The 53,210-nt window shown below is 42.5% G+C and overlaps 1 protein-coding gene across 1 annotated transcript; it reads left to right on the top strand.

The window, feature by feature from the left end:
• Positions 1–1,860: 1,860 nt before the first annotated feature.
• Positions 1,861–51,152, top strand: mboat2a (membrane bound O-acyltransferase domain containing 2a). The gene is made up of 13 exons (XM_036150648.1): positions 1,861–2,177; positions 22,380–22,525; positions 24,286–24,363; positions 35,828–35,923; positions 38,042–38,097; positions 39,662–39,713; positions 42,319–42,505; positions 42,677–42,869; positions 43,325–43,428; positions 43,521–43,585; positions 44,118–44,250; positions 46,739–46,890; positions 48,544–51,152. Exons 1-13 carry the CDS (start codon positions 2,094–2,096, stop codon positions 48,722–48,724), a joined length of 1,527 nt encoding a protein of 508 aa, XP_036006541.1. The 5' UTR covers positions 1,861–2,093; the 3' UTR covers positions 48,725–51,152.
• Positions 51,153–53,210: the final 2,058 nt, after the last annotated feature.

Consider the following 53,210-nt stretch of genomic DNA (forward strand, 5'->3'; position numbering starts at 1 on the left):
TTTAAAATCATACAGCAACATGCATTCTTAGAGTGGTTCCTTATTAATACAGTAGTTTATTATGCGTAATGTATTTGATACATTATACAATAAATTTTTGATAAAATATACAAAACTCATGTTTATCATATGAGATACAATTATGATAAACATGAAACTTGGACCGATTTTTTAGCGTTCATATGAGCTGATGAATTTTTAAATGATAATTTATTTGCTAGTGTCAGGACTCAGCAGGCAGCGGCGTGCAGCTTTCTGCCGGCCCTGCCTTTTCTCTCTCTCTCCCTCTCTCCGCAGGTGATTGCAGTTGGCTGGTGGGCGTGGCGCGCACCTGTGCCCGTTCAGCACCGTGGCTAGGAGCACTTAAGCAGTGAGCTGACAGCTGGAGGACACCAGAGTGTTAACCTTGTGTGGTACACCTCAGTTGGCCACTGTCTCACGACAGCTCACCATCTTCTTGCTAATCCTTCTCCTTCTGTGTCTCTCAGGTCGCCTCACGTTCTGGATCCCACTCCAGGCGCTCTCCCTTGTGCTCAGACCAACATCGCTCTCTACTTGGATCTCCTCCCAAGGCTCCCTTGGTATTACCAAGCTGGGCTAAGGACCTCGTCATACTACCCTGGTTCCTCAAGCTGCTCACCGACCACAACTGCCACCATTGGTGCTGCTCTGACCTCTCCACAGTTACGTCTGCCCGCTCACCAGCTGCTCAGTCACCTGTTAATATCATAGAGAAGAAACCCGCTGAATCCACTCTCCCCCACTAGGTTTCTCGAACTCTGTGGTGAGCTCTCCACGGAACACTTACAGCTCTATTTCACGGCACAACCTAATCCTCTGTCTCTTTGATCCGCAAAGTAATCAGTCCTGGTCTTACGTCTCTGTCAGACGCTTGCCCGTCGTGGTTCCTCTACGTCTCTAAAATTTTGACTTTTATAATGGAAATTATGACTTTGAATCTCATCATTATGACTATATCTCATATTTATGACTTTGAATCTCATAATTGTGACTTTTGAAATTGAAATTATGACTGTATCTGATAATTATGGACTTTGAATCTCATATTTTTGACTGTATCCCATAATTATGACTTTTATAGTAAAAATTATGACTTTGCATCTAACAATTTTGACTTTGTGTCACATAATTATGACTTTTATATGTGAAATTTGGACTTTGAATCTCATATTCATGAATGTCTCTTATAATTCTGACTTTGAATCTCATAATTGTGAATTTTATAGTTGTAATTATGACTTTGTATCTAAAAATTATGATTTGTCTCATATTATGACTTTTAAAGTTGAAATTATGACTTTGAATCTCATATTTTTGACTGTATCTCATAATTATGACTTTGAATCTCATAATTATGACTTTTAAAATTGAAATTATGACTGTATCTAATAATTATGACTTAGATTAGATTAGATTAGATTCAACTTTATTGTCATTACACAGGTACAGGTACAAGTCAACGAAATGCAGTTTAGGTCTAACCAGACGTGCAATAGCAGCAAGTGCACGATGAACAATGGTTCCATAAGTAAAGGACATGGATATGTACTGAATAAATATAGAGATGAATACTATTATAAACAGAATTTTACTGATAGATTTCTCCTATGAATATAACTATATGATGATTATTATTACTATTTTAACCTCATAATTATGACTTTTAAAGTCAAAATTATGACTTTGTGTCTCAAAATTATAAACTATGGAAATAGACTTCCATAGAAAGTTAATTCATTACATATTTAATAATCAGAATCAATTCTCTCCTCCACCGTCTCACCGAGGCGGTAATGCAACAGAGTGGACTGAATCAGTTGTAAAACACCAACGAAGAAGAAGCGGCGGCAGCAGCAGCAGAAGAAGAAGCGGGGAGTGTCACTCTCGCGTTGAGTTGATCTTCGGAGGACGCCTGCTGTGGATGACAACCGTCCAGCCCGTCGTAGGAACAGCAGCGGCGGCGGCGGCGGCGCTCGGCTGATCGGGGTTTCACCACAGCGGCAGAAGGGACCGAACTGGACCGAACCGAACCGAACCGAACCGGGGGAGGGATTTACTGTCTCCGTCCGAGCATGGCGACCCACACCACCGCATCCTGCACTGGATCCACTCTGTTGCAGCCAATCAGCGAGATCATAAACCTCCCGCTGGACCAGGTATGCGCTCAGACGCAGCACATCCGTCCCTCACACCCGGTGACGCGGCTCCGCGGCTCCGCGGCCGCCGATGCGCATCATCCTCATCACCATCCGGCCGGAAGGTGACGGCAGGAGCCCGGTGGTGATGAGGATCCACTGCCCGCGGCTGAACGCCTCTGTGGGGCTGGACCTCACTGGGTCACCACAGAACCGGCTGGTTACATTTTACCCAAACCGGCCGTGGCTGGTGCGTCCAGGCGGCTCACCTCTGGTTCCAGTTCATCACCGAGGAAGAAAACAACAGTGTGTTTCTGATTAACCCCGGTTCTGGTTCTGATTCTGATCTTTGAGCCTCACGCTTTGTGACGTCGACATGCCCCGACAAGACAAGCCGGTTCACTTCATATCTAAAAAATCAACCCAGTCCAGTAACACATTCAGACATTAAATGTAGTTAAATTCAGACTTCACCCTTTTATTCTAGATTATATATATATTTTTTAGCTCATCAAACACGATTAAAATCATACAAGGACAACCCGAGCAATCACTATTTCATTTATGAAGCAGAAAATCTATCCAACAGGATCTGTGCTACTGGTTCAGCTGCAGTCGGCCGCGTTGTTCGTAAAGACGAGTTCAGGTCGGCGAGCCGCGGTGCACGGCGGTGGCGCTGTCATGGTCGGGGACTGATGGTAGACGATGCTTGATTGGAATATCCAATCAAGCATGTGGCAACGGTGGAGAGAAACAACTCCATTTTACCAGAAAGATAAGAAAGGAGAAAGAGGAGCGTACAGATCAGCTGTGATCCAGTAGGACCCGCTGCGCTCCCTCGTTAGCTTCAGTCAGGGTAGAAACGTTGTTAACCACAGAATTTGTCTCTTTTGCAGCTTTGTTGTCGTTATAATCAGACCAGGCGTCAGTTTTTTTTTTTTTCCTGCAGCAGCCACACCTGCAGAGGTCTGACACGTTCAAACCCAGATCCTGTCTGGTTGAACGGGCCCGGCTCAGCTGTGGGAACAGGCTGCGTAGCTGCTTTGGGCGTGACTCTGGATTTGAGAAAGAATGCGCTGGGGCATTTCTGTTGTTTCTCTTTGCAGCACATGCAGACTCGACATGCGTCGTATCTGCAAACGCAGGTATTTAGATAACGCCGGAGCCTGAGACGCGGGCTGCGCTGGCAGGACTTTGTCCAGTCACGTCGGACCGGATCACAGGCCGGAGGTGTTTCAGACGTGTAACCGGAGCCGTCAGGCCTTCCTCTGGGTGGGAGCGAGTGTGTTTGGGGGTAAATCTGTCCAGCGACGCTCTACAAACCTGATGACTCGTCTTTGGTTAAAGTCTTTTACCTTTCACTCATTAAGAGACCAGACCAACAGAAAGCAGGTCTCGGTTCATTTAAAGGGGACATTCAGGTTCTCTGATGCCCTTTAAATAAAAGGCATCAGAGAACCTGATGCCCTTTTATTTAATGGTGGCTCTGGAGGAGCTGCAGAGCTGCAGAGATCCTTGCATAATCGTTCAACAACCCAGAGCTCTGATCATCATGTGGACCTGGAGAGAGGATGGACCTCCTGCAGACCTACCAGGACATGGACGTCCACCTGGACTGACAGGCTGGACCAGGAGAGCATTGATCAGAGAAGCAGGAGGACCATGGTGGCTCTGGAGGAGCTGCAGAGATCCTTGCATAGTCGTTCAACATCCCCTCAAAAAACCCTCATGGTCCTAGAATACTGGGGAGAAAGGCCGATGCTGAAAGAAGAGCTTTGCAAAGATACGATTAACGTTTTCCAGTGTTGTAGAACTCGAGTCCGAGTCATTAGCTAAATTTAGAGACTCGTGACTTGACTTGGACTTGAGCACTGATGACTCGAACTTGGACTCGAACTCCTACATTCAGATCATTCTGACTCGGAAATTGAGAAAAAGACTCGACTTTTTTTATATCATTAGGCTATAATTTTAATATGTCATTAGAATATTATTTGGTGTATGATTTTAATATCTAAATTATTAGTGCAATGTGGTGGAGTGTGGATTTTTTTTTTAGTTTAAAAACATGTAGCCTATGCTTACTTTAGTGCGGAACTTGGACTCGACTTGATCAATAAGGACTCGACTCAGATTTTTTTTAATGACTTGGACTTGACTCGGACTTGAACACAGGAGACTCGAACCTGGACTGGGACTCGAGGCATAGTGACTTGACAACAACACTGACGTTTTCCACAAGCCGGAAAAAATGTTGTTCTGGTCAGACGAGACCAAAACTAAACGGTTTAGGTGCAGAAGAACCCGTCTGGAGAAAAACGCGTCTTCAGGAACACTTCTCCACAGCGAGCCAAGGTGGCGGCAGCATCATGCTGTGGGACCAGAACCATCCTGGAGGAGAACCTGTCAGAGGCTGCAGGAGAACCCGAGACTGAGGAGGAGGTTCTCTGTCCAGCAGGAGAAACAGCCTGAACCTGCAGCGTGAGGTATTATGGGATGGTTTGGACTATTTCTGGTATTTCTGGGTAAAAATCTCCAGACGGTCACAGCTGGTAGAGAACGAACCCCAGAAGACTCGTGGTCTGAATACACGCCAAACCTGTCAGATTTTATTTCTAAGAGGATTTTAGAAAACGATTAATTATCTTCCTTCATGCTGGTCCGTCACATAAAGGGCTCATAAAATCTGGGCTGGTTGAAATGGTACCGACACATTTTATTGGGGCTGAATTCTGTCGTCTCCACACGAGTCGACATTTCTCTGCACTCCCGGCGGTTCTTAAGGTTCTGGAGGTCCTGCTGGACAGAACCGATGTTTGGTGATGACTTTACACTCTGCCATGCTGCACACACCTGGTTCCTATAAAAAGCATTCACCTGGACCCTAAAAGCCCGTCTGAACGGGTCGGTCAGCAGTGAGGATATTTCTCTGTGTTCTGGTGTGTTTCTGCTGAGTCAGCGTTCCAGTCTCAGGGAGCAGGGATCTCTTACCCTGCAGCTTTAAGGCGATCCTCACGTGGTTTTTCCTGTCTGGAAGTTTTCTGGCTGAGCGTCTCTGTGAGGGACGGAGAGGAGACGGTCCAGACAGCCCATCATGACCCGTGGAGCGCTGTTCTGGTACCGGCGGCGCCCTCCTAGAAGTGTGATTTGTGATCCTTCTGCCAACTGTTATCTGGAAAGTGCCAGAGGCTCCGGTCTGATCTGCTCCGTGAACTGAACCATTTGGGCGAACGTCCTCCTGATTCCTGTCAGAGTCCACTCAGACATCAGGGAACCAGCCTGTTAGTTTAGAACCGGCGTGAGACTTTTGGGTTGGATGTTTGTAGGGCTGAATGATTTGGAAACATAATGTAATTCATTTTTTATCTTGATATTCCACTTTAATGCAATTTTTAAATTTATCATGTCTTTTTAAACATATACAAACAAATCAATCTGGTTCATCGCTGTGCAGATCAGGCGCTAAAAGAGCCGCTGCATCTCAACTCGCAGCAGAAATGATTGCGTTCTGCCTACGATATATTTCAACCAAAACTGTGATTTTTAATTAGACTTTTCTCTGCATTAACCACAAGCAACAAAAATGGCCTCTAGATAAAGATGTTTGAAAACAAGGACTATTTAAAACAAGTTATAGAACAATAAATCAGAATATTAATCAAGAGAACAGCTTTTAATTGATTGACAAACTAGTCTGTGTATTAAACTGATTGACCAGAACTTAACGCTGTGGTGAGATTCCTGAAAGTTTCTGGTAAAACAGTATGATTATATAAACTCTAAAACAAGTAATAAAATTAGATTATCTCATTGCTGCAGCTCTTCTTATGAATTCAGTTTATTTCTGTAGCAATAAAACAATAAAATATAATGTATAATGTTCGCCTCAGTTAGGGCTGAAAGCCAGAGGGTAGAAACAGCTCCTGGTCTGAAGACCCTTCCTCGTTTTTACCGCCTCATTTAAAACGTTTTTATCTGCCAGCTGCTTTCTTTTTGCTACGTTCCCCCCATGTTGAGCCTAGATGATCAGTTTTAGGTGAATCTGCTGGCCGGTTCCTCCCATGTGCCTCTGCTTGCTTTCCAACGGTTCTGCTGGTGCCAAGGACTAGATAACGATGAAAGACGCAGGGAGCAGACGAGAAAAAGAGGAACAAGGAACGTAACGATATCAGAGTCCCATCCAACCCTGGAGTCGTGGCACCCGTCACATAATTACTGCAGAATAAAGAGCAGCTTTTAGAAACTCTGTCATCAGGCGGAGTTTATTAATCCTGGTTGAAACTAAAAAATCCAGTTTGCAGCATAAATTATAATCAGAGGTTGGAAGTGTCTGTCGTGACCGTGAAGAGGCGCCAGGAACATTATTTAACCACTGGTGCAGAGTAATAACTTTTATTATTATTATTATTATTAATAATACAGGTATGCTCGTTGAGATCCAAGATCACATTTTCATGTGAGACCCGTTGTAATAAAAAAATAACAAGAACAGTAAAAATACAAGTAACCAAAACATTTCACTCAATCATTAATCATTAATTTAATTTAAAGTTGTAGGCTAAATACCTCCATTATTTATTTTTTTATTAATTTGTGCTTTTTTCGTATTCAGGATCTGCATGGCAGGTAACACATTAAAACAAACTAAGGCCTTCCAGGGTTTTCTAGAGCATCAGGATCCAGAGGCTGATTTCTGATCTGTGGCTTTAATGCTTTGACCTCCAGGTGCTGAATTTGAATTTGATTTCTAATGAAGAAAGTTTTTCTTAAGAAGATAAAAGTTCAGCATCCAAGACCTCTTGTTTCTGTCCATTAATTATTTATGACATGGTGTAACCGTTCTTAAAAACGGACATAAAATGGTTATGGAGTTCATGTTTTTAAATCAGCAATAGGGCTGGTTAGCAGTCAATTCAATTACATTTTATTTATATAGCGCCAATTCATGAAATCTGTCACTTCAAGGTTCTTTCTAAAGTCAGACTCCATCAGATCCTCCAGGTTGGTGAGAAAGTTTCCTCTCTAAGGAAACCCAGCAGGTTGCATCAAGTCTCTCCAAGCAGCATTCACTCCTCCTGAAAGAGCGTAGAGCCACAGTGGACAGTCGTCTGCATTGTTGATGGCTTTGCAGCAATCCCTCATACTGAGCATGCATGAAGCGACAGTGGAGAGGAAAACTCCCCTTTAACAGGGAGGAGAACCTCCAGCAGAACCAGAACCAGGCTCAGTGTGAACGCTCATCTGCCTCCACCCACTGGGGCTTAGAGAAGACAGAGCAGAGACACAGAAAGCACAGAAGCTCACATTGACCCAGGAGTACTTTCTATGTTAGATGGTAATAGAGGATGATCTGCCTCCCCTGGTGATGTCACAGCTAACAGAACGCCAGACCAGGTGTACCTTCTATGAAGAGAAAAGAGAGAGAGAGAAGAAAAAAAAGTCTCAGCCACAGGAAACATGGACAGCCTCACAAACTAACCACAATGTTTGGTCATAAAAGTGAAATTATTGGCATTTTATCCGGAAACTTAAACTTTTGCCAATTTAGATTCCATGTTCAGTGGACTGACACGCCGATGAGCAAGGCTGTGACTCCTTCAGCCTTCCTGTTATCTACAGAAAGTCTCGCTCTCTCCTGCCTCCTAGCAGCCGGAGTGAACCCCACGCAGGTTGTAGAACATCTAGTTTCCTCTGAATTCACCACTAAAAACCTCATCGGTACTAAAAATCGGCTCATTTTGAGTCGTGTCGCCGCCGGCTGAACGGCCCTCTGCTGATCCGTCGCCCTGGGCTGGTTGTTCGTCTGCCTCCTCTTTTAGGGATTCCAGCTCTTATTTCTGTAGAGTTGAAGGTTTAAATCCAGCTTGACTTTTATCTCACTGCCATCGGGACCCGAGGCAACCAGGAGCACTGAAAGGATGCCGATAGGGCTGAATGATTTTGGAAAATAATCTAATTGCGATTTTTTTTTTTTCTTAATATTGCGATTTTTTTATTTTTATTTTTTTTCCAGTTTAATTTATCATGTCTTTTTAAACATATACAAACAACAAATCATTTTGTTTCCTCGCTGTGCAGATTAGTTGCTAAAAGACCCGCAGCATCTAAACTCAGAGCAGAAATGATTGCGTTCTGCCTACGATATATTTCAACGAAAATTGCAATTTTGACTTTTCTCTGCGTTAACCACAAGCAACAAAAATGGCCTCTAAATAAAGACGTTTGTAAACAAGGACTATTTAAAACAAGAACTTTTAATGTTTCTATTAATCAGAATATTATTCAAGAGAACAGCTTTTAGTTGATTTGGACATCAATCCTTGTTGAACATAACGTGCAACCAACAAACAAGTCTATGTATTAAACTGATTGACCAGAACTTAATGCTATGTATGATTATATAAACTCTAAAACAAGTAATAAAACTAGATTATGTCACTGCTGCAACTGTCTTCCCTTCCATGTGGAGGCAAACCCACTTTAAGCATTTTACCGACACCTAATGGACGTGTCTGATTCCCTAATTGTTACATAGCCAAAAATTGCAGACCTCTGCGATTTGGAAATTGTGTTTTTTTAAATCGCGATTATATTGAAAATGCGATTAATTGTTCAGCCCTAGATGCCGATGCCACCTGCTGAAATGTACAATTATCTTTAGAGTCTATTTTTTTATTTGACGGATTAATTAACAGTGTTAAAAGTTGTTTTGTACCTTCAGACTCCCACGCTGGCTGTTTCTCTCTCTAAGGGCCTCTGAGGGCCTCAGCCTGGGGCCTCTGGTGCTCCCCTCTCCCTCTTGTCTTTAATTTACTGCCCTCTGGGGAGTTTTATGTGCCAATTGATTTCTGTTCTTCAGCTCTGTGTAACGGAGTGCTGCTGGCTGCCACCTTCACCCACACGGCAAGCATGTGGGATTTCTCCCGGGGAGGATGAGGAGAAGTCGCTTAGGAAGATGAAGCCGTCAAACTCTTCCTGCCCGGTGGACGGACTTCATGACCACGCGTCTAATCGTCTAAATGTGAAATTGGATTCAGATTCCAGGAACAACTTAGCAGGTCAAGCCGTATCGGTCCGATCAGGCTCATCACACCGGATCAGCGCGCGTTAATTTAACAGCTTCATAACAGCCGTTTAACCTCTTGTGAGCCTCTGTTTTAGTCGTGCCAGCATTTGTAAGAGGTCTTAATCTCTTCTTCGTCGTGAGGCAGGATCCTGGCAAACAGCCTTCATCCCTGCAGCTCGGTGCCATCCTTCACTCTGTGGCCCTGGCAGGAAGCAGGCTTTCTGGTTCAGGTGCACGCACGAAGCAATCACTAAATGAATTTCATTGAGACCAGTTTGGGTTCTAAGTAGCGTTGCACCGATGCCGTTTTTTGACCCCGATATCTGGCTGTGCAGTATTTACCGATACCGATACCATCTGTGTGAAACTGATGTGTGTGTGTGTATATGAAGAACTGCATACTACTTAGGGTAGTAGAACTTTTTATTGCCTACCTGCAATGGGTGACAATAGTGGAATAAACTTTTGGCCCTCAAAGGCCAAAATAGTGCAACTTTCATGAAATTATAACATGTATCATAGTAGTGCAACAGTAAGACAGTAAAATTACATTAATAATTTAATAATCTCTTTTAAACCCTGAGTTGGGCTCTCAAATGCCCAAATAGTGCAACTTTCATGAACTTATATAACATGTATAATACTAGTCTGGAGAGAGAAGGCTGCGTTCAAGTGACATACAAACATCAAAACGGTATCTGTGCCTATTTGTTGGTACTTTGCTCCCAACTTGAACGCTTATTGTCGGGTTTTGTTAGCACACCAGCCCGGTTTAAAAGCTGGACTTCCTGTTTTACATTTATAGGCCCCTTTAATGTGTGCTTCAGCTAAGTTGCTTGTCAGGCCGTTATGGCGCCCAAACTGTCGTTTCTCCACAGCGAAGTTGGGTTTTAGCTGCGCTTGTCCAGGGCTCTGCTGCAGGATGCATCTGGTGCCAGCCCCATGCAGAAGGTGCACACGTTCTCACGCAGCTGAAAAACCTTCAGGTGTTTTATCTGCATTTTTAATTTTAACGTCACGGGCCAACATCAAGTGGTGCACAAACGTGAACTTTCTGGTGGTTTTCAACTTTCTGCGAGATGAACGTAGACACTAGTGGACTCTGGAGGTAGTTGGTCTAACAGGGTTTTATTTATGTCGGATCAAAGTGGAGCGAATACACGTTTTTAAAATGCTTTTGTGTGTAAAGAATTTGGTCGATTGCATGCAATCCCAATGGATGCATACAAGTAATGTGACAAAAATGTGCAAAAGTTCAGGGACTATGACCGTTTCTGTAAGGTGCCGTCTAAAAGAGAAGTTATAAATATGTAATTTCATTCAGATTAAATCATTAATGTGATTCACCTGCAGTGGAGCAGATTGGAGCATTAATCAAGTCTCCGTCACCTTTACCTTCAGCGCTTCTCCGCTCCAGGAGGAAGGCGGTGTTGCCTGAAGCGTTTGTCATCTGAAACCCTCTGAGGCGGATTTATTCCCAATGAGTTCCCCGCCGGTCCGTTCCTGCATCCCTCCTGCGTTCTGCCCCTTTGTCCCGGCCTGTAGAGCTGGACTCTAGAAATATGAATCTGGAAAAGCTTCCACTGTTTGTTAAATTTGTGCTCTGACTCTAATGCTGCTGGACAAGGCTTCCTCTGCTGCAGGAGTGTCCAGGCCGGTCCTGAGGAACTACCGTCCTGCAGCTTTTAGACGCCTCCCTGGCTCCAACACACCAGAATCTAAAGTCTGCTTTCCCTCATCAGCATTCAGGCCTGCAGCTCTGCAGAGCCCTGCTAACGAGCCATTCATCGCACTTGGTGGGTCGGAGAATGGAGGCACCCAAAAGCTGCAGGGTGGTTGTTCTGCAGGACTAAACTTAGGGCTCCGCTGCTTCTCTGATGGTAAAGCTAGTTAGGAAATAAACCTGGACAGGATCTATCCGTGCATCGAACGCTGCACCATCTTAATCAGAGTTGTACCGACTTCTGTGCTTGGTTAAGGGTCCCTCCACCGGTCTTTGCGCGGCTGTTTCAACACGTTATCTCCACTTTACCCCCAACATTTCAGCCCCGTTCTGGAAGTTTTCCAGCCGAGCTGCTGTCAAACTGCGCGGGACGGCTGACTGGGGATCAGCTCCATGCTGGAGATTAAGATAAGATAAGATAAGATAGTCTTTATTGATCTCACAATGGAGAAATTCACCCGTCACATCGGCTCATACAAGAAGGTGCAGAGTAGGGAAGGTGCGTTCAGTTATATACAGTGAATCTTCATATATACAATGGATCAAAAAGAATACCAAAAAAAATACAAAAAAAAGAAATAGGAATGGGCATATGATGTCTTATTTACATTCATAGTGGTCTATATATATATATATATATATATATATATATATATATATATATATATATATATATATATATATATATATATATATATATATATATATATATATATATATATAATGCGCCTACATACGTACCTACGCGTATATATGTGCATATACATTGTATACATTTGTACATATATTCATACATGTGTACTGACATATGTTCAGGTGTTGATAGCAGCAGAAGTCACTACATCAGGATTATTGCACAGGTTGTGGCCCAGTGTATTAATTAGATTATTGCACATTAGTTATTGCACATTACTTATTACAGTTATGGTCACAGTTACAGTTATTAATGGCTGCTGCTGCTGATCATCACGGGTAACCCCTCAGGCCTCTCCGTATGAACGTCTGCTTTGATGCAGCAGCTGCAGGAAGATCCTCTTTCATCACATCCGTTTCACTAAAACCGCTTTCAAAGACGCATTTTAGGAAATTTTAAAACATTTTTTACTGAGGTTGCCACAACGTCGTCGTCGCATAATTCACCAAACAGAACCCCGACGGTGCTCGGACGCCCAGTTTGCCTTATGGGGACCGTCTGATTGTTGGGCTATTAATAGCCGGGCTGAGTGGGGCCCATGGATCGGCTTACGGAGGAGACGGCGGCGCCGCGTGCTTCAAAGCGCCGGGATGAGTGAGTCTGGGCGTTGTTCTTCTTTTCTCATCACGCTGGGTTGGTGTTTCAGAGACGGCGACGTGGAACCAGAGCCGGAGCGGAGGACGGGTCCAAGCCTCTGTGTGAAGGCGGGTGTTGGTGAGCTGGTGCTAAACGAGGCCCGGCGGCTTCGTTTGTTCCCACGGGGCACAAACATGGCGACTGGGCCACATTCAGGGGCTCCGGCTTCATTAGCCACGACGTCTGCCCTGCTGCTGAGAGGCGGCGCTGCACGTATTTATTTACAAATGCAGAAAGTCGCTTAAATAAGGGCCGCCTCGTTACCAACCCTGATATTATTCTGCTAATATTCGTTAATTTCAGCTACTCGGTTCTGCTCATTCTGATGATTCTGGTAAAAGCTAAAAAATATGATCTAGATCAGGAGTGTCAAACTCATTTCTATATGGGGCCACTTTGGCATCATGAAGTCATTAAAAGGGCCGGTTGTACGTGTATAGACGATACTTTTCATTTCATAATTTCATTCCAGTTCACATAAAAGTATAAAAAATGCACAGTAACATAAAAGTAGCACCTTAGGCCCAGTTTATACAGTTTATCTGCAAAAAAGTTGATATTGGTGTGAGTTACACTTACAGGAGGCACAGTTTCAGCCACTTTATACACTTTAAAAGGATATATATATATATATATATATATATATATATATATATATATATATATATATACCTTTACTTTATGACATGAAGTGCCTTTTTTTTTTGGCTCTTGAGGGCCGGATAATTTACCTTGACGGGCCGGATTCGGCCCGCGGGCCTTGAGTTTGACATCTGTGATCTAGATGATCTACACAATTAAAGAAACACATCCAACCAATAAAAAAAATGGATATTTAATTCATAAATGTGGACCTACTGGACAGTAGGAACACGCTTTGTTCATTTAGCTGCACTCAGAAGCGGATCTGGGCTCATCTGCCGTGGTTTACTGCATCAGTGCAGAGTTGCACGGATCAGCCTGTGGTTCTGCTTCAGGTCGTCTGCATCTTCTTAATGTTCGGGTCAGGCCAGTTTTAAAGCAGGTACTGGTACCGTTGGCAGCGTGGGTCGGTACCAAATGCTGCTGCAAAAGGAAATCTGCGTCTCCATAAAGCTGGTCAGCTGAAGGAAGCAGGAAGTGCTCCAAAGTGTTTTTGGTAGACGGCTCCTCTGACTCTGGACCTGATAAAACCCGGTGGACCAGAACCAGCAGTTGATGCTACACCCCAGATCATCCCTGGTCCCGTTTCCCCTCGGCCCCGGTACGACGGTTCTGATGTCGTGGTTTAACACCAGGTGTGTAGAAGCCTGTAGTTTTTCCTTCCACTCAACTTCCCGGCAGCATGCTGACATATGGAGGTCTGCCGCCTCACCTGGCCTGACGGTGGAAGTCATCAGGGAATATCTGCCGAGTCAGCAGCCCTGCCTCTCATCATGTGGGCCAGAACATCACGCCGCTGCATATAAACGCACATTCAGCGCTATGAATCCTCGCTGCAGCTGCACGAATCCAAAAAGCTGCGGCGGTGGAGGGAGGCTTTGACTTAGCAACGCGGCGGGGAGAGATGAGGATTTTATGCTAATGGCGGTCTAAATTTATCTCCTGCTTTGTGTTGACACACAAAAAAAACCGAGGCAGAGACGGGAGCCCACGGCTGCCGGCGACTGACGCTGCTTCTTCTTCCCCGCGCTATTTAAGGCAAGATGCTGCACAACGTGCGTCCTGCTCAAAGGCAGCAGGGAAGGATGCTGTTTACAGGAGGTTAGCCGTGCTGCAGAGCTGTTTGGGTTTATTGTAACGGTGAGAGTCCTTTTATCAGGAAGAACATCTCATGGGACCCCAACGGGCTGCAGCGTCTCGTTAATTACAAGACGAGAGCACAAACGTGTTTATGGAATGACATTCAGGCTGAGGGCATGATTGTCTGTGTTTTTGCCGGGTTTATTCACAGTTTAATGGCCTCGTGTGACTTTTTCCCTCCCTTCCAGTTTTTATTATATTTTGTTAATGTAAAATATCACATATTTAAAAAAAGCTGCATAACATCTAACATGCTAATACAGTTCCCTCCACACAAAGAGATGCAAAAAGCCTCAAAATAATTTCTGCATTTATTGGAGCAGCAGGAAAATCCCCAAAAAGAAAATCACAAAAATTCATCCTTAAATATTTAATTGGTAAGGGGAGATGAGCGTCACCTCTGCCACGCTCTCATTCCTAACAGTTTTTAACTAAATAAATGCAACAGAAGCGTTTTTGTTTTACTGGAGCGGAAGAGTAGCTGGAGAGACGGTGGGTGGGGCTGGACCAGAGGTGGGCGGGGTTAGTGGACCGCGCTGCCAATCAAAAGAAGAGAAGCTGGCAGCCATTTTGGCTCAGTGGTGTAAAAAATTCACATTTTAAAAATAAACACTGAAGCAAAATGATGCACGTTAATATCGCTAAGGCTTTATTGCATTATTAATCATGTTTTCCTTTTTATCGTCAGTTAGTGACGTAATGTGTTAAATATGTCACATAAATTTACATTTATGTTTAGGGCTGGACGATAGTTCAATAAAGATATAAATATCGATTGATAGATGTATATCAATGATAGAAAAAAGGGTCAATTAAAAGTTCAATAGAACAAGAGTTTTCCTTATGCATTCTATCATGTAGGTTAATATTACATCATCACATCCTCCCAACCAATCACAACCCAGAGACAGGAAGCTCCGCCCCCTTCAGAGAGTTCAAAAAACACACATTTTTGTTCTTTTTTAAAAACTTGCAGTTTTGGTAAAAAGTTAGTTGAATAAAGGTTGAGTTTGAATTCAGTGTTTGTGTGTCTTTTACCTAAAAATAGGTCGCTAAGCAACAGCATAAAATGTTCAGGGCTGCACTTAAAATATGTTTTGAATTTGTTGACAATTATCGATATCGATCATTATGATTTTTATTTTATGGATGTGCTTTTTTTCTACATCGTCCAGCCCTAAATTCATTAGACCACATGACACGGCTCTAGAAATGAAGATCTTCATTTGAAGAGTGTTCTCCGGGTTGTTTTAACGCTTCTTTTGGAGCTGTGGCTTCTTCGTGTCTGAGCGGCTTTTCAGGTGCTTAGCAACCCCCTCTAACCAGCTTCCAGGTCCTCAGCGTTTGCTGCGGGGTCGGTTTTTGCACGTTTTAAACCAAAACCCGTCCATCACTGGCACCCAGAACCCGTCTGTCTTCTTAGACAGCGCCGGTTTAAACTGTGCGTAGAGAAACTTAAGAAAACTTAACACAGAATAATAATTTCTTGCTGTTGTGGGGAAACAGGATTCAGCCACTAAATAAAAGGTGTTGATTGTGAGACTGCTGCTGCAGTGAAAGACGGATGTATTTAAAGCTCTCTGACACGCCTCTGAGTGTAATCACAACTCTGCTGATGAAGAAACGCCGGCTGAACGTCACGGCGAGCCTCTTGTGACGGCGCCGGCAGCACGGCATGTTTCAGCTGCTTTCATAGGAAGAGAGATTTTCCCTGAGGGGGGAAAAAATGACTCATCATCCATCTGTTTGTTTCTCCGTCCTCTCTTACCTCACATCCTCGGCGTCTGGCTGCAGCTCCACTCGCACATGAAATCTCCAGCTGATGAGTTAGATTAAGGAACGGGCAGATGGGGGGGGGGGGGGGGGGGGGGGGGGGGCGGATGTCGCATGTGAAGGGCCTTTTTGGCGTGATGGCATGAAGAGAAAAGCAAATGTTGGTGATGAAGGGCGAACGGCAGAGTCAGTAAAGCTGTGGGATGAGCTGTGGGGCAGCGCTCCATCCCGGAGGTCCTTTATTTCTCCTCCTCCTCCACACACACAGACCTCCACACAGTATTTCACACAATAATGAGCTTCAGGAAGTCGGCTTATCTCTGCCTTCCACTGCCTTCATCATAACTTCCTCTCCCTCTGCATCTCTCTCTGCCTGTGTGCGTGTCTGATGTGTCTTCCTACAGCAACGCCGGGCTCTTCGCCACTGCTGCCAGGAGGAAACAGGCCGGCAGCTTATTACCTCAGAGCCATAATCGCTCGCTCCCGCCCCCTCGTCCATAAAAACATCTGTGTGTCTCAGATCTGCTGTGCTTTCCATGTCATTTAAAACCTTTTCATGTTTTGTCTCGTTGCGGATGAAATCTCTGCTGGGGTTTTTGTAATTTTATGTGACAAAAAAATAAAATCGCTGCTGTTGAAAGCTGAGAAATTACAATCAGAGACAAACATTTTTGTGAGTTTTTACTTCCTGCATCGGATTCAGTTGGATTTGGGTCCTTACTTGGACTAGGCCATCCTAATGCGTAACTCTGCTGGGATCTAAGATAAGATAAGATAGACTTTATTGATCTCACGTTGGAGAAATTCACTTGTCACATCAGCTCAATAGTCAATCAATAGTCAGAAGAAGGTGCCAAAAGTAGGAAAAGGTACATCAGTTATATACAGTGTAAACCATCCCATATAATCTCAGGCTGCATGTTCAGGCTGGTTCTCCTGCTGGGAGGAGAACCTCCTCCTCAGTCTCAGCTCTCCTGCAGCCTGCAGGCTTTCCTCCAGGATTAATCTGGATTTAGCTCCATCCATCTTCTCTGTAAACGCTGAAGTAAACCCTCCCTACAGCAGAATACTGCCACCTCCATCTTTCAGTCTGGGGACGGTGTGCAGTGTTCAGTTTTCACAAAATTAAATGTTGTAGGTCTAAAAGTTAAATTTCCTGTTTGCTGAATGTAGAGGGTTTGAGTTAAGCTGCAAATGATTACTTCCTACAGCCTCCTTTTTATTTTCTATAAACACAGTGTAGACTCACTCTGCTGTCACCAGATTCTCCCACCTGAGCTGTGGGTCTCTGCAGCTCCTCCAGAGCCACCATGGTCCTCCTGCTTCTCTGATCAATGCTCTCCTGGTCCAGCCTGCCAGTCCAGGTGGACGTCCATGTCCTGGTAGGTCTGCAGGTGGTCCATCCTCTCTCCAGGTCCACATGATGATCAGAGCTCTGGATGTTGCTGTAGAACCTGATCCTGCTGTAAACTGGACCAGAACTTCCTCCCTGACCCGTCTGCTGGGTTCCCTGGTCTTCATGGCGCTGGTTGTTCTTTAATACTCGTTAATTAACCTCTGAGGCCAGAAACAGAGCGGCTGCATGTTTAGTTTTAGTCTAATGAAGTCAAATCTGAAGGCAGTTAGTTGACATAAATATCAAGAGTTAAAGCGGCTGAACGTCAAAATTCAAAACCGAAAACATCCTTTTTGTTTCGCTCCACGGTCACTTAAAAAGTCAATAAACTCTAGATACTTTACAAACATATGAAGTTGACCTTAACAAGCTAAATATCTCCTGGTTTTACAGGAAAATGACCTTAACTAGCTAAATATCAGCTGTATTGTTGATGTAAACTTTTGACATTCAGTCAGAGACTTTGCCAGAGGCACAGATCTGCGTGTGAAGACGTTTTCTACAGCTGCTGCTGGTCTGAACAATGCTGCAGCTCTCCTTCCACTCCTTTCTCCCTCCTACGTGAAATTCCTTCCCTAACAAAGCGCCGCTGATCTCCGGGGATGGGCCGGTGACGAGCGCTGTCCGTGTTTAACGTTCCTTCGATGCTCCTACGGTGGAACGTGCAGCTTTTCATGGTCGGTCTTTGCTGTTCAGATGTTGTAGAAACCCTGATCCAATCAGAAAGCGGTGTAATAGTATGGACTGCCAGAACACCAGAACTGGTCCAAACGAGAGAGACGAGCCAACAGTATTTGGGAAGATGGCCCTGGATTGGTCCCTGCAAGGACCAAAGCAGTAGCTGTGTCTCTTGTGGGCTTAGACTGGGCTTGTCTTCGCTCGTAAAAAGTGCAAACAGCAGGAAGCAACAATCAGGATTCACCGCAGCGTGGTCCACACTTCTGGTGTCTTCTCAGGTGGAAATCACGCATGCAGACCTGGGCTCCCCAGAACCCTGCAGAACTCTGCAGAACTCTGCAGAACTCTGCAGAACCGCGGCGTCTCTAGACTTCAGGCTTCACTTTCCTTTTGGGTTTTTGCTCAGTCTTTATCTGTACCTGTCAAACAACCATGAGGAAACGAGAACAAACACTCTGTTCAAGGTTTGTGTGCTCTGCGCCGGCCTCAGCCTTTACGCAGACAAACAAAGGAGGCACGTTTCCCTGCAGGTGATTTACAGACAGGTGGCCGTCATATCCGTCCCCCGAGCTTTATCAGCTCACAGACCAACAGGTTCCTTAACATGAGTTAGGTAGGACTGCATGCCCATCAGCAATAAAGGTCCTGGGTTTGAATCCTGGCTTGTGTTCGCCAGTTCGTAGGTTAATTGGTCTCTAAATTGCCCTGAGTTGTGTGTTTTTGTGAAGGCAGGGTTTATTTCACTTTACACTTTGCCGTGTGTACAGTATGGCCGTGGTCCAAGTGCGATGGATATCCAGAGCAAAAGGGAATCGCAGATGCTTCACAGGATGTTAAACATCTTCCCTGAGTCATCATCAGTGTTGACATTCAGAGACGTAAACACAAACACGGCGCGGTGCCAGCAGCGCTATCAGATCGCATCGGTGGACTGAGCTCCGGCTGCCGTCACGGCACATCAGGAATAAAATCCTATCGCATTGATCAGAGGCGCAGCACTGAGCTCCTCGGTTTTTTGCTCTCTTGTCCCGCTTGAGTTTCAGATCAGCACGGCAATTTTATTATGAGAGATAACCTGGGGAAATACAAGGAGTTTTCAAAAGATTTTATTTATTTAGGGGGGAAAAAGCTACACAAACCAACCTGTGTGGAAAACGTTTTTCCTCGCTTAAAGCTTACTGGCCGTACCTCCACTGGTGAGCCTTTTACATTAGTTCAATTAAATGTTATTTATATAGCACCAATTCACATCATGTCATCTCAAGTCTCTTTCCAAAGTCAGCTTCCATCAGATCCTCCAGGTTGGTGAGAAAGTTTCCTCTCTAAGGAAACCCAGCAGGTTGCATCAAGTCTCTCCAAGCAGCATTCACTCCTCCTGAAAGAGCGTAGAGCCACAGTGGACAGTCGTCTGCATTGTTGATGGCTTTGCAGCAATCCCTCATACTGAGCATGCATGAAGCGACAGTGGAGAGGAAAACTCCCCTTTAACAGGAAGGAGAACCTCCAGCAGAACCAGAACCAGGCTCAGTGTGAACGCTCATCTGCCTCCACCCACTGGGGCTTAGAGAAGACAGAGCAGAGACACAGAAAGCACAGAAGCTCACATTGACCCAGGAGTACTTTCTATGTTAGAGAAGACAGAGCAGAGACACAGAAAGCTCAGAAGCTCACATTGACCCAGGAGTACTTTCTATGTTAGATGGTAATAGAGGATGATCTGCCTCCCCTGATGATGTCACAGCTAACAGAACGCCAGACCAGGTGTACCTTCTATGAAGAGAAAAATGACAGAGAACAAATAGTTAAAAGCTGTAATAACAACAATGCAGATTGGAGAGCAGTAGGAGAACTCAGCAGAGTGAGAGAAATAGGACCCTGATGTCCTCCAGCAGCCTAAGCCTATAGCAGCATAACTATAGAGATAGCTCAGGGTAACATGAGCCACTCTGACTAGAAGCTTTGTCACAAAGGAAAGTTTTAAGATTAGTCTTAAAAGTAGACGGGGTGTCTGCCTCACGGACCAAAACTGGGAGTTGGTTCCACAGGAGAGGAGCCTGATAGCTAAAGGATCTGCCTCCCATTCTACTTTTAGAGACTCTAGGAACCATCAATAGCATTACTGTTATTGGTGTTTTAATTTAGACACATTGGAGGTTTTTCCAACAGGAATGACCTGTTTTTAAAGTCACGCCAAAGCATCTTAATTAGACTAAAGTCCAGACTTTGACTAGGCCACTCCAAGCGCTTCTTTTGGTGTATTTCAAGGCATTCAGAGGATAACTCACTGGTGCGTTTTCCAGCTGCAGAACCCAAGTGGGCTTGAGGTAAAGCATAGAAAGTGATGGTCGGGATTTTCTTGTAGGCAGCAGAATCGTGGTTCCATCAATTTTAGCAAATCCGGGTCCTAAAGCGGCAACGCAGCACCAGGCATCACACTGTCACCACCAAGTTAGTTTGAGGTCCCATGCCTTCCAGAAACCTCAATATTTGTCTCATCAGTCCACTAAATATCTGACCAGAGGTTCTGGGTGATTTTATTTGTAGTAATAGCCTTTAAGTCCTTTTGGGTCAGTGGTTCTGTCATTAGGAAGTCTCCTGTGGCGGCCATATTCCCCCAGTCTCTCTTTCTTATTGTTGAAACATTAACTTTCACCTCGACTGAGGGAAATGAGGCCTAGAAGGCTTTAGATGGTTCTTCTGGGACCTCCTGGATGATCCGTCAATGCAGCCTTGGAGTAATTCAGGTGGACCGTCCTCTCCCAGGAGGGTTCTCCACTGTTCTCCACTGTTCCTAGCTCTGTTAGTGGATGATGGCTCCTGCTGTGGTTCTCTGGAGTCCCAGAGCCTCAGAGAGGACCTTGTTTCTCGTCCGTTCCTGAATTCCTTTGGATGGTGGGATCATGTTTTGCTTTTTGAGATGTTTTAGCCTACTTCGTGTTGTCAGACAGGTTCTATGCAAAAGCACCTCCTGGTTTTACAGGTTTGACAGTAACCGGGCCTGGAGGTGGAACATTTACTCGTGATTTACAGAGTAGAGCTAACATTTATCTCATTTATGCCAGGCTGGTCTGGATAGCTTTGTTTCCCCCAGTGAATGAACCCATTAATGGAAAACTGCAGAAGAAATCCATAACTGGGTAACCACTGTTTCTCTTCACTGTTATTATGGAATTCTATTACATTTTTGGTGCTATTGGCCTTTATTGGACAGCTAACCGACAGGAAATGGGGTATAGAGCGGGGGGAAGACATGCGGCCATTAACCACAGAGCAGGACTCTAACCTGGGACGGCCACGTCGAGGCCTGAGGCCTTCATGCATGGGTAGCGTCCTCTACTCCTGTCTTTGTGTGGTTTGTTGTGTCGGTACGGAGCAGGAACAGAAGCTGTGGAGCAGCAGTTTCACTCTCCAGAGAGAAGTGAGTCTTACGTCAACGGCGGCTAAAAGAGCTGCAGCTGCTCCTGAATCCGCACTTCTGCACATGTGGTCAAGACGAAGTTCTTCTAGAGAAAATGTCAAATTCAAGCTTAAACATGCGGCTCTTGTCTTTCAATTTAATTGTTAATAAATTTTTTGTTGATCTAGGGATGCACCGATATGAAAATTCTGGGCCAATAGTAGGGTTGGGCGATATGGCTTTAAAATAAAATCTCAGATTTTACTTTGCCAAATCCGATTAATCGATTTCTTTTTTCCTCCTTTTCTTTTAATAAAAAGAAATGAAAGAAATTAATTTAAAAACGTGCTTTTAAGAGCAGGCTTCACATCACTTGTGTAACTTCAAACTAAGTTTAAAAAAATAAGTAAATGAGTAAATTAAAATGCCTCGCATTACGGTAAAAAAAAAAAGGTTCCTTTTACAATATTTTGGCAATATATTTTACTAAACATATATTCAGCATTGCGTGCTGATCTCTTCACGGAAGCCCAATTATTAATTTGGAAAAATAAAATCCCGATTTTCCAAAAATGTATTCTTAAAAAATGTAAACTCTAATCAATCGATTAAATCGATTTATCGCCCAGCCCTAGCCAATAGAGATGTTCGATATTATTATTGCTATTCTGCAGCGCTGATAATATAAATATATATATATATATATATATATATATATATATATATATATATATATATATATATATATATATATATATATATATTCACACACACACAAATGCCACTTTCCCTGACCCACCCAGTAGCACAAACAGCAACAAGACAGAAATGACTGTTGCTTTTTATTGAGGTTCCAGTTTTATTTATGTTTAAAAAAGACTAACGCAGAGAGCGACGTTAACGCCTATTTACCGTGCATCCCCAGCCTGATCGCTCCACCTTTAGCGCCATTAAAAGCATGAAGTAATCTGACGTTCATGTGCTGGAAGTGAATGTGAAATTCCCCTAATCCTGCATGCTGTTAATGAAAACCGTGGAGGTCAGCGTTTCCATGTGACTTCTGTTTCCCTCTGTGCAGGTTAACTTCGTGGCGTGTCAGCTGTTCGCGCTGCTCATGGCGGTGTGGTTTCGGCTCTACCTCCACCCCAGTAAGACCAGCCCCTTCGTCAGACACGTGGTGGCTACGCTGCTGGGCCTCTACTTGGCTCTCTTCTGCTTCGGCTGGTGAGTCCCCCCCCCCCTCTGTGCGTCCTGCAGCTCTGCTCCCCGCTGCCGCGCTTCCTGCCCTCCGTCCCAACGGTTCCCCGACCATATTTGGTTTGTGGTCAAGTTCTGCTGCACACTTTGAGTCAGGATATTTCAAATCATATTCAAAGTGCTTGGAGGTTGTTGCATAATATCCAAGTCTGCCTTTTAGATGTTGCTTCCTGTGGGTTTCAGGATAGATTTTAAACCTTTATTGTTTATTTTCAAAGCTCTCAATCGCCCTGTCCCCCCACTGTTATTCTTTATTTTTAATTATTAAAAGTTAGACGTATTTTTACAGGCAGGCTTTTAATACTCAAAACTGTGGTGGCTCTTCTTGAAAGAAATAGAATAGAAAGTAATTTTTCAGTATGTAATGAGATTGCAGAGCTTCTCCTTTTTAGTGCAGATGCAAATTTTACACAAAAATAACTCAAACCTAGTATTAACAGTTAAAACGCTAACTATTAAAAGCAGTGAACAGCACAAAAGGGGATTAGGGCCACTCAAAAAAAAGAAAAAAGTCTACTCAATTCTCACTTTTTTCTCAGAATTCAAATTTTTTTCTCAGAGTTCTGAGAAAAAAAAGTCAGAATTCTGAGAAAAAAGTCAGAATTGAGTAGACTTCTTTTTTTTTTTTGAGTGGCCCTAATCCTCTTCCGTAGAACAGATATAAAAGATGAAACGGTGTGTTTTACTAGGTGCACTGCAATAACGGAACTAAAAATAAGTAACATTTTCTTGAAATGAATGTATTTGTCCTTCATTTGAGCAGGTAAATAAGATTATCTGCCAATGGAGTGAGTATTAAGATCCTTAAAATAAGATATTTAGATATTCTGCCCTCTAAATAAGACTATGGAAATGAATTGTTCCTATTTTAAGTGCAAAAATCTCATTCCACTGGCAAATCATCTTATTTACCTGCTTAAATCAAGGACAAATACACTTATTTTAAGAAAATTTTACTTATTTTTAGTTCCGTCTTTGCAGTGTGAAAACAGGCAGTAGCGTTACACGGTCAAAACAGAGTAAACAGACAAGTTTCCTTGTTTTCAGTCTGTTTCTGTTGTTCTTTTTACCTCCCTGTGCGTTCCTGTTATATATTGAGTTTGTCGGCGGCCGTTGAACGTGGAAAGGGTCACGCAGGTGGTTGATGGATTTGAAACGAGCTTTCTGATTGGTGCTGGATTTACCTGCCCAGTGGATCGTTTGGTTCAGTTTAGTTTAATTTCATTCCCACGCTCCCTCGCCGTCACGTTTTCTCCGCCAGCTGCTGTCCTTGTCCTTTTTTTGCTGAGTCATGACTAACGCAGCGTGGCGGCGCCGCGCTCCTGGAGGTCCTGACGCCGGTTGGATCAGAAACATCTCTCTCTCTTTGCTGGACCGTGTGTTTTCTGCTCTCCTGCGGCGCTCTGAAGGGCAGATGGTGGGCCGACCTGCATGCAACCCCCCTCTGATGCCACAGCCATGTATTCTGGGAGTTTTTGCAGCCGAAGCGCGTAGAAATGAATTAGGATCCCAGTGCGAGGACTAATATCCCGCTGCTGTCCTCTGACTGGCTGGAAATTACACATCGGAGGTTACAAAGGCCTGACATGGCCGCTGGTGTGACTGCACAGGGAGGGTTAGACCGAGCAGCGTAAACAAACATGACCTCTGTGCTCACATGCAGGAAATGTGTTTGTCAGGAAAAAGTGGAGAAGTTGTAATTATCTATATGTTTCATGTCTTTGAAGGTATTCGGTCCATTTTTTGGTGCAGAGCGGCCTGTCCTATGGGGTGATGATCTTTGCCAGCCTGGAGCACATGCACAAGTAAGACCAAAATACTTTTTACACTGTTTTTTTTTTTTTAAAGCGTTTTAGTTATTTCAGGATGCAGTGAAGTACAGCGCGCAGCTGTAGTGACGTTTAAATGCATGAACCGGTGCACATGTTGTAACCTTCTGGTGGTTTTCTCTGAAAATTCTCAATTATGCACATAAAGCCCCACCATAATATTCCACACTGCAAAAACAGAACAAAAAATAAGTAAAATTTTCTTGAAATGAGTGTATTCGTCCTTGATTTGAGCAGGTAAATAAGATTATCTGCCAATGGAATGAGTATTTTGACACCTAAAATAAGATAATTAGATATTATGCCCTCTAAATAAGATGATTGAGATGAGTTTTTCTTATTTTAAGTGCAAAAATCTCATTCCATTGGCAAATTATCTTATTTACATGATTAAATCAAGGACAAATACACTCATTTCAAGAAAATCTGACTTATTTTTAGTTCCGTTTTTGCAGTGCAGTAAACACCCCTTAGACTGTTTCACCACAACCACACCACGCTTTTTGTGGCCGGGTTTGTGACAGAGTTAGCATAAATTAAGTTTCTTTTCTGGAATAGATTCAGCTTTTAGGCATCATTTTGAAATGAGCGCTCCCCAGACATTAGTTAATAATAATAAATAATAATAATAATTCCCTTTATAGTCCCACAGAGGGGAGATTTTCCTCCCTAACCCGTCCCTAAGGCAGCAGTGTGCTGCCAGCGGGGAGCAGGCTTACTCGCACAAGTCTTACTGGTTTTGATGTGCTTTTGGGATCATTATGGTGTTAGAACAGCAGATTGTGTCCAACTTTGAATCTCCCAGCTCTCGATCTTCCCGTTCGACTACAACTTGGAGCAAAACAGCCCACATTATCAGCTCTGTTCTTTGTCAACGGCCTCTCCTTTCATGGCAGTGTTGAATCCCTTCACTGTGAGCCGAGACACTGGCCTTTTTATCTAGGACTGCTCGGTATGAGCCACATTCCCATCGCAGCAATGCTTCCTGGGAGCAGATCTAATGGTAGAAGGCTTGTTTTTATCCCCTTAAATAGTGTTGCGTGTCCGTCTTCATATGCATGAACGTTGGGGCCATCGCAGCCTTGATCCATAGGGTTTACCATGATGTGGGCCCAACATCTCTCCTGGGAAGGTTTCCCACGAGGTTTAGTATATTTATGTGAGTCTTGATCATTGTTCCAGAAGCACATTTGTGAGGTCAGACACTGATGTAGGACAAAAAGGTCTCGCTGTCCCCTCTAGTTAAATCAAAGATGGTCTTTTCTGTTCGTGGCGCACTACCACAGCAAAATAAAATCCGCCACACCTTCAGAGTTTTAAAAAAAATATGATAAAACAAAGTAAAGCATGAAATGTATTTACCCTATATTATGTATAGCCTATATTTGCACACTTATACTAAACCATAATCAGAGTTTGAAAAGAATTTAAATATCATGAAATGTTAAAATGTACTTTATTTTGAAAAACCTACACCTCCTGCTCCTTCCTGTCTGGTTGCTGAGCTGCTCTGCTCTCTGGTTTTCACAGTGTTGCCCATTTAGCATCTTTGTTGCTACATTGAGCAACTTCTGGCGATTTTCAAAAAGCGATTTATCAATTTTTTTTGTTTTGATGGCAACTTTACCGAAAAAAAAAAAAAAACAGTCGTTGCCGTCGCTGTATCGAGGAAGGAACTAGAGCCACATCAAGAGTTCCTGCTTCCCTCAGTGCTGTCTCACAGGCACACCACAGTAAATATTAGTTTTTAAAGTAGTTCCTTTTTTTTTGTTTCTGAAACTGTTGCAATAAAATAATTCCCTGAATATGATTCACACACAGCTTCAATCACTGATAGATGCCTTTTTGGTACAATTTATGTAGTGAGGATTCAAAATTCAGCATTTTGTGAAGGTCCTTTTTAGTTCCAAACACACTTAATCACCATTTTAATAACTTTCTTGTCTTGGCAAAAACTACACTACAGCCGGGGTCACAAATGTATGAACAAATATGCTAATTAGACAATGACAGCTGCACTTCACCTCCAATCCAGCGGATGGCGGTAATAAGAAACCAAAAACCAAATATACAAAGTCAGACCAAGGAGCCTGTATCCCATCATTTATTAACAAAATGGAGAACGCACAACAGCCGTATGTGCGGACCTGCGTATTTGAGCCTGTATTTATGATTTTTATCCAACTATTCTTTAATTTTACTGAAGGTTTTTGCTCAACTGAATGATTTAAATACCTGTATTGACACGAGAATCATGCGAAACCTACACATGACAGATGACTTACAGACTAAAAAGGACTAAAAGCAGTCCTCCACAACTGTTTTATTTTTATTTATTTTTTTGCACCAATCACCGGTTTATTGTCAGATAAAAAATTTTTTCACGCATATAAAGTGCATGAAAAACACAACTCGCCATGACGCCGACTCAGTGGCTCCTTTCTCTGCATCCAGATGTTACCCCATCTAGGGTTAATGGCCCAGATGACACCTGAAGATGTTGCTTTATGTCCAGCCTGCTCTGTAATTCCTCTTTTCTCTCATTGCAGCAACCCTCACGTACTTTTAAGGCCGCGGCCACTGGCGTATAATATCTTTAAAGGCAGGCAGCATCAGTTCTTCACCAACAGGGATTGGCTTCGTAGCTTTAGCCACACGGTTATGATGTCGGACGTAACGTACAGAATCCGCCTTTTTTCATAATGAAACCTCAGACTCAATAAAGAAAACGGAGTTATTCGTTCTTTCTGTGCGGCCTGGTACTAAATGACCCACAGAGCGAGCGCTAATTAGAGGTTAATGGCACATGAATCAAAAAACTACTGCTTTCACTAATTAAAGAATCATTACTCGATGCCATTTTTTGGGGAACTACATGATTTTCTGACTTCTGCGACAGTTTTAAATTATAATTATACGTTTTAAGTTGCGTGTGAAAGCCTCGTTGAGCTCGTCTTTATCTGTGGGGAGGTCTGGAAGCGCAGCGCTCCCTGATCGGCTCGCAGCGGGCGAAGGCGTGGCTGGAGGGCAGAGGAGACCCAGAGCTGGGACGTGCTGACATGTGGACGTTTCTGAGGCCGCTGAACCCAGAATGCCACGTTTTTGCATAACAAATCAGCTCCTCTACCAGCCGCAGGTTCAGATTAGAACCCCAGTATCTCTGAGCGGACACGTCGACCCGGTGTTCAACCCGCAACCTTTGCACTCGGAGCTCAAGGCCCGGCTGGGTTATTTTGCATAACAGCAGCAGTGGATCTGGAAAAATGTATGTGGAGGAAAGAGAGGGCAGGAAATGTGGTGACATCTTCACAGTCGATCGCAGAAATATAAACCAATATTCCTCTGGGAAGTCCCCAAAGTACGGCACAGCTTTCTCTTATTTTACAGACTTTACTGTCATAGCAGCCAAATTACTCAGCAGGTTTCTCTGATTTTATTTCTGTTTGGACGCCTGGCCTGTTAAACACCTGTGCTAATTCTTTTACTACAGAAAAACTGATAAGTAGAATTTTTTAGGGGCTTGATTAAAAACATAAAAGTTATGAATTAATCTCCTTAATTCTTTCTTTCTGTTGAGCTGTTTTAATTTTACCCGTGACCCGTTGGCTCGGTATAAATAAAGTTTACTTTAAAATATGGAATTAGGACCACTAACGATACCTGTGTATGAAGACCAGTTAAATAAATTAGACTATTGTTGAAAAGTTCATTTATTTCAGTAACTTGTTTAAAGGAAATGCATTATATAGATATATTTACACACATACTGATGTTTTCATCTTTATTTCTGTTATTTATGAACATTTTGCACTTGCAGTGAATGAAAACACATTTAAGATTAGAATATTATATCTAACTAATAAAAGCATTTTTGTCACGGAAATGTGGGCTTAATGAAAAAATGCTTACTACCTGCTTAAAGGTGCTTTATTTTCAAAGCTGTGTTTTTTTTTTTTATTGTGCCAAACGAGCCTCATCGGCGCACATATTTCTTAATTTCTCATTTCTCACCTCATCATGTTCAGGGTCTCCTCTCTCGGTTTCTCTCTCTTAGCTGAGAATAAAAAACGGTAATATTTCACACTCCCTCTGCATTCCTGCAAGACTTAGCGCAACTTTTATTATGATTTTAATGATGGGCAGGATCTAGTTACAGTCATTAGGAATAAAGCTGTGTGCATAAATATTTGAGTTCATTGCTAGTTCAAAAGTTACTATTCGATCTGGGCTGCATGACTTCTCTGCTTGGATCCTGACTCCAGGACCTGTGCACCGTTTGCAGTAATTCTGCAAAACGTTGTTTTCCTGAGCTGCAGGAACGCCTGGAAACGTGGTCTCGGCTCTTTGTGCAGCGGCAGGCGTCATATTTCACCCCCCCGATCCCACGCTGTCTTCTTGAGATCTCACCTGTTGCGCGTTTTCACCAGAGCTGGAATGTTCTGGATGTTGCTCCACGTCTCCGAGGTCAGCGAAGCGAAAAGAGATCTGTGGCATTTTCAGATATTTAAAAAAACAAACAAACAAACGGGACCTTGTGAGAAGTGTTAGGAATAAAAATGCTCATTAAAAATATACAGCTTTTATTGCGGGTTGCGAATTGTAAGAATAACTCAGTGAAGTGTGAACTGCTGCTTAGCAGGGACGTCTAGGAGACCAGATGGAAATTTCCTTTATTTGAGCAAACACGTCACTGCAGGGAAAGGCCTCTATACTCAGGCAATAAGTCAACAATGTGTGAAATACCACTCCGCTGTTTGCTGTTGGGCAGTCCTGCACACATAGAACACAATAGAAATACGCTTTATTGTCCCTCGTTGGGGAAATTCATGTGTACCAGCAGCAAAGTGAAGCAAAAATGGAATCCTGCAGATTCACACGGGTGAAAAATATAAAAACAAAAGAATAAGAGTAAGATAAAATTTACAATAATAGAAAATAATACTGTAATAATAGTTAAAAATAACATCCACAGATTCAAAGAGCTGTGCAGTCGAGTAGCGTGATGTAAACTAAATGTATAAAATGTGCATTTAAATATATGCATAAAACAACACCGGCATGTAAACAACTTGGGCAAGCTTAACTTCCAGCATCCATTCAGGATCAGGATCTGTGCACCGGCGGGTTTTATTTGTTGATTAGAAAATTAAAAGGTTCTTTTATGGATGCAGAGCATAAAGACAACAAAACGTACATTTCTCTCTCCGCTGATCGTCTTCTTTATCACAGCGTCTGATTTTATCATTTTATCTCTTAGAATGAGACTCTGTTGGTAGATAAAAGAAAAACCAGAGCCTGTGCTGAAATCCTAGCAGGACGTCTGCTGAATATTAACTAAGTCAGTCATAACTAGGCTAAATTCTGTCTGCCAAACAATAAACAATTCAAGATTTATTCAAGCGTTAACAGCTAAAAGCTGCAGGTATAACTCCACATGGCAGCATAGGAAAAACTACTGAATTTAGATATAGTGATACAGAAATAATGTCAATGATAAGTCAAATTAGACGACAAAACCAACATTAATATTCTTTCTAGGGTTTTTTGCACGCAGGCATTAATAAGTTAACCAATGTGACAACTTCCTTTTAGCTGATGCTGCAGATAATTTACAGTCTGCAGCCGACCACAAACAACACGGCCGTCAGGCTGCGGTTCCACGCTCACAGCAAACCGGCAGCTGTTCTGAGCTCGGAGCGCTCTTATTGTGAAAGTCTCAGGGTCTCTGTTCTTTTGCTGTGCTGACATTTAGAGCAGACGCCTCCTCATACCGAAACCTCCTATAATTATGTTGATATTCCTGTGTTAGAATAAGCAGAACCCTTGGCTACTGTGACAGAGGAAACCCGAGGAACCGATAAGAAGTGAAACAGACAAATCAGGCGGTTCTGACCCGCAAACATAAGATCAGAGATAAGACTTTACTGATCTCACAGTGGAGAATTCATGTGCCACATCGGCTCTTATGATCAAAAGAAGGTGCCAAAAGGAGGAAAAATTGCATGAGGTATATACAGTGGATCAGGGGGAAAAACAAGGAATAAAGAAGAGATTTAAGGTGACTTATATACATTTAAGGTGACTTATATACATTTAAGGTTACTTATATACATTTAAAGTGACTTATATACATTTAAGGTGACTTGTATACATTTAAGGTGGCTTATATACATTTAAGGTGACTAATATACATGTAAGGTTACTTATATACATTTAAGGTTACTTATATACATTTAAGGCAGGGAAGGGCAACTTCCATGATAAAGAGGGCCACATTTTTTTCAGCACGACCATTGGAGGGCCACATGACCACGCACTTCAAATAATTGGATATGAAAGACGCTACAAATTATTCTCAATAAGAACAAATTTTAGATGAATTTATATCTGTATGTTTACTGCACCAACATATAACTATTTTCTGCATATAAATGCATTTTAATATGTCCTTAAGCAAAAGACAAACCGTTTGCTTAAAAAAAAAAAAAATGGAAAAAAAGGAATTTAAACTCCATATCAATGCATTCAGGAGCATGGGTCATTTCAAATTTACAAGGAAAGAGGCATAAAACGGAACAGAACTTAACTCAAACAATAATGTGTCTATCCAGAAACAGTGAGGGCTTTCTTACAATACTGAATGCTCTATAATTGTATTTCTGTTACTTTTTGATTATGCACATCTGTTAGCTTTTTATTCTGAAAAATCTAATGTTCCATGCTCCTGAATGCACCATAGCTTTCTGACGCTCACGAATGCATCACACTGGTCTGTGAACGCTGTGCTGCACGTTTGATCTTCTGCTTAAGACAAAGCTTTGCAGTTTCAAAACTCACGTCGGCTCTCACGGTTTATGTTGTGTGTGAATGACAAGAGACCAAAAAAAAATCCCCATGTCCATACTTCTTCCCATTTTGTCTGAAAAATGTGACTTTCTCGTCAAGTTTTCACTTTATTCCACTGCTAGTGGCCAGGGCTCTTGACTTTCTTCCTCGCTGTTGCAAAGCGGCCCATGCCCGCTATTGTTTGGGTACGACCCCCTATCGGTCAAAAGTATAATTACAATTTTTTTTTTTTTAATCATTATTAAATTATTATTGATCTATTCGCGGGCCGCACTGAGTGATGACGAGGGCCGTGTGCGGCCCCCGGGCCGCCAGTTGCCCATCCCTGATTTAAGGTGACTTATATACATTTAAGGTTACTTATATACATTTAAGGTTACTTATATACATTTAAAGTGACTTATATACATTTAAGGTGACTTATATACATTTAAAGTGACTTATATACATATGGATTTGACATCTGGGTAAAAGTAGCTTAGCAGTGGTGTCTCGGCTGCTGGAGGCACATGGTTGCTCCTGGTTCTTCCTTCTCCATGAAGTCAGGATAAAACATCTTGAAAAACCTTCCCCGCTCAGTTATAAAGTAAAGAAAGAGCAGATCAAAGACGTGGAGGTGTTTAGTGGTTGAAACATCTTTGATGTACCTTCACAGCTCTTCTCTTCTCTTTTTCTCTGGCCTTTTAGTTGCAACGTCTCACCATTGATTTCATTCCAGGCACCTGTAGACTGTTGCTGTTCATTCAGCTCCCACTCGTGCCTGGTGATGCATATTCTACACATACCAAGGATCATGTTGGAGGCACCGCTCCCTGCAGCTGTCTGTTCTCCCCAGTCATGCCTGATTTAACTCATTTGTACCTTTTTAATAACAGATGTTGTATCTCTTTGTATCTGCTAGACTAAAAGGAAAATTCTCTTCCTAATTTATCTGCTTGACAATATGATTTAACTTTAAATAAAGAAAGAAAGTGACGATACTTGAGGTGTAAAGTGTCTTAATGTTAATTAAACCAGCGCCACAGTCGACTGACCCAGAGACTCGGCTCTCTGCTGAAAGGTGTCCTGGGTCCATGTTAACTGGATCTGTTGTTGTTTCAGCCATAGGCTTTTTGTGCTGTTTTAAAAAGCTATCATGGTTCTTTTATGATGTTTAACGTAAGGGACTGAGTGTAAGTTCGTCTTCCAGGGACGTAGGACATCAGTACCGGTCGAAGTTGGTAATTTTTTTGGCTTTTCTGTATCGGTACCGTTGTAGGTACCAGATTGACTCGGGTCCTGCGCCTTCTGATGACGTCACTATACATGATTGGTTTAACGTTTGCTCAATTGCGCAAAATATTGTAATTGGTCTGGACAACTTACTAAAGTAATTATAGCGGGGTGTAGGTTTTATTCGAGAGCGGGATTGCGGTTTGTAAACGGACAATTTTACGAAGAAATTCTCCATGGTCCCTGCGCCTCCCGTTGACGTCACATTATGGCAACGCCACTCAAACAAACTGCATTTGTAACAAATCAATTTTATTAAGTTAATTTAGCGGTTTCTTTTTTCTCAAAAGCTTGAACAAATATTCAAGCCATTTAAAAAAAATAAATAAAAATAAAAAAATCAACAAATATTTGACAATTGGCTCAATGTTTGGAAAAATATTGTTAACAAAAATGGAAGGGCTAGCCAGACTAATTTGTCCAGCATATATCTTAAATGTACCAAATACTACAATAAAAAAATAATCAAATTCATCACAATTTCATCTGCAATAATAAAAAAACATGTGATCAGAAAGAACAACATCAGTACAAAGAGGAGGAATGAACGTTATTGATTTTAAAGTGATGAATGCCGTGATAAAATTAAATTTGGCTGCTGACTTTTATTAAAAATGAAATGAGTTTATGGTTTAGTTTCCCTTCACAACTTAAAAAAAATTGGAGGAATGAAATTTCTCTAAGGTTGTAACTTTGATCCTGCAAAATTACCGATTTTAAATTGTCAGACTACCACACAAGAATTCCAAAATGATGTTAAAAGTTTTCATGCCTTGACTAATTTACGGGAAAATAACCGTAAATTAACAAAATAAAATTGATTAGTAAATGGAGACCGCGGGCGTAATGTAGTTTGTTTGAGTTGAGTTGCCATATGTAGACGTCATCGAGAAGCGCAGACCCCGCCCCGAGTAGATCTGGTACCTACACTGTAAGTGAAACTGGTCTGATTTTAAAAACCGGGGTTCATTTCTGTCTTGTTTGCATGAGACAGAAGAAGAAAAGCAATCTTAACTGTGCTGAGAAGGTCGAGGAATATCGATTCAATACATTCAATGTCGGTAAATATCGGTTATCGGCCGGAATACCAATACTGATATCGGATATCGACATTGGCCCAAATTTTCTTATTGGTGCATTCCTTGCACAGCTACCAAGGTGTACGATTGATCAAAACGCCTTCCCCTATCTGGGTATGCATTGCATTGTGGGATGCGGTAGAGTAATAAAGCTAAGAAATAAAGTTTCTCAAAGCAAAAAAAAAGGCCCATGCAGCTTTAAAGTCGTCATCTCAGAGCCAGTTCCTGTACTTCACAGATGATGTTGTCTGAAATAAAACCTTCTAGCTGAGATGGCAGCATCTGCTTCCTGTACTCACATGTGGTTTCACCCCCCCCCCCCCCCCCCAACCATCTCATGCACATTGGACCTACAAAACCGACTGAAGGTTCTCGTGGTTTGCAGAGACAGGTTCTGGTTCTCTTGGAGTTCTCCATGTGTGAAAAGAAACCGAGCCACTGGGGAAAAAAGTTGCAAGTTGAAAACCTGATCAACAGATTGGGAGCGAAGTGCATCGGCGGTAACGAGCGGCACACGTTGGCGCTGCGCCCCGCTGAGCCGATAAAGGAGGGGGCGGTCTGCTCAGAGACGTTTCAGAGCTGGGTCATGTCTCTGTTAAGGAGGTGCTGACGCTGTTTCACATGCACCGTCTCCTGCCGGCCGTTTTCAGTCGGGTTGAATAGATTTCGTTAGTCTGCACGGCCTGAACCAGAAGACCTGGGGCTGGGTCTAGGAAAGGCGGACTAACTGATGTTAATTAGTTCGTTATTTTGGGGAGCCGACCCGGTTGGTGTAATTCGTGTGAACTTGTTTGGGCTCCTAACGTCTGCGCCCATAGACATAATATAAGAGTAGACGCGTCGTTGGGCAGGTTCTGCCTATGCTGCGATGCATCAGAGCGTCCGCCATCTTAAATGTGGCAAATCTGCAGTTACTCAGTCACTTAAACAGTATCAGAGGGACTTTAATCTCTGAATATACTTTGTATTCATAGTATTTTTGTTTTTGTAATATTACAAGTTTATTTTCGTATCCCTTTAGCTTCATTCTCTTGAATTTATTCTCCTAAAGAATAAAAATATTTAACATAATCTAACCTAGCCCTATTACTCCAGGAGTGAAATAATTCTGCAGACTGTGACTATTCTGGAAATGTTCCCCCTTAATTCTCATAATATGACGTTTTTCTCATAACATTATCACTTTGGTGTGTTTTTTTTTTTTTTTTTTTTTACTTTATTGACCTAGGACTTTTTTTCTCTTATTATTAATTTTACCTCTTTAATACTCCCCCAAAAAGTCTGTTCCTAAAGTTTCACATGTGACACGGTTTTATGAAATGACGAAGACCACAATGTTTAGATTTAACAAATTGATCCTTATATTCATAACATATACACACACACACACACATTTAGTTATATATATATATATATATATATATATATATATATATATATATATATATATATATATATATATATATATATATATATATATATATATATATAATCTAATTGCGATTTTTTTTTTCTTAATATTGCAATTTAATGCGATTATTATTTTTTTTTTCCCCAGTTTAATTTATCGTGTTTTAAAATATATACAAACAACAAATCAATTAGTTTCCTCGCCATGTGGATTATTTGCTAAAAGACCCACAGCATCTAAACTTACAGCTTTTGATTTAATTGGACATCAATCCTTGTTGAACATAAAGTGCAAACAAGTCTATGTATTAAACTGATTGACCTGTACTTAATGCTATGTATGATTATATAAACTCTAAAACAAGTAATAAAATTAGATTATCTCACTGCTGCAACTGTCTTCCCTTCCATGTGGAGGCAAACCCACTTTAAACATTTTACCAACACCTAATGGACATGTCTAATTACGTTTTATATCTATCGATAGATAGATGGATATAGAAGGCAGATACAAGTAGTGAAATCAGCCAGAATACATTTCCATGCAGCACAGGAATGAGGCATCTTCTCTGATTCACGTTCATAATAACGGAACTCAACTTTTTTCTGCCACACACAATATGGCGGTGACGTTGACGTGTGAACCTGCGACCTATGACGCGTCTACGTATATATGTCTGTGTCTGCGGTGACAGCTGAGCACGTTAACTTTGCTGTGGTTTATGTTGGGCTCTCCTTTGACTTCTAAGACGTTGTGAAGTTTATACGTATGCTGGCAACTTTAGTCGCTTATTTAATACGTTTCCCTGTTGTTTCTCTCCTTGTCTGCGCAGGTACTGTTTTATCGTCACCCTCGGCTATCTGATTCTCTGTCAGATCACAAGAGTCTACGTCTTTGACTACGGCATGTACTCCGCAGATTTCACAGGGTAAGCCGCTCCAACGACGCACACATTTACACGTTTAGTCACGGTAAATGATGAAGTGATCATCAAGATTTCTAAATGAAAACGCAGGATTTACTTCCACCTGAAGTGAGGATTTGGACCTCTGAGCAACAGTCTGGTTCTGTTTCTGTCTGAAGGACAACAGAACATCACATTTCTGTAAAAAAAATCAAGTTTTCTGAGAAACTGAAACAACCACTACTGTATGTATTTTGTTAGCATGTTGGCAAAGATTAATCTACATTTATATTCCACCAGGGTGCATTTGCTTTTACGCTTTATTCTCCTGGAAAAAAGGCATGAAAGTCATTTCTGCTGCAGGATTGAACTGCCGTCCGTCTCTCTGGCTTCAAAAACGTCAAATCAAGGACCCAAACTGTTTTTGGTCGACTATAGATGCGTAATTTCGTGAAGAAGCAGAGCTTGGCGGATTTAAACCAGAGCCAGAAGGAGTTCATGAATGAGGAGAGATGACTGACGCACACATGGATGTAGAGGAGCCAGTGGGGGGAAAAGAGGAAGAATAGGAGGAAGAATGAGCAACAGGAAGCTGAAAAAAGCCCGTAATTATCCGGGAGGGAATTTCCTATTGTGAGCGTTCTGGTGCAGCTGGTTCTGTTACTGCTATTACTGGACTAATTGCTATCTGAGCCCATTAGGTGGATGGTAACGTTACAAAACAAAAAATCAAAGATGGCACAGAGGTTTTTTTAGAAGCAGAGATTGGTCAGAACCTGGAAGACCGAAACCTTTCTTGGAGAAACATTCATGCACCTTGATATTCAGACGTTTTTCCAGTTAAAATAAACACAAACTTTAACGTATATTATTGGGATTTTATGTGATAAAAGCAACACAAAGTCTATAATTCAAAACATTGTGTGGCGTTAATTTGCATGTGTCCCCCTTTACTCTGACGCCTTCAGAACCGGAGGGCAAAGATGCCTTTTTGCCTTGGAGGGGAGTAGCTGTGTGTAAATTACCCTCAGAATAAATGAAGATGCTCTGTTTCTGGTCTGAGTTTAAAGCAGAGAAAGCTTCTGAAGCTACTCCCAGCTTGAACCGATTAATATTGATGTCTTTCAATGTCGATACACCTCCTAACCCCTAGGGGGCGTTATTACAGCGCACCATTACTGTTCACAGCGAGGAAGAGCAAGTGAAGCGAATTTGCGGAACGGCCGACAGGATTTTAGAAGCACCTTCGTCCCTAAAATCAGACGTTTGGGCACATTTTTGGTTTCTGTGGTACGTTTAATGCATAGAACTAAATGCACTTTATTTTCCTGTTGATATATCAGTGTTCAATAAACTGAACATAAATATAATATTTGGCTGGTTTTGTTGATTGAATTACTTTGAGCATTAATTTAAAGTAATAAATATCGATATTGGAGTCAAATCAAATCAAGCTGAGCTACGTATCAGTAATCGTATCGAGTCGGCTCCTCCTAGATGATAGCCAGCCCTACATATAATGTTATAGTTAGGCACCATCATCGTATTATCAGTGTGTGCCATATTCACATAGCAAAGGTTTGGAGGACAATAATTGTAATTCCAACTGTTCTGAACGTGCGTTTTTCCTCCTAATGTAACATTTAACCGGCTGGGCTGAGTCTCAGGGCAGCAGACGCTCCTAACGACGTCTAACGATGCTAAAAGTCACAGAGTGATGGAGGCGCAGACGAGATGCAGAGGAAAGAAGAACATCGGCAGATATCAAACCTGATATCGCCTTTGCAGGACTTTCTAATACTGTGCAGCCCTAGTTCAGTCCTTCTTCTGAACATGGACAGAACATTGAGTTAGATGGTGGCAGCATCATGCTGGGGGATGCTTTCCTCAGACACAGGCAGGGAATCACTGATGGAGCTAGGTTTGTTAGAAGCTGTGAAGGTTTTTCTGTAACAGATGAGGTTTGTGTTTTAAAAAAATAGTTTAAAGTCATTTTTTTTGTTCTATCACATGAAATCAGTTTTTTTTTGGTTGTAAAGAGGTCATAATTTTTCTCATTTCATCTCCATTTTAGACCAAATGAAAAGCAAAGCGACGGCAGAGAATGTGTTTTTTAATATTTGTTTCTTTTCTGGTCTTTAGGCCCATGATGGTTATAACGCAGAAGATCACCAGCATGGCGTTTGAAATCCGTGACGGTAAGACACGCCGGCGTCTCCTGCTCCTCTTTCAGAAGTGAAAGTGCCCCATCGATTCTCTCAGGAGTTAAAAAAACGACAGCAGATCCGGTCATTTGTGAGACGGCTCGCTGAGCGGGCCAGCGGAGCAGAAAGAGAGCACAGGCGTACTTATGTAACGGGTTTATGATCAAGCGTGGCCTCCTTCCTTCCCTCTGTCAGCTTTTTGCGGCGGTCTGAGCGTGAAACAAGCATAAACGAGTTGTGACGGCTTTAATAACGAGCGTTCCTTAAAGGTGAGGCACAGCTGAGACTCCTTAACTCAGGGGTGTCAAACATACGGCCCGCGGGCCGGATCCGGCCCGCCGAACAATTAAGTCCGGCCCTGTGGCTAAATGCATTATCGCTATAAAAAAAAAAAAAAATTTTTTTTTTTTTTCCAGTGTCCTGTCTGGCAATGTGGCAATAAGAATTGTTGTCTTAATGCCAAAAAGAGCTCATTAGATTTGAGAAGTGGAGCAGTACTGCTTTTGCCATAGTGCTCCGCTTAATTTATGAATGTGAATAGTTTTATTATGATTCATGCGGGGAATATCTCAAATGATATGGACACTACAATAGGAAAGTAGGAGAGGAAATGAAGAACAAGAAGAAAAAAAAACAAAAGGTGAAAGAAAGAGAAGATAAAAGGAAGAAAATTATAAAACAATTATTGAAAAAAACATGTTCTTCGTTTAATTGAAAATATGCAGTTCCTATATTGTCCGCGAGGGGCGCTGTGTTTTAATCAGCAGATTAAACTTTAAGTGTGGAAAAATGTAAATCATTTCTTAATTTTTATCTGTTTGATGTATTTTGTCATGCAGGACAGTGTTTTTTAAGTTCCTAAAAATGTGAATAAATGTTTTTCAACATTGTACAATCACTGTGATCAGTTCTTATGCATAATGCACAAGTAAATGTTTAACTGAGTAAAAGTATTGTTGAAATTGCACATACTTTTCTTAAAAACGCTGAGGTTATTCATAATATATTGTCTAAAAGTGAAATTAACTTAATATAAAAATCAACAAGTCCACATTTATTAGTTCTATTTAATCTTGCAATGAGTTTACTCGTGTGGCCCTCTTGAGATCAGATTAAGCTGAATGCGGCCCCTAAACCAAAATCAGTTTGACACCCCTGCCTTAACTTGTTTAGAAACCATCTGCTGAATAATAACACCCTGGTTTCCTCTTTTTAACATGGGATTTATTTATATATGTACATTCAGTTTATTTTTAGCACATTCATCACTGGCTGTGCAGCTCGTTCCTTAACAAGCACGTGTCAGAGTGAAGGCAGCTGTCAGATTTAGTGAAGCACATCGTTGTTGGGACGGCGCTTTGAATGGAGCGATGTGTGACCTTTCCTGAGGTTGTGCACACAGCCACCTGTTTGATGGCTGCTCTCTGCACCCTGTCCTGTTTGCACTGCACAGCCGTGCTGACGGGCCTCTGCAGCCTGGACGGCCTGACCTCAGAGCTTACTTCACAGGAGGCGTCGCGGCGCTATAATCAGCGTGTTTCTGTGTGTCTCTGTGCAGGTTTGACGAGGGAAGGACAGCTGACTCCCAGTCAGAAATACCTAGCTATCAGGTATGTGACCCAGGTATGTTTTAATGCTCCACCAGACGACTTCAGGCTGAATTAAACAGGTTTTTTTCTGCTCTTTAGAATGGCAGACATGAGCTCTGGTGGTATTTTAATCAAGGTGCTATCGCTCTCTGGGAGTCATCACACCGCCTCCTGCTTGGTTTCTCTCTCTCTCGGTTGTTAAGCACTCTGTATCTAGGAAACCACAGACACTGGCCGCTCTCCAGTGAATCATGTTGTGGGAATGCCTGTAATCCCCCGTCCATCCATCCTGCTCCACAAATCGTTTTCCCCTCTCAAATCTTCCCTGATGGAGATGAAACGTTGCCGGCAGGCTGCAAAACAGACGGCGCTCGTACACGGAGACTCTTCTCCCCTCGTTAGCATGCTGCAGATGGAGACGCTGAGCAGAGACTAGTGTTGCACCGATACCGATACCAGTATCGGACGGGGCCCCGATCCAGCACTTGGTGTTGCGCCGACTCCATTTTTTGGCCCCGATACCGATACCACCATTTTAGTGCTGGATCGGGGCCCCGTCCGAAACTGGTATCGGTATCGACGAGTACCAACAAACATTTTGATGTTCGTATGTCACTTGAACGCAGCCTTCTCTCTCCCGACTAGTATTATACGTGTTATATAAGTTCATGAAAGTTACACTATTTTGGCATTTGAGAGCCAAAACTCAGGGTTTAAAAGAGATTATTCAATTATTAATGTAATTTTACTGTGTTTTATGAAATGTTTATTTCAGGATCGGGAGAGATCGGCAAACACAAATAAGGACTCAAACACTGTTTCTGTTAGAATATAAGGCACACATTTATTATTATTCCCCACAGAATACAGCGCATCAAAACAATTAGCTCTTCACACACGCAAAGTAGCAGGCAATAAAGCAACAAGCTTTCAAACAAACGTGACGCTCAACAGATTCTCAAAATCAGCTCTTACCATTGACACGAACTGGGAGCCCTCAGTCCTAGGTTAAGATCAGCGTTCACGATGCCGTATTCCACACACGAACTCACGGCAGACTCACCGGGCTGAGGGCAGTCTCCTCTTTATATACTTGTAACCAAAGAGTCAGATGTGGAGCGAGAGTGGCCATCTCTCACTCCACAGCTGCCCTGCCTCCCTAAGCATGTTTCCCAAAACATCAACCGGTCCCAGCACCTCAGCAGTGTGCGAAGCAAAATAATATTGCAAACTCAGCATACAACAAATCAAACAAAATAAGGAATACAGAATACAGAATACAGTCTTTCCCACAACACATTGTCATAGGTTCCCACCACAAGTTAAAACAAGTTATAACAAAATAACACATGTGGTTCTTAGTTTTATGTGAGCAACATAACAGGCACGAGCATGTATGTTGCTCTTAGTTTAAAACTAAACAGTTTTTCCCAAAATACATAGTCAAAGAACAAAAATAATTCTTTAATATATCATACTGTCTTACTGTTGCACTACTATCATGCATGTTATAATTTCACGAAAGTTGCACTATTTTGGCCTTTGAGAGCCAAAAGTTAATTCCACTATTGTCACCCATTCCAGGTAGGCAATAAAAAGTTCTACTACCCTAAGTAGTATGCAGTTCTTCATATATACACACATCAGTTTCAAACAGATGGTATCGGTAAATACTGCACAGCCAGGTATCGGGTCCAAAAATGGCATCGGCGCAACGCTAGCAGAGACCTCAGCAGGACGACCGCCTCAGACGATCTGCCAGAGGGACGGTCAGATGGTTTAGAACAGGGATGGGGTCCAAGCTAAATAATGCGTGAAAATTAAAAGAGCTGTGGATCACTGACTCTACCTTTAAGGCCCAACATGCAAGCCTGTGTCTCGAGCTCCTTTCTGGGCTGTCGTGAGTCAACCTCCATGGAGGAGCTCATGCTCAGGCGGTAAAAAGGCTGCAGAGGACGAAGCAAGAACCTCCAAAAAGCAGCAGCGAAGGTCCCGTCGCTTCCTGGACGGATGAACTCAGCAAACCTGAGCCCAGCGACCACAAATGGAGGGACTAAATGTTACCGCGTGAATAAATGGACTTAAACTGCTCCGCTTCAGGCAGAGACGGCCCCCTTGGCCCAGAGGGGGCTTAACGTTCAAGTTATATTTAAGTTTGGATAAACGTCTATAAGTTCTGTGGAAAGTTTTCTATTTGCAATATTCAAAGAAACAAACATCCCAGCTTTTTCCACGGAAGGTTTGATCAAGTTTACCTCGTCTGTATACCAACGCCTCAGCGCCAGCAGGGGAAAACGGATGCTGCACTGCAAAAACAGACCTAAAATGAGTAAAATGTTCTTAAAATGAGTGTATTTGTCCTTGATTTGAGCAGGTAAATAAGATGATTTGCCAATGGAATAAGATTTGTGCACTTAAAATAGGAACAATTCATCTCCATCATCTTATTTCAAGTGCAAGATGTCTTATTATCTCATTTTAGGGGTCAAAATACTCATTCCATTGGCAGGTGATCTTATTTACCTGCTCAAATCAAGGACAAATACACTAACTTTAAGAACATTTGACTTATTTTTAGATCCGTTTTTGCAGTGTGGAGTAATTGTTCCTCATGAATTGTCTGCAGCCGGATGCCCAGCTTGCTGGAGTACCTGAGCTACAACTGTAACTTCATGGGCATCCTGGCTGGACCCACCTGCTCCTACAACGACTACCAGGCCTTCATCGAAGGCACGTCCTACCAGCGCCGGCACCAGGAGAACGCCAACGGCAAGGAGAACGGGAAGGTCAAGCAGAACGAACCCTCGCCAAAGGTACGTGTCGCCGGCGGAGATGCGTGCCGCTCTGGCCGCTGTAATAAAAATTTACTTTGAGTGCAACCGATTAAAGTAATTAAGCATGAATCTCTCTGTGCATCACGTTTCATCCTCCTGGTCCGACGTAAAACCTTCATAATTACGCCTCTTCCTCGCGTCTCCTCGCAGCGCGCCGTCGTGTCCAAGCTGTGCACCTGTGCCATCTCTCTGACCACCTACCTGTCGCTGTACCGGCTGCTCCCGGTGGACTACGCCATAGACGACGGCTTCGTCCGCTCCACACCCGTCTACCTGCAGGTCGTCTACCTCTACCTGGCAATGCTGGCTCTGAGGCCAAAGTACTACTTTGTGTGGACTCTTGGTGAGTGACTCCTAAACCTCAGTGAGTTTCTAATAATCCCACCTGTTACGTGTAGCTTTATATCATCATTTTGCCTGATTATCTTCAGGAGTATGTGTGCAGTAAGATAAGCCTGGCCTCCATCTATACTTTAGTAGAAGATGAGTCCTTATGGCATAACTGGGGCTGAAGCTGGACAGAAACTTGTGTGAATGTTCTGTTTGTGTCTTATTGCTTTTATTTGGGTTAATGTGAACCTTTTAGTGTAATGAAGTCCCTGACCTTCTCTATACTCAGACCCTTTTGTTTATCAGTGAATTAATGTTGTGATCCAGTCTAAAAATAATCCTTTTTGATTCACAGCGTTTCCTAATGCAACATCGCCATCTAGTGTTGACATGAGAAGTGCAGCCTGTTTGAATCCCAGCTGGAGCATCTGCTCTTGCCTCACTGTCTCTGTTATTGTCCTCCTGCAGCCGACGCCATCAATAATGCAGCCGGCTTTGGCTTCAACGGCTACGACACAGACGGCTCCCCGCGGTGGGACCTCATTTCAAATCTCAGAATACTGGACATCGAGGTTTGTGTGCTTTAAACCTCTTATCTTTTATTAAATTTTTTCTCGTCCCGCTGTGATTCCTGACGTTTTATTGTTCGGGGTTTTCGTTTCAGTTTGCCACGAGTTTCAAGCTCTTTCTGGACAACTGGAACATTCAAACAGCTCAGTGGCTCAAACGGTAAATGGGGTCCGATGTTGGCCGACACGCCTCACCTTGCAGGAACCTGGTGTTTGCATCTTAATGCCTCCTGCAAACCGTTATTCATTTTGAGCTGCAATTATTAATGCAGCACAACTTAAAGACATTTTATGCAAGTTTGATTGCATGGTGGGGCTTTTTAGTTTTCTGCACAGGGTCAACTTATACTATAAACCTTCACCCCCCCTGGATCATCTGATTAGATCTTCTGCAGAGTTCTCTTATGTTCTGTCTAAGAAATAATTGCACTTTATAAACACTTGGACTTAAAAATATAGGACTAACCAGGAGTCAACTTACCTTTTGGCTATTTAACCAAATATAGTGTTTGCATGATTTGGACCTGGTTTGGACCAGAGATCTCCAATAATCATTATATTATCCAAATTAATGTGAGATTCATAAGAGAGCAGAACTGTATCGATGCGCTGCACGTTGAAATATTTTCATATGTTTACTATATTTCCCCCTGAGCCCTGAACCATGTCAGCCATGTTGCTTTCCCTCACAGCGTGTGCTACGAGCGCTGTCCTGTCAACCCCACGGCCGCCACCTTCCTGCTGTCAGCCATGTGGCACGGCGTCTACCCCGGCTACTACCTGACCTTCGTCACCGGCATCGGGATGACCATGGCTGCCCGAGCAGTGAGTGCAAACGGCTTCTTTATGCAAAGCACCGATTGTTTCCATGAAGGAAAGTTAAGAAAATCCTCCTTCAAGCAGAGCTTAAATGCGTTTTGCTGGGATTTTATGAGGAAGATCAACACAAAGTCAATGTAAAAGAAACATTCTTAGTTTACCAAAAACATTTCTGATAGAAATCTGAAAAGTGTGGTGTGCATTTATAATCAGCCTTTGTAAGTCAGCCTTCTGTGATTACAGCTGCAGGCCTTTAAGGCCAGTCAGAGCAGATGGAGAACATCTGTGCACTACAGATTCTCAATTAGATTTATATCTGGCCTTTGACTAGGCCATTCTAACACATGACTATTAGAGACGCAGCGATCCGATACCCAGATCGGATATCGGCTCCAATATTAACTAATTAGCTGGATCGGATATCGGATGATTGACGCCGATCCAGCATTCCGATCCAATCATTTATTTTCTTTTATTAATATCATACACAGCAATACAGTTATAGCGATCTAGCCACTTCATTGCTATGTTTGCCACACCGGTCACGCAGAGCAGCTAGCGATGAGCAAACACAGAGCAACATGGAGGAAGCGTCGGACCGAGCAAAGTCTGCTATTTGGAAACGTTTCAAACTTCATTTGCCAACAAGTCCGTCTGCAACATGCAGCGTCTGTTATGCATAAGATAAATTTGTAAATTCAACACCACAAACTTAAATAAGCACCTGTTATGGGAGCACCATGCTAAAGAACATGCAGAACTTTTGAGTATTTTTAACAATGGAAGCTCCTCGTATGAGTTGCATTTTTGCAGCCTTCAGGCAACATTTCACTGTCAGACAAGGCTTGAGAAAGGAAAAACAATTTGTTGGGTTGAACCCCTGTTTTGCATCAGATTTTATTTACTAGTATCAGACTAAAGAAGGCTGAAAACAAACAACGCTTCCAGGATTTCTAAATGTAAAAAATGTGCAAGCAGGTGTTGTTTTTCTGCAGTAATGGGCAATACATTTTAAGATAATGGATTCACTTGTATAAAAACTCTACTCTGCTGGAGTAAAAGAGCTCCTTAGGTTTACCACAGCTAATGCAAAAAAAAAAAAAAAACATAAAACACAAACAATCAAAATAAACTAATGGAGAATAAGCTGATAATGAAGCAGTGAACCACTTTATATACGGGTTCCATTAGCATTAACGTCTCCTAACCCAGAGTTCTTCTTCAAAGATATAGAAAAACAGGATATTGGTGGTCTGGAGCCATATTTCATTTCATATATTTATTTATTTGGCCCTTTAGAAAGCCAACCAGACAGCCACAATAAAATCATAAAAATCTTTCTAAAACTGATAAAATAAATGAAACAGATAAAAGATAAAATGTAGGAATCTGGAATAAAATGCTATAGTTTTAGAAGCCTTAAGCCTGTTGAGGGACGGCTGGGAGACGGTGAGATGAAGAGCGTCAGCGTAGGGCTGGACGATATACATAAAAAGTATATTGATAAAATAGAAATCATATTGATCGATATCGATAATTATCAACAAATTCAAAACATATATTTTAAGTGCAGCTCTGGACACTTTATGCTTTATTAGTGACTTATTTTTAGATACAGACACAAACACTGAATTCAAACTCAACCCTTTATTCAATCAACTTTTTACCAAAACTGCAAGTTTTTATAAAAGAAAAAAGTTAAAACGTGCTCTTTGAACTCTTTGAAGAGGGCGGAGCTTAGGGGGCAGAGCATTCGTGGGTCTGCGTTGTGATTGGTTGGGAGGATATAATGACTGTAATATTAACCTATATGGGTACAATTACAAAAAAGTTAAAAAACAAGACTGGACTATTTTCCCGAAGTCTGAAGACGTTTCGCTTCCCATCCAGAAAGCTTTCTCAATTTAATTTAAAAAGGCTGAATTTGAGCTAAAAGACGAAGGCGGTAAAATCTTTGACGACTGAATCAAGTGGTTTGATCAGTAAAAGTTAGATTCACGGCGCTGACGATCTCACAGATGAACGTGTTTGGACTTTTATTCATGTAAAACCTGCTGACTGGTTCAGTGCAGATAGGGAGGCAGCGCTGAATGAATGTTACCTGGTTTTACAGACGGGTAAATCTGAACAGCGTCTGCATAACAGCGGAGAGACGAGCGGTGCCGAGGTTTAGTCGCCCCGAGGGGCAGCAGAGGACTCTGGAAGAAAGACCCCTGGTGGGAAATATGTTCTACTCCTGCAGAACCTCTGCTGACCTAGAGGATGCTGACCCACTTATTGCATAAAACTAATGATGCCTCTCAGGAGATCTTAGATGTTTTTTTAAAATGGGCAAAAAGCAAAGCCGCACAGATGGAAGATATTTCCTGTAATGAGCCGAAGCCAGCAGAGATGTTCGGGTCTGTAAAACCGGGTCGCCCAGCTTGTTTTTTTTCTGCTTTAGTTTACCGTGAAGTGAATTTAATGAATGCCGTTTAAAACTCCTCTCCTGTAGGTACGGCACAACATCAGACCGTACTTTCTGGTCTCCGACTCGCACAAGCGCGTCTACGACGTCCTGACCTGGGCCTGCACACAGGTAGCCATCAGCTACACGGTGGTGCCGTTCGTTCTGCTGGCTGTGGGACCCTCGCTCAAGTTCTACAGGTACGTGTTTCACTGCAAGGCTTGCCTCTGATCCCCCCCCCGTCCTGAAATGTGACTGCTAAGCCATGCTGGGGATACGAGGAATGGATGCCGTTAATAGCCAGGGTCTCTGCTGTGAGCCTGGAATGGTTAACGAGACGCTTTAATGGGAGGATTGATGAGCAGGAAATAAAACGGGCCGCCGTCCTGACATAAAGACCCGCTGTTAGCGGTTAGCTGCCAGACAGGTGGTGGAAAGCAGGCGAACGCTTTGGCTGGCTCCCGTTCCTGAAGGTTAACTTTTGCCCTGCCGCTTGGCGTTAACTTCAGGTAGGGGTTGGAATATTTTCCAGGGAAATGGGGTAAAAATACATCATCAGTTTTCACTGATTGCTTAATGCACCTGCATGTAAGACATGAGCCGTTCAATCCTGCAGCAGAAATTACTTTCATGCCCTTTTCCAGGAGAATAAAGCGTAAAAGCAAATGCACCCTGGTGGAATATAAACGTATTAATCTTTGCCAACATGCTAACAGAATAAAAACAGTAGTGGTTGTTTCTGTTTAAGCTGAAGAGTCTGGATCGCAGCGAATGAAAACTCAAACCTCAGTTTCTCAGAAAACTAGATTTTTAACAGAAATGTGACGTTCTGTTGTCCTTCGGACAGAAACAGAACCAGACTGTTGCTCTGAGGTCCAAATCCTCTCTTCAGGTAGAAGTAAATCCTGTGTTTCATTTGGAAATCCGGCTCCCAGAGCCTGGAGGAGGAGTGGAGAGGCCCAGAATCCAGTGGGTGATGATCTGGGGCGCCGTGTTATCTGCTGGTTCTGGTCTGCTGGGTTTTATCAGGTCAAAGGTCAGAGCTGCTGTCTACCAGGAGGCTGTAGAGCACTTCATGCTTCCTTCAGCTGACAAACGTTATGGAGATGCTGATCTCGCTTTCCAGCAGGACTTGGTACCGGTTACCTCAGGGGTGCCAACAGGAATTTTGGGTCCCATGACAAAAAATCTAAATCATCCCAAAAGCTTGTATAAATATATAAAATGTTCTTTTCCCTGGAATCGTCCTAACGGTTCCCTCGTATACGGCGCTGCCAGATCAAGGCGATTCTGTTCAGCAGAATCACATTTTTGGATTAAAAACATTTTTTTATTGGTCTGATGGAATATCTTCCTGAAAACTCTTTTTTTTTTTTTTTGTTTGTTTTTTTTTGTTTTGTTTTTTTTTTTTCTTTTTTCCTCCTTTTTTTCTTCTTTTTTTTTCCTTTTTTTCTTTTTTCCTTTTTTTTCTCTTTTTTTTCCTTTTTTTTTCCTGAAAACTCTAATTTATTTATTTATTTTTTGTTAACTGTGAAGCAGAATAATCAGAATTAACAGAATTAAACACATGAATTTACTTTTTGAATTAAACTTCTGCCATAAATAACATTTCGTTGTGTTTAAATGGAGTTAAAACACCACTAAACAGGTTTTATGTTGGTTATTGTGCCAATAAAAACACACACACATTGACATCCAGCCTTTCCTTTAGTTCAGGGATTAAAGGCAGAAACCTCAGGATTCAAAGGTTTAACTGGGTTCAGACTCCGCTTTGAAACTATACTTATTTTACCGTGTGAAAAAACAAAAATCATGTTTATCTAGAGACTGAATGGTGTCCCTTGTCCTTGCAGCTCGTGGTACTTCTGCTTGCACCTGCTGTGCCTGCTGGTGGTTCTGGTCCTGCCCGTCAAATCGAGGCGCCGGCAGGCCAGAGAGGAGCGGGACGGCCTGCCGCAGGACGCGGCGCGGGGCGAGCGGCGCCATCACAGCAGCACAGACAACAACTGCAACCAGAGGGACAAGACCACATGAGACCCGGCGTGGCCGCCGCCTCATCAGAGGCCACGTCTGGACCGGGCCGGGTCCGTTTACCTGACAAAGAACCAAAAAAAAACACTCTTAAGGAATCCTTTCTGAGAACAAACACAAAACTTCCAGTAGCAACGCGGAGGACAGCAGTCAAACGGCGGATAAAGGAACCATAGGAGGCGATGTGAGGAAGAGGAGGAGCTGCCTTAAACCCTCCATGTACTCCACAGGTGAGGAAGGCCCAGGTGGGCCGCTGGTGTGAGCAGACGGCGAGTACGTGGAGGGTCTCTGTCAGCGTCTGGAAACCAGCGAGGAAGAAACCAACTTTATTATCAGCTGCCAACTCGGAACAGGCCTTAGGATCCTCAAAAGATTTCATTACTAAGTTTTTGTTTTTTAATCTTTCTCTCCGAGAGCTCACGTTGTGTGTTTTGTGTTTAGCTGTTTGTGACGACTGTATTTAAAAAAAAAAAGCATTCTTAATGTTAATTTCTTGTTTCCGGGATGATTTGGCTCTGAAACGGCGGAGGGATTTCTGATGAGCCCTGTCCCACACCTAGAAAAGGATGTGAAAGGATTTCTGTTCCGCTCGTTCTGCCTGTTGTATCCGTCGCTTTATTTGACTAACAAAAGATTTAACGGGCGCTTTTATTTGCTCACAACAGGCCTCCTCTGGGTTCCTGCGCAGCGTCTCCTCAGAGGAGTCCTTTTCCCGCATTCTGACGTTACATCCACAAACTACAGTGTGTTTTTTGTAGAGATTTTTATGATGAATCAACAAAAAGTAGTGCCTGATTGTGAAGTGGAAGACAACTTATGCCAGGTTTTTATATTAATTGTTAAGTAAGAAGGTTCAAGTCTCGCTAACGATAACTGGTTGGAACTTTGACTAGACCACTCTAAGCGATGCATAATGATTGGACCTGCATTGGATGCATGTTCAGGCTGGTTCTCCTGCTGGGAGGTGAACCTCCACCCCGGTCTCAGGTCTCCTGCAGCCTCTGACAGCCTGATCTGTCGCTGCTGATCAGATGCATCCCTGCAGCATCGTTCACCGCGGCGTTGCTGCGTACAGGCTGATGTACGTGGTTCGATATTCTGTCGCTCTCAGCATGTCGGTTAATCTGTTGCATCGGCTGACTGCGGTGTCCCCTAAGTGGCTTGTGACAAACTTTAAGGAGGACTCTCTTCTTGCAGCCCTGCCTTTAAGGCCAGATTTGTGGAGTGTATGATGAACAGATCACCTGAGCTGTGGATCTCTGCAGCTCATCCAGAGCTACCATGCTCTGCCTCTAGGCTGCTTCTTTAAATAATGCTCTCCTTGTCCGGTTTATCGCTTCTCTTCGTAGGTTTGCAGTTGTGCCGTCGTCTCTCCATCCTCTTCCTTCCACTTCACGGTCATACACTACGATGTGAGGCTCTGTCGAGGACCGCCACTGTCCTGCAGCCTTTGGATGAGGCTGAATTACCTCCTTGGCGTGTCAGCAGGTTTTTGCAAAGGGTCTGGTCGTTAAGGTTCAGGCGTGTTGGAGCAGAGATGCGTCCAGAGGCTGCAGATCGTATAAAATCCTGTTAAAATACCTCAGAGTTTCTGATCGTAACATGATGAAATGTGAAGGAAAAAAAAACCCTTCCTTTTCACTACTTTTGCAAAGTTCTGTAAATTAAGTCAGGCAAATTATCAGACTATTATTTCCATGATTTGTGCATATGTGTTTAGCTTTTATCTTAAAAACCTAGCTGCAGTCTGATTGGATTAAAGCGTCGACCTGCAGTGTGGCAAATGCGTCTATCTCTGAGGAAAATTGCTAATTTTTATTAAAACGTGAGGTGACGTTGTCTACCTTCAGACTCCTAAACCAGCCGGTAGAGTTTTTGGTCTTATCTTTATATTGTGAGCCCTTAATGTTAGAGTCGGGCTTGTTCCAGGGTGTTTTGTACTGTACGGTGTCACTGCTTCCTTCAGCTCCTCTTAGGAACCTTTCAGAGCCTCCTCTTCGGTTTAAAGCGGCCCTGATATTGGTTCTGTGTCAGGAGATTTAATCTCTCCGTTTGAATTAGAATATCATGGTTCCTCATTAAAGTTACGGATTATTTACAGAGAATTATAATTGCAAACTCATTTAAATGTGAAGCAACAAAGCAGCAGATGTGAAGCCTTTCCCTCTGAACCTGTCCTGTGTTGTTATTGTTGTTGTATTGTTTTTTTTTTTGCCTAACATTTGCATTTTCCTGCCATAACTCTGTGTGTTTACCATTTCTTGTGATCTGTCGACGTCGATTGTGATTTTTAAAAGAACCCACATTGTGTGGCCCGGGCTGTATGTCGGAAAGGGACGTGGCTGCTGCAGACACGGCGGCCGCGGCGCTGCATGGCCGCCCATACCAGCAGATCAATGCAAACGGCTCCATATGTCCAAAGTGCCAAATCAGAAACGGCTTGTTCTAGTGTGCGTGGTGGTGTGTGTGCGCGCCAGAGTAACATAATGGGTATTTTTTTGTGTCGGAAAGGAAATTTACAGAAAGATTTGTATAACAGTGCAGTGCATTCTGATTTATGTGGCAAAAATAAAGAGAAATTATTTTTAAACACTAATAAATGTTTTCGTTTTGTCCAGTGAGGGAAGTGGGTCCTCCTTGTGGCAGCTGAGTCTGAGTGGGGCGGGTCTGGTTGCCTTGCAGCGTTAGTCACGATGCATAAATAGAAATGGGGAAGATGAGTGTTGAACACATGAGTCCTTTTCTCAGCAACCTTTATTTTTATTGGGCATTTTGACATGTTGGACTATAAACTGTATTTATTTAGAAATTTATTTCACACAATCCAAGACTAAAAAATGACATTTAATCTGCTAAAGCAGCTTATTCAACTACTCAGCTGCATCCACAACCAGCTGAAGAACATGGAACACACCTGGGAGGTTGAATCGGGTAAATTAGCATAAAAAGCCACCAACTCCAACCAGGAAAGTTCTGATCAGAGCATTTTGGTCTAATTACGCTTAAATTAGACCGTAAGCATAACCGTGCTATGTGCTAAGCTAACAGTACGACATGGATGTTTCAGAGCAACTTAAAATTCGTGCATCAGAGAAGTAACCCACAAACAGAGCTGTAAGCTAGCGCTAGCTGCTATTAGCTTCACAGACGGCCCAGTAACAGATTCTGTCATGGTCTGGGTCCTTAGAGCTGCACCACGCAGCGCTCTGCTGCATTAAATGCAGACTGAAACAATGAAACGTGTACATGTGTTCATTCTTTATGGTTTATAAGTTAATGTTTCAATTAATTCTTAAGTGGTACAAGAGTAGCACTAGTTTTCACAGGCCTAGAGCGCCCTCTTGTGGCTATAGACGGTAATGTACTTGGTTCATGTTGTTCCATTTAAGATTGAAATATAAGTCACAGGGTCAGCCTAACATGATGTTTTGAAAAAAAGTTTAACTTATAGTCCAAAAAATACGTTAATCTATGCTTAATAAATATTAAAACAACAAAACTGACAACAAATGAATCCGTAAATTAAGTTAAAGTAGAATGGCTGAGGGTCACGGTTATTGAAATGTGTTTTTTTTTACGTAGCAGAAAAGCCTTATTTTGCGACATCTTCTCCATGTTTTCTGTGTGGAGAAAATAGCCACGTTTTGCTCATGTTTTTTTATTTTTATTTGCTGTTCTTCTTTACAACGTGTTTTCAGCTCTTGAAGGTTCTGGAGGATTCTGTTGACTCTGCTGGTCTTTCCAGCTGGATTGAAGTTTCATCGACGGCTTTCTTTAACTTCTCTGAAACCAATCTTGACTTTGCCTTTCAGTGTGAGCTCATCGTCTCGTCCTCAGATCATCTTTGGGTTCCTGCACTCGCGCTCTGTTCAGTCATATGAAGTCTGCTTGGTACCACGTTAAACTCAGGCCCGCGCCATGATACTCCCACCTCCGAACTTCAGTGTTCAGTTTAATTCTCGTCTTCTGATCAGCATATATTATCCAGTTAGGGCTGGGCGATATGGATTAAAAAATAAATCTCTGATTTTATCATACCAAATCCGATTAATCGATTTTTTTCCTCCTTCTTGTTTCATAAAAAGAAATTAAAGAAATTATTTTAAAACCTTGCTTTTATGTCAAACATTCATCAGGGAGTTGACCTGAATTCAAAGTGCAACTAAAAACAAGCTGTGAAACATGTAAAACAAGATGGCAGCCGTGCCATTATAAACAATGAAAATATAACAAAACATTTGCTGCTAGTGGTATTACACATTGAGCTAAGAACAGGCTTCACTGCACTTGTGAACTTCAAACTAAGTTAAAAAAAAAGTAAATAAGTAAATGAAGTACCTCATATTATGGTAAAAAAAAAGTTTCTACTTAACAATATATTGACAATACTTTGCCTAAACATATATTCAGCATCACATGCTGTTCTCTTTATGGAAACCCAATGAGTTTATTGGCAAAATAAAATCCAGATTTTCCAAAAATGAAATCT

The sequence above is a fragment of the Fundulus heteroclitus genome, chromosome 19 (genome assembly GCF_011125445.2).
Source record: "Fundulus heteroclitus isolate FHET01 chromosome 19, MU-UCD_Fhet_4.1, whole genome shotgun sequence".
In the NCBI taxonomy this organism is placed as follows: domain Eukaryota; kingdom Metazoa; phylum Chordata; class Actinopteri; order Cyprinodontiformes; family Fundulidae; genus Fundulus; species Fundulus heteroclitus.

Bases quoted from the DNA above. Each gene is read 5' to 3' on its own strand.
- mboat2a (XM_036150648.1), top strand. From the start codon at position 2,094: ATGGCGACCCACACCACCGCATCCTGCACTGGATCCACTCTGTTGCAG. The intron at 39,714-42,318 runs GTATGTGACCCA...AATTGTCTGCAG, and splicing joins CAGAAATACCTAGCTATCAG to CCGGATGCCCAGCTTGCTGG. The intron at 44,251-46,738 runs GTGAGTGCAAAC...CCTCTCCTGTAG, and splicing joins TGACCATGGCTGCCCGAGCA to GTACGGCACAACATCAGACC.